The 72,089-nt window shown below is 46.2% G+C and overlaps 1 protein-coding gene and 1 long non-coding RNA gene across 2 annotated transcripts; one reads left to right on the top strand and one right to left on the bottom strand.

The window, feature by feature from the left end:
• Window positions 1–38,561: 38,561 nt before the first annotated feature.
• LOC122938179 lies at window positions 38,562–54,238 on the bottom strand. Its single transcript, XR_006389986.1, has 3 exons — window positions 54,210–54,238; window positions 44,092–44,477; window positions 38,562–39,868 (listed from the first exon to the last, which is right to left on the bottom strand). It is a non-coding gene; the product is annotated as an uncharacterized LOC122938179 (long non-coding RNA).
• Window positions 54,239–54,277: 39 nt separating this feature from the next.
• On the top strand, window positions 54,278–71,382 carry GCHFR (GTP cyclohydrolase I feedback regulator). The gene is made up of 3 exons (XM_044293538.1): window positions 54,278–54,428; window positions 69,736–69,830; window positions 70,298–71,382. The coding sequence occupies exons 1-3, from the start codon at window positions 54,393–54,395 to the stop codon at window positions 70,419–70,421; spliced, it is 255 nt and encodes an 84-aa protein (XP_044149473.1). The 5' UTR covers window positions 54,278–54,392; the 3' UTR covers window positions 70,422–71,382.
• The last annotated feature ends 707 nt before the right edge of the window (window positions 71,383–72,089 follow it).

The following is a 72,089-nucleotide window of genomic DNA, read 5'->3' as shown; positions in this document are numbered from 1 at the left end:
TCCCAGGTGTCGGACCCCCACCGATCAGATACTGATGACCTATCTGGAGGATAAGTCATCAGTATATATCAGAAACATATAGTTATGTCCCTAAGACGTTCAGGACAACAACGCAAAGCTGGCCATCTATGTTGTTCTCCGACGTCAGCAGTTTGGTTTGGAACGTCATATTATCCTTTGGTACCAAAGAGAGGTGTTGCATGAGTCTGGTAGACACTTATGCTTTGCTTTTGCAGTACCGCAGACGTGGAGGTATTTTAGTTATTTCTATTTTAATGTTGTGCCATGTACTCCAGGAAATGAGGTATGGTTGGCAGGAACTGGGCTAACCACCCTGTCCATCTCCTCTCTTGGTAAGGGTGGGCTGTTCCTGCTTCCTGCAAGGAGGGGGGAGTTCCTATGAGATAGTGAAGGAGCCAGAGCTCCTACTGCAAAAAACGTTAGGCCTGTTTCACATCTGCCTTTCACAGATCCGTCACTGTCGGAATTCCTTCCAGCCCCATTAACTATAATGGATACCTGTGGAGATCTGGCCACACTCCGGCAAATGTGCAGAGATGCGGCCGGATGAAAACCTCTGCCCCGATTCTCTGTATGTTTGCCGGGTTGCGACCAGATCTACTCTGGTCCCCATTATAGTAATGGGGCCAGCAGGTAACCGGTAGCGTCTGGCAGATCCAGATCCAGACATCTCTGGCAGGGATATAAATGCAGATGTAAAACAGGCCTTAACGAGTGGGACCCTTACTCCACAAAGATTGCTGGAGTCTAGAATCCTGCTTTCAAAAAGGTTCAGTGTGCTTAGGCAGCAGAGTGATCAGCAAAACCACAGCTTTACAGACCCTGCTGCATGTGAGGGACTATGGCTCAGACATCCATCACCTAGACCTCTGTCTGTCCAGTCTTAACTCCAGGCCTGTATTCCACCGTGGAAACCTGTATTGGCAAGTGCCATTTATTTGCCACCTAACCAGCCACCCTACCTCATTACCTGGTGACTGAACTGCACTTTGTATTTAATAATACTGTATGTTCCACACAAGACGACATTTGTCGTGCCACAATAAGTACTTGTGTCGCAGTAATTTCACAAAACATTTTATGTGATGACAGTCTATGGTGTCGCACTGCAACATACTGTGACACAACTTGAATGGATCTTTGTGTGATTGTCGCAACGCGGTGCCATATTACCATAGACTGTCATTATAAAAAATGTTGCGTGACATGACCGCGACTTATTGTCGTACGACAAATGCCATTGTGTAGACATACCCTTATACTTCTAGGTATAAAATGTAGAAAATACAGCATTTCTTTGCCTAATTACATTTATAGACACAGTGTATGTCTTGGCTTCCAGACGTTGTTATGCCAGAACTGTTTTATTATTCGTTAGCATGAAGCAGTCCGGTTTATGAAACCGCACCACAGGTCATATACGATGTGTGGGCCGTGTCATTAATAACCATGTCAAACAAGCATTCGGTTTTAGGACACGCATAAGGCCACACTAGATTATTCAAGGCTCTGACAACGTAGAGACTACGGTTATGGCACCGACACATTGTAACGTTACACGCACTCTGGGTTTAAAACAATTCATCTGCAGAAGGCGATCCACTGCCAAAGTACGATATTTCCCATGGGATCCTGGTCAGCTTCACGACGGCGGTCAGGCTAGAACAATCCTTTACCACTGCAACGGGTCATCTGTCTGCCAAATGGATAGCATCCAGTGTTACGTGAAACGTTCTAATGCCGAACAGATAAAATAAAACTAAAAGGTAATTAAAATATATAACAGTTATATGTATGCATCACCCTGCCTTCGGGGCATGACTATTGTTGTGCTTGGTTTTAGAAGATCACAAAAATAATGAGAAATATCTGTAAATTTCATATTTTCTGCCAGAAAAAGTCCATGTTTTTGGCAGCTCACTCCTTAAAGGGGTTATCCAATCCTATAAAATAACCCCACATATGCTGGACCCCCCCCCCCCCCCCCCACACACACTGAATATACTTACCTCGGTCCCCGCTCCATGTGCCGCTCCTGGTCCCCGCACCGCTGCTTCTCCCTGTGTGCGGATGAAAATATCCGGATGTTTTCATCAGCGCACGTGAGAAGCAGCAGCGGCGGCGCGGGGACCCAGGTAAGTATATCCAGTTTGGGGGGTGCTTTTTATAGGATTGGCTAACCCCTTTAACCACTCTAAGTGTCCAGTTTCATGAGTAGATGACCAGCACATAATTAAAGTAGCCGTCCCACAATTTTTTTTTATTCCCTAGCCCGTCAGAAAGGTGCATGATATAAACTGTAGAGAAGGTAATCTTTTTACCAGTGTCTGTATTTGTGAGATATAACCTCCCTTCTGACCCTCAGCTGTGTCATGTGACCAACAGTCTGACTCCAATTCGCACGGCATCTTATGTGTGGACAGGAAGTCATTTTCTGTATGTATTCCTATGGGAGCCTCAATGTCAGTCTAATAGGAATGAATAGAGAAGTAACTGACATCCTTTCCTGCATCAGTTGGAGAGCAGAGTGTTGGTCACATGACACAGCTGAGGATCAGAAGGGAGGTTATATCTCACAGATACAGTCACTGGTGAGAAGATTACATTTGCTACAGTTTACATCATTTACCTTTTAGGTTTGAAAATAAAGGGGGTTATTTATTATCCAGATATATGCCTATATTATTCCCCGCTCACGCCAGGTCTAAAATAGTGGGCGGGGCCTGCTGGCCCGTCTTATTTACCATTTTCTACACCTGTTTTAGGCGTAGAAAATGGTCTAAACGTAGCCAGCTAGGAATCTGTCTTACATTTAGACTGGCGCTTGATGTGCCAAAGTTATGTAGAGGCCAGCACCTGTTCATGACTGCGGCAGATCCACCGACAGATATAGGGATTACTAAGACCGGCGTCTAAAAGTCTTAATAGATGACCCCCAAAGCTTTTTGTGGAAGTGCTACTTTACCAATGCAGGAAATCGATCAGCACGTTTACTTCCTGGATCTATTGAAACGACCAATTGTTCATAGGATCGTTCTTCAACATACAGTTTGCTTTATTTTGGAGCAATACTTTTGGTTACTGCAGGGTTTTATGCCATCCCATCATTAGGGCCCGGAGAGTTAGTGGTGCTTTTGGTACAGGGGGAGCACAACAGACCAACCCCAAAGAGCGGGATCATTGATTTCTAAAGATTACAGGAACCAGAGTATACATGGGTTACCTTGACTTGAAATCATTTTATCCAGAAAAGTATCCATCCAAAAACTAACACATTATATGAGAATAATCTTCTATGTAATATATGATGCACTTTTTTTTGGAAGTGATTTTTTATTTCCTAGATCATGCTCTTTCAGTTCGCTATGTCCTTCTTATACATCGGTGTCTACAATTGTACACAGGCAGATGTACTAATACTGCCTCATTCACACAAACGTAAGCTGGCCGTGCTGCAAACCGCAAATTGCGGTCCACAACGCACAGGCACTAGCCGTCTGTATTCCCTATTGCTGTCACGGAAGGTGTATAGGAAACAAGACAACACAAAATGAATATACGACTCACTGGATCCAAAACTAAGGAACAAAAAGGGAGACCCCTGCATCAGACCTGGCTCTCTCCCTTTCTGCTCAGCCTATGCGAAAATCCCAATGGTAGATGATCGCATATCCTCGTACCTCGACTGTATAACACCTGAACACCCTATAATAGTGAGGGGACACGACCACCGGCTCCCTACACTAGACACGGAGGGAGTCAGGGTCACCTAGGATCCAGCAAACAGAAAATCACAAATGAATGTACAACACTTAACTTGTAGAAGACTGAGAAGTAGGATCAGCATGCACACACACTCCAGGAAGTAATATAAACCGCAAAGTGATGCAGTATGGGGAGGGATTTAAAGGGATGCAATCAGTCCAACTACATGACAGCTGAGAGAGGCCAACGAGATGAGGAACTGAAAGCAAAACAAAGGAAGCTCAAGGAGGAAGTTCTGAAAGGCATCTGTCAGAGCTTCTCAGATGTCTGGTGGTGACAATTGTGACACAAACCCCTTGACTTGAATAAGCCCACGATCCGCAATATACGCAAAAGATAGGAAATGTCCTATCTTTTGCAGTGCAGAGGCACTTCCTATACGTGCCTCCGCTCCGTATCTTACGGATTGTGGATCTGTTCAAGTCAATGGGTCCGTATTCATGATATGGAATTCACATAGTGGCTGATGTTGGATGATGAATCTGTGGGATCTTTAGGACGGCACTGTCTTCGTTTATGTCACCTATAAGTTGGCTTAGTTTTACTCCAAAAAATGCACCAGAATTTTGGCGCACTTTTAGTGCACGTTGATGCATTTAGGCCACACCTCTTTTTTGCTAAGGCACGCCATTGACAGATGAGGTGTGAATAGGTGTCTAATACACTAGATAAATGCAGTACAAGCAGGTATACGGGTTTTAAGGTGCCAATTTTGCAAAAAATAGGCACATTCTAATTTTTCCATGTTTGCTGTGATATTGTCAGGGGCAGCTATAGTTTTTCTATACTTTATATATATTTTTTTCATCCCTTGATTTAGTTTTTCTTGGCAGTAGCTACCGGGCAGTATTATATTCATTCTTATGGCACATCCACAGGACCCACACCGATCTCGAGAACAGGGGTCCCACATCCATGTCTTTCTTTACTCACTTCTAAAACAGCTAGAAAAAATACGTAGGGCTCATGCACACGACCATTGTTGTTTTGCGGTCCGTTTTTCATGGATCTCTTATTCCGTTTTCTCTGATTTAATTCCTCTTCCGTTCCGTTATTCCACAAAACGTATCCGTACGGTTTCCCTATGCGATCCGTTTTTTGCGGATCGGAAACGGAAACAGTAACTTATTAATCACCAAACATATGAGCAATATGGGCTGGACATAGCATTTCTACAGTATGGATCCGCAAAATATGGATGACATATGGATGTGTTCCGTTTTTTTGCGGACCCATTGACTTGGACCGTGATTTGCAGACAATAATAGGACATGCACTTCTCTTTTGCGGAACGTAAATATGGAAACGAAATGCACATGGAGTACCTTCCGTTGTTTTGTGGACCCATTGAAGTGAATGGTTCCACATACGGACTGCAAAAAACCCCAGAACGGAAGCGGAAAGAAAATACGTTTGTGTGCATGAGCCCTTAGGCGGATCAGTTTTTGTTTTGCGGATCCATTGTAATAATGCCTATCCTTGTCCGCAAACTAGAAAAAAAATAGGACATGCACTATTTTTTTGGCGGAGCAACGGAACGGACATACTGATGCGGACAGCACACCGTGTTGTATGGGTCCGCATCCTATCCGCAAACAAAACAGATCGGACATGGAAACAAAATACGGTCGTGTGCATGAGGCCTTAGTAGCATGTTCTTGTTTTTGTAGCGTTTAACACTTTCTTTTTCTCCATTATTACGCTTCTTACGGTTTCATTTAACCACATTTTTCCCAGTGTTCCCTTAAGGTACCTATCGTTCACAGGACCTATTTATTATTCAATCTTTTTATTAATTTTCTGTTTGAATAACATGAAGATAATGCACATTGTCAGTGGACGCAGCCACCATATTGTATCTCAGAGATCGCTCCTATGTGTTTTCCAGTCAGAACAAACAATGGCACATCATTAGGCCTCATGCACACAACTGTTTCATTCCGTGTCCGTTGTTCCGTCTTTAGTGTTTTTCTGCGGACCCATTGACTTTCAATGAGTCTGTTGAAAACTCGGCTAATGCACCGTTTGTCGTCCGTGATCCGTGGTTCCAGTCCGTCAAAAAAATATAACCTGTCCTATTTTTTTCACGGAAAACGGTTCGCGGACCCATTCAAGTCAAAGGGACCGTGAAAAAACACGGAGGCACACAAGATTGTCGTCTGCGTCCGTTTTTTTCCTATCATTTGCATGGCAAACTTGACTTAGGGCTCTTTCACACTTGCATTGTCCGGATCCGGCGTGTACTCCACTTGCCGGAATTACACGCCGGATCCGGAAAAACGCAAGTGTACTGAAAGCATTTGAAGACTGATTCGTCTTCAAAATGCGTTCAGTGTTACTATGGCAGCCAGGACGCTATTAAAATCCTGGTTGCCATAGTAGTAGTGGGGAGCGGCATACTTACCGTCCGTGCGGCTCCCGGGGCGCTCCAGAATGACGTCAGAGCGCCCCATGCGCATGGATGACGTGCCATGCGATCACGTGATCCATGCGCTTGGGGCGCCCTGACGTCACTCTGGAGCGCCCCGGGAGCCGCACGGACGGTAAGTATACTGCTCCCCCACTCCCCACTACACTTTAAAGTCCTGGCAGCCATGGTAACCATTCAGAAAAAGCTAAACGTCGGATCCGGCAATGCGCCAAAACGACGTTTAGCTTAAGGCCGGATCCGGATTAATGCCTTTCAATGGGCATAAATTCCGGATCCGGCCTTGCGGCAAGTGTTCAGGATTTTTGGCCGGAGCAAAAAGCGCAGCATGCTGCGGTATTTTCTCCGGCCAAAAAACGTTCCGTTCCGGAACTGAAGACATCCTGATGCATCCTGAACGGATTCCTCTCCATTCAGAATGCATTAGGATAAAACTGATCAGGATTCTTCCGGCATAGAGCCCCGACGACGGAACGCTATGCCGGAAGAAAAGAACGCAGGTGTGAAAGAGCCCTTAGACTTTTTTTTTTACTTTGCTTCATGTCTGGTGATCCTCCAAAAATAAAGGAAGACACACGGAAACAAAAACGGATCACGGAACAACGGAACCCCATTTTGCGGAACGGAACACAACAACGGTCGTGTGCATGAGGCCTTAGTCATATTGCCGAAAATCATGGACCATGGCATCCGCATGGATGCTGCCAGACATGGCACACATCCCGGCAAGAATATAGTTCCAAGGTGTATACCGGTAACAAAAATAGACAAAGAAAATACCAATAAAGGAATAACATTAAACCCGCTCTCAGTGAATGTGTGCGCGTTTCATTTTTGGAGACTTTATGTGTATTAGTGAGTATCAGTTTTGGTATTTGGGGTGTTTCAACCAAGGTTCCCATATCCTCTCCACTCTCCTATTAATCAGTGTATCTGGTAACGTTCTCATAACGACAGGTCTTCTATTTTTGGAGGAGTCCGCTCTTTCCAATGACGGGTTATCGACAACCTGGCGCGTAATACTATGTGACCTATAAGTGCTCTCACTGAAGGTTCAGATTGAAGAATATTCATAAAACTGAGGGCCAAAGCTGGTGATGGTCGCGTTTCCTCATTGCTGATGTCGGATATTACTGTGAATACCTCCTGCCAATATGAACGCAACTTAGGGCAGCTCCATAAAGTGTGGAGCAGGGTACCAGTTTGGCCACGTTGTCTCCAACAACACACCGATGTACCTGGATATATTTTGCTTAGGCCTCATGCACACGGCCGTTGTTTGGGTCTGCATCCGAACCGCCGTTTTGGCGGCTCGGATGCGGACCCATTCACTTCAATGGGGCCGCAAAAGATGTGGACAGCACTCCATGTGCTGTCCGCATCCGTTGCTCCGTTCCGCGGCCCCGCTAAAAAAAATATAACATGTCCTATTCTTGTCCGTGCTTTGCGGACAAGAATAGGCATTTATATTGACGGCCGCCTGTTCCGTTCCGCAAATTGTGGAAGGCACACGGACAGCTTCCGTTTTTTGTGGATCCACTGGTTGCGAACCACAAAAAAATGGAACGGTCGTGTGCATGAGGCCTTAACCTGATAGAAGTAAAATGCCAACGAAGAATTGTCTGCGCTCCTGCCTCAAAGTGCGTTGTGCATTTAACCCCTTCAACCCAGGGACAGTTTTCACCTTCCTGCCCAGGCCATTTTTTGCAAATCTGACCAGTGTCACTTTATGTGGCAATAACTTTAAAACGAATTAGAAGAACCAGTGTAAACCAGTGACTCGACCTATAGACCAAATGGATAAGGGTGCTCACCTCTCGGTCCACCCAGACCGCACGAATAGACCAGAGAAAATAGTAGATAAATGAGGGGCACTCCGTATAAGGGAATACAAGCAGCAAATGAATAATGGCTAGATTTTATTAATCCTATTATAAAAAGCCAATGCATCAAACAATCACAATGTTAAAAACATCCATAAAATGCATAAAATGAAATGAATACCCAATAGAAAAGGGCCCTGAAAAAATTCGCCAGACAATCGTGAAAGTCCAAAAATTTGTAATAATCACACCGGGTCTTTATACACTTGGAGAGTTCGTTCTTAACTCAGGCCTGGATCAGGCTCCAAAGGAATCGCATACACGATCTGACTGTGTCAGAAAAATCGTATTCTGTACTGTCCGATTTGAATCCTCCAGTAAATTCGAATAGTCAGATATATCAACAATCGTGAAGGGAATCTCTTACCCTGTTCCGTCACTGGCTCGATATAATGGATCGCTAACACAGCCGATCTTACCCAAACGCGGCGTCCCACGTGGTATGGAGTCTCGAACGTCACGTCTGACGTGACTCCTCGGCTGAAGTAGTAGTGAGATAATCGATCCTTCTTAGAAATGCAGCCTCTAGTTCGAGACAGGGTAGTGCTCCAGATGCGAAAGTCACCACGATTGTAGTTGTTCCCCAAGAAATCAGGATTTACGAAGAGGAAACGGCTCACTGTCCCAACTGGCCCAGACGCGTTTCAGGGTATACACCCCTTCCTCAGTGGTAAAGACAGTGAGCACTTTGCAACATTTTATACCTTACCAGGAGACCAGCCATGGGTGGGACTGATCTAATTGGAACATCATGAAAACCTGATATGGAATCCAATTGTCCTTTATATCTCTATAGGAGCCATATAGCATACCAGGGAGTTTACCTTCATTTTATCAAGATTTTTGACATAAATTTTTGCCAGATTTCTTCTACAGCCTAGCCTCTCCTCCCCTTTTTCAACTTATGCTAGGCTGTAGAAGAAATCTGGCAAAAATTTATGTTTTTATGATTTTCCAATTCTGGACGAGTTGCTTCCCTTCTTCAAAGGACTTCACCACATGGGTTTCTCCTTCTGCAGATATCAGTAGTTTCAGCGGATAACCCCATCTGTATGCGATATTATGATTGCGTAGCGCTGCTGTTATGGGAACTACGCTGGGTTCACACCTGAGCGTTCGCGATGGAGCGCTCTGTATGCGCGATTGTACGGGCGTTTGCAATCGCGCATACAGAAACAAGCGAACGCCCATTGTCGCGCGTTCCCGCTGAAGTCATGTACTTCTTGGGGGGGCGTCGGGCGTTTTACAGCGCGATCGTACGCGCTGTAAAACGCTCAGGTGAGAACCATTCCCATAGGGAATCATTGGTTCTTGCCTGCTGAGCGTTTTACAGCGCGTAGGAACGCGCTGTAAAACGCTCAGGTGTGAACCCAGCCTAAGGGATCTTCTTTGGCGGAGTGTAGCTGCAGATAGGTCTGTAAATAACTTTTTTTTATCATATCTTTATTTTATTTTCACCAGCAAAGTGAAATATAACAGTAACAGAGGGGCAACATGCCCCAAACAATCGAGGAGGCATACATATTACGGCGTATACGTGAAATGTGAGCGAGGTATGTTAAACATCACACAAAGGAGCAAGGATTTAACCAGGTACAAAAATCTCATTTTATTCAATATAAATCACATGATCATTACAGGTGAGACTCAAAAGGGACAGAACATGGAGACGGGGCCACAAAGGGGCTCTACAATGTGGAGAATCACAATGGGGGGTAGCACAGCGGGTGCAGTATTAGGAGTAGCAGCAGAGTGATAGTGGCCTGTATAAATTTTGGGGCTGATTTTCCAAACAGAAAAGTTCCCCATGTGCCATATAGTAATACTGGCATCTTCTTATGTGGCAGAGGGGGCTGCACACAACTGACCACAGACATCTGCGTGTGATGGTCTGGATCGAATGGAGAAGAAAAGGAAATTGAACGGAAATCCGTGGAGACGTCACCTGTAAGTCACTGTATCTGTCCCTGACTGCTTCTTCTAAATGTGTTTTAATCTATTGATTAGTAAGTAGGCTCACTTCAAATTGATTCGGGCGGAGGGGGCCTTTTGCTTGCTCTGCCTAGGGCACCAAACTACCTCGTCCCGGCCCGGTCTATAATGAATTATCTTTAATTCATACCTTTTAGAAAAGCCTTCGTACGTCCCTGTACAGAATATTATTTATAGTTACCGGTAGGCTATACGTACTTGTGGTGGAGCACATTATTTGGGTGTTCGGCCTTAACCGGGAGACTTATTTATTGGGAAATTCGGCAGGCAGGTTTTCTTAATGAGTGCAAGGCAGTAGAGCAGTGATGGCCAACCATCCGGCACTCCATGCTGACTCCCACCATGCTCCATTCATTTCTATGGAGCGAAGCAAGTGTGCATCTTGGGAGTTGTAGTTTTACCAGAGTGCCAGAGGTTTCCCATCACAGCTAGAGGAACATTCTCCAGGCCTTACAATTGGTGGCATTATGTAGTGGCTTGCTTTCTAAACTCATGAATAAAACTTAGACGCATCTCATAGAATATTAGGTGCAAAAATACAGATAAGTATTGAATACACTCCAATAATATGCTGAACCTGGTGAAGATGGGGACAGTTCATATGGATGAATAAAAGCTGCTGTCCTCCTTGATATCACCATGCACACAATGCTGGATCTGAGGTGAGAAACATCGAAAAATACAAAGCGTCTTACTGTTTTTGGCAAGTCAGATTCATCATGGAATGTAAATTGGAATCTGATATTAAAATGGTTCCAATGATGTAGAAATCCAGAGAAGTAAAGGCTTTATGGTGCAGGGCTCCTCAACCCTGAGGAAGAAGGGGAACAAGACCTTAGTTTGAGATTGAAACACATTGTACAATAAAACTTATCAAGATATGGCAGGAAAATTTATTTTGAGCAGTAATAAGCAATTTTATTTGCTAAAATATCTAAATTTCTGTGTTCTGGTCATTGAGTATGAGCAAAATAAGAGCCAAATAACCTTTGTTCTGTTGTTAGGAATGCTGTGAAAAAAAACAGCGAAAAAGCTAAGCAAACAGACCCCCTTCCAAAAGTCCTGTTTCTGTTGGCTGCAAACCTTCTGTATCACAGATCAGCTGCGTCTGAGACTAGCGGGAGCCCCGGCCAAGTGGAATGAGTTGATCCATGTGAAAAACTGCACCTCTGAGATATATTACCCCAAATTTTATAGCTTGCTCGCACGCTACTACAGCACAGACATCACCCCATGGGAATAATGCCTATGAACATACCAGCAGAAATATGTTTTTTTTTTTTCCTTGTCTATAACTCAAACTTTGCTTTCAGAAAATTTTAGAATATTTTTTACTATAACAACCGACCATGATTTTAACCCCTTCGCAACCAGCTCCGTTCATATACAGCAATTCGGGATGTGACTTGCCGCCTGGTGCCATGCGGCGCTCTGATAGGGCAGATGCAGGAGATGCACCCACTCGATCAGCAGCAGGGGTCCGGCTGTTACTGACAGCTGAGCCCTAGATGTATACGCCGGCATCGGTGAATACTCCGATGCCGGCACATTAACCCCTTTTATGCCACAATCAGCACTGAACGCGGAATGTATAGGGTTTACGGAGGGTATAGGCACCCTTTCCGTCCCCATGATACAGTGACAGGGATCACATATTGGGTGTTGCCGTATTCAGGAGAAAACTTTTAACAAATTATGGGGTACTTTTTCTCTTCGCTTGTAAACGTGAAGAATGTGGGGCTAAAGCAACACTTTATTGGAAGAAATGACATTTTTCATTTTCACATTTAGTGTTTCTAAATTCCATAAAACGCCTGTGGAGTCAAAGTGCTCAGTACAGCCTTTACTCAATTCCTTGAGGGGTGTTCTTTTTGTGGGTTTCCACTGTAGGGGTACATCAGGGTCTCTTCCAATACAACATGGCGCCCAAAAACCATTTCAACAAAATCTGCCCTCCAAAAAACATGTGGCGCTCCTTCCCTTCTGACCGCTGCCATGTGCCCATAGAGTAGTTTTCAACCACATATAAGGTGTTTCTGTAAACTGCAGAATCAAAGTAATAAATATTGAAATTTATTTTGCTGTTAGCCCTTGCTGTGTTGCAGGAAAAAATGGATTAACTTAAAAAATCTGCAAAAGAAAAATGCAAATTTGAAATTGCACCTCTATTTTCCTTCAACTCTTGTGGAACACCTCAAGACAGAATCACATAGCCGGCACCCGACCTCTATGACAGGGAGCTGTGATCAGCGGCATCTGAGGGGTTAACAGCCGCTGATCGCAGCTCTCTGTCATAGAGGTTGGGTGCCGGCTATGTGTTTCTGCGGCCGGCACCCACCTCCTGTATTTGTATTACCTGTCACTCCCACCGATCAGCTGTTTGAAATGGCACAGCTTAGGTGTAATTGTATGAGCGCTGCTTTCTCTTCAAACAGCTGATCAGGGGTGGTGATGCCAGGCGTCGCCCCCCCCTCCCCGCCAATCTGATATTGATGACCTATCCTGAGGATAGGTCACGAATATAACTAAAGAGGACAACCCTTTTAACCTCTTGGGGACACATGACGTACCGGTACGTCATGTGTAGTTCCGATCGCTACCGCGCAGCGGGCGGTGATCGGAACTGGGTGCTTGCTGAAATCAATCAGCAGGCACCCTGGGACAATGTGTGTGTGTGTGTGGGGGGGGGGGTCCTGTGTGTCAATTCAGACCTGCGGTTTTCAGAGTTTCCAGGTGATCGGGCGGCGACAGCAGTGGCTATCGGGTCCCCGTGCTGCTGTGACGGGGACCCGATAGCAGGGAAGGCAGCTCAATGCCTTCCTTAGGCATCGGGGCTGCCTTCCGGTGACGAGCCTGTGAGATCCAGCTCCCTGGATCTCACAGGCCGGAAGCTGTATGAGTAATACACACTGTATTACTCATACAGTCAATGCATTCCAATACAGAAGTATTGGAATAAAACAATGATAAAATGGCTGCAACTCTCACCTCTGACTTTAATCCACGAAGCACGGAAAAAAGGCCAGAACTGGTCTAATAGAATATCCAATAGAAAGAGAGAATCCAGCTTCTTGTGGAGTACAAAATAGTTCATTATTGGCTCATCGTATAAAATTCACCAAAATCACAGGAAAAAGGTGTACAGTAACATGTGCAGCACGCAGCCCTGCAGGATATTGCGATGGTGAGGTCACAGTTAATAGGTAAACGAGGGTTGCTCTTGGTTACTCCCAGTTTATGGGAGACCCTGGGCAGGCGTACAGCAGTGATGGAGAGGCTGGCACTTGGATCCTCTGGGGCACTCTCTGTATATAGGGACCAGGCCGGTGGTAGGTGAGGTGCCCTGGATGTTGCAGGTTTAAAGTGTCGGTGGCAAGATCCCTTTAAGTTTGTGACGCCAGTGCCGGTAACGGTGGCACACCGATTAATGATAGGAATAATTGAAGAACACGATGTTGTGGTGAACCAAAACTTCCTTTTACTGGAAACATCAACTATTTACAGTCTTTTGTAAAGTTCCATATGTCAGCAGCAGTCACAAGCAGGCTTATACAAATGGCAGGCAGCAATGTTCTTGCAAGATACTCAGAGGGTTAACACACTTACAGATCAGGCTGCAATTTTCCTCAGAAATCCTGTCTGTCTTTATCCCAAGGCCTGTATGCCCTATTGATGGCTTTATCCTTGGTTAGGGAAACTTCCTCAGGTATATGTCCTTGCTTTCAAATGAATCCTTCTGCCCTTCAGATCTCTTGTCTGGCTGGAATACTGGCTCTGCTCTGTTATGGGAACTTGTTCCTCAGGAGGCAAACCCTTTCTTCTGGTGGGGCAACTTCTGAGCTTGCTTTACTCAGGAACCTCAGGCAGGCTAGACTGCACTCACTAGCCTCCTGGACTACACTGCCCTCCTTTTTCCTGTCTGGACCTCACTATATATATTAGGGGTTCCCTAGCTCCCTCTAGTGTCTAGGAGGAGGAACTACACCCTAACAGGCCTGATACAGGAAATGCACAGGCTGATCGCATAAAACATCATATAGAATACAATGGCCATATTAACCCTTGTGTAGTGCCCACATTTACCTAGTGGGACACTACATAACCCGTTGCTTTAACGTTGACCGTCCTCGGCGCAACACAAGGGGCCCGCCCAGCTGGAGACTGCAACCTGAAAGACAAAAACGGAAAGCAGGCATATACAACAACCACTACTTTCGCAATATAAAATATATCAGGCAGCTCCGCTGGCAAGTGCAGTGAAAAGGGGGCGTCGTTCTCTTCATACAGGATATAACAGGGAACAGGGGGCGCTGACCTGGTACAGCGTATCAAGGATAACCAGGATAGTCCATAGTAATGAAAATTTAGGCAATAACATAAGTTCCTGGAGGCTCAAAAGAACAAAATGAGTCTGTACCCGGGTCTTGTAGATAGTTAAACAGGGGTTTCTCGGGAGGGGCTTCTCTGGCCCACAATGTAGTCTCCAAATCTCACAGGTGGGTGCCCCTTAGTAGACCGCTTGGACCTTCTCAGTGGCAGAGGCTCTTGCCTTGGTTCATGAGGGCCAGGAGAATCCACAAGCTCTAGAACTCTTTCAGGTGTACTCTGGGACAGGTCATCCTGGGGTTGAGGACTTTGAGGACTAGCAGGAACTGGAGCTGGTACCACCAAGTTCAACCAGGGTGTGAGGAACCAATGAAGTGGCTCTTTGTCATGTATCAGGTTCTCAACAGCCTGCATAGGGTCAGCAGGTTGGGCTGGCAACTCGGGCTCAGGAGACTCTGTTTCGACATCCTCTGCTGCAATTTCTCCTTCTATGCAGGGTTTTAAACAGTTCCTGTGTACAATTTGGGAGCCTTTATATTCCCTAGAGATTTGATAAATGTGGGCCTCAGCATTAGGAATAGCAGAAATGACGTAGGGAGTCCTTTCCCACTTACTGTCCAGTTTACTGGTTCAGTGATTATTTTTCAACCACACCATGTCTCCTACAGCTAGAGGCCCTGCATGAGCAGCCATGTCATAGTCTCTCTGCTGTTGCTCTCGGGCACTTTCCATGCGCTCCTGAACAATCTCCTTAGCATTAAGGAGACGTCTTTGATGCTCCACCACCCAATCAGTCCTTGGTAGTGGATTGATGACATCAGGCACCTGTACATCCAGGGAGTGGTCAGCAGGTAACATCCCTTGACGGCCAAACATCAGATAGAAGGGCGTGTACCCGGTGGAGCAGTGAATTGTATTGTTATATGTATACATGAGTTGTGGCAGCAGAGTAGGCCAATTTCCCCTTGTCTCACGGGGTACTGCTCTCAACATTTCAATGAGAGTTGGATTCATCTTTTCACAGAGTCCGTTACCTTGCGGATGATAGGCGGTGGTCCGGACTTTCTGGCAATTATGTAGCAGGCACATCTCTTGGAACAACTGTGATTCAAACGCAGACCCCTGGTCGGTGAGGATCCTCTCTGGGCAGATGTAGGGCAGGAGGAAATGCTTCCAGAACGCCTCCGCCGCAGTCTTGGCTGTCAGGTCTTTCACAGGCACTGTTACAACAAACTTAGTGAAGTGATCAATAATGGTCATGGCATAAGCGACTTGGCTCCAACTTCACATGATCAATGGCAACAAGTTCTAAGGGTGTTTTACTCACGATAGGATGGAGAGGTGCTCTCTGGTCATGGCGTTCACTTCTTCCAGCGGCACAGGCAGTACATTCCCGGCACCATCTTTCAATGTCTTCTCTCATCCCGATTCAATAGAACCTCCTGCGAATGGTGGCCTCAGTTTTCTGCACGCCGAAATGTCCGGACTGGTCGTGATACATCTCTAACACCAGACTGGCATCTCGACGTGGTATGAGGATCTGGTACACTCTTTCGCAGGACACTGGATCCAGGCTCCTCCTAAGCAACGGGCCTTTTTGGAGGAAGAGTTGGTGGCGATGTCTCCATAGTCTCATTAGTTCTGGGTCTGCACTCTTCCTGCGGACTCTCTCAGGAGTTCTCCCACTAGTAAGGAAGTCGAGCAGTTCACCGAGGACTCTACTTTCTGACTGGAGCTTAATCCACCTTTCTTGCTCGCCCCTGGACTTAGGAGTATTTGAAGAAGAAGGATCAGCAGCTGAGTGATTTTCAGTGCGAACATTATCTTGTTGAGCAAATTTGCTGTAAAACGCCAGCATCTCCACTTCTTCCCAGGCATCCTTAGGTTCATCTGGTGCTTCGACAGCGGGAAGCCGTGACAGGGCATCAGCATTATCATTGGAGCGGCCTGCCCGGTATTTCATAGTGAAGTCAAAGTTGGCAAGGCGGGAGGCCCATCTTTGCTCCAGCGCCCCTAACTTGGCTGTATTCAGGAGCGCCAGGGGATTGTTGTCCGTGAAGGCGACAAACGGAGTGGCAGCAAGATAGTCTTTGAATTTTTCAGTCACAGCCCACACTAAAGCAAGGAACTCCAGCTTGAAGGAACTATAATTCTGATAGTTTTTCTCAGCTCCCCTCAGGGATCTGCTGGCATAGGCAATCACCTGCTCTTTGTTGTCTTGCACCTGAGCCAACACAGCTCCCAGGCCTCTTTTACTGGCATCCGTGTAGAGGTGAAACGGCTTCTAATAATCCGGGTAACCCAGGACAGGGGGTTCAGTCAGCTTCTTCTTTAGGAGCTGGAAGGCAATCTCCCATTCTTCATTCCATTCAACAGAGATAGGAGTCTTTGGACTCTTCTTGGGATGCCCCCTTAGGAGTTCCTGGATCCGCAATTTGTGCAAAATGTGGGATGAAGCGTCTATAATATCCTGCAAAGCTGAGGAAACTTCTCACCTCTTTCACGGTGGTGGGAGTAGGCCAATTACGGACAGCAGCAAGTTTATCAGGATCAGGCTGGACTCCTTCGGCACTAACAACGTGCCCTAGATACTTTACTGCTGGTTTCAGCAGATGGCACTTGGACGGCATGATTTTAAGAACCATATTTAACAAGGACTTGAAACACTTCAGCCAGGTGTTTTAAATGATCCTCATACGTCTTGGAGTAGATAATGACATCATCCAAGTATAGTAGTACAGTCTCAAAGTTCTTATGGCCTAAACAACGCTCCATCAACTGATGGAACGTCCCTGGAGCGTTACACAGTCCGAAAGGCATATAATTAAATTCAAACAGACCCATAGGCGTAGTGAAAGCGGTCTTGTCCCGATCTTCTGGGGCTATGGGTACCTGCCAGTACCCACTGGTTAAGTCCAGAGTGGAGAAGTAGGCTGATGACCCCAGGGCAGTCAAGGACTCTTCAATGCGTGGCAACGGATAAGCGTCTTTATGGGTGATTTGATTGATTTTTCTATAGTCCACGCAGAACCTAATGCTGCCATCTTTTTTTTTTTAACAAGAACTAGGGGCGCAGCCCAGGGACTATGACTGTCCCGGATTATATTAGAGTCTTTCATTTCCTGTATCATCTCTTTCACGGACTGATAGGTAGTAGGCGGTATGGGTCTGTATCTCTCCTTAATAGGAGGATGAGAGCCAGTGGGTATGGTGTGTTTGATTACACTGACCTCTCCGTAGTCCGTGGAGTGCTTGCTGAAGGCCTTGTGGTGCTCTTTCACCAGATTCAGGACTCCCTCTATTTGCTCCTTCGGGGTGGATTTGTTCCCCACATGAAGTTCCTCCCACCAGGTTACTGAAGAGGCGCTGGCAGGTGCGCTGCTGCTCTGTGCGGTCTGGAACGTCTCCGTGGCAGGCAGACGGATAACATCCAGGAAGGATACCTGGAAGAGCTGAGCAACGGGGCAGTGCTTAAAAAGAGTAACGGGGTGATCACCAAAATTAATCAAACGGACAGGCACTTTACCTTGGGATACGGTCACCAGGCTCTTGGCTGCTTGCACGAAGGGATGATTCTCAATTTGGATAGGCTCCACTAGGGCTTGATAGTCCAGGCCCTGGATCCCTAGCACAGCGCGGCACCATAAGATGATCTGGGAATTTGGTGGCAGGATTACCGGTCGGTTATCCCGGATCCGGGCAGTACAGATCTCTTCTTTTCCATTTGCGAATCTTTGCTGAGCACACAGCACACTGATAGTCTTTTGAATGACTCTTTTGGAAGCAGGTGAAGCTGAAGGTATGGATTGGTTCAATGTCTCCAGCACCTCGGAGTAACAATTTTTAAAGACATTAGTCCCTAGGATCACGGGGTTTCCCCCTTTACCTCTGGCTTGCACCACAATCACACCTTGTCGTGGTAAGGTGGCTTCTCCCACCTGAAGGGTAGGTTCCCAGTACCCATGAACTTTCACCGGCTTGCCTGTTGCTGGCAATGATATCCAGCCAGGATTCTGGTGGCTGGGTGAGGAGACTTGAATCCCAGAATTTGTCAAAGGCGGGTCGTTGGATGGTGGTGACCTGAGACCCAGTATCCAGCAGGGCTCCATCCCGTTGATGCTTATGTTAATCTTTGGACGAGATCCTACGTATCTAGGCATCCAACTTGGATCCTTTGGACCTACTGTTCTACCTCCCGAGGGGTGGTCCTCGGCCTCGGGGGGTGGCCCGTTTAACTGCCAACACGTTGATTCAGTGTCCATATTTTTTACAATAGTGGCAGACAGGCTGCTTGCGGTTCTTAGACCAGGTAATTCGGCCGTCCATCCGGTTCTTTGGAGTATACCTCTTTATATGCAGGTGGGAGGAGTCTTTGAGGTAAGGGGCTCTCGTCTTCCAATAACAATGGTTTTTCCCATTCCTCTATTTTCCTGCACACCTTTTCCAGGCTCTTAGTGAGATGGTTAACTTGCTCCATTAATGCCGCCACATCTGTAACTGGAGCCTGGGTGGCTTGACTGGCTCCGGACGGCCTCACATTAATAGTCTTTGACTGACAGGACTGAGGTTCGAGGGAGGCCGCTGGCCCCGTGGGCGCGTTTTGGCCAGCTCTTTAAAGTCCAAAAACGCACAATTGGGGTGTTGGGCCGACACCATCCTCAGCTGGCCCTTTAAGTGCTCAGTGTTTACACCTGCTATGAACTGCTCTCTCAGAGTCCGGTCCTGGTCCTCAGCCTCCCGGGGGTCCACCTGGACCACAGCCCTCAGGGTCTCTTGCAGGGACAAAGCAAAATCACGGAGTGACTCACCAGGCTGTTGCTTCCTGCTGAAAAATCGCATCTTAACTTCGGACACCGTTCTGGCCTCAAACGTGGTGCCGAGGCGATCAAAGATCTGTTCCAGGCTATTCTTTTCGGAATGGGGCCATGATATGACCTCCCTGCGGGCGGCCCCTTCTAACTGTGCTAAAAGGATCTCCATTTGTTGCTCAGCGGAGATAGGTTATAGCCGAAATAAGGCCAGGATCTGGTCTCTAAAGTCCTTCAATTTATGGGCTTCCCCGGAATATCGCGGGAACCAGGGGGCCCCAAAATAATATGGCATGGTCAGGGGCATCAGGCTAGATGTTGCCGCAGAGGCAGGTGCCCTGTTATCAGCTGTGTGCACGTCAGAAGGTATATCGGGGGCCACCTGCCCTGCTTCTTCAGGTGCGTACATGGCGTGCTCTCTGGAGGTAGCTTCTTTAGGCAGACACACGCTGGGTTTTGCTGGCTCAAACGTTGCTAAGGAGGCTATGGAGTGAGTATGGCCCTTTAAGGAGCAGCGGAGCAGGCCAAGATCCAAACCGGATGTGTTCTCCCCTGGATTAAGTCTCTTATGGCTAAAGAGGGACCTCCCCGCAGCTTTCCAGCAAGATCGGAATTCACCCGGTGCTTAAATATCAAGGAATCGGTACGTACCGAAAGTTTACTTACTCCGGTGATGCGCAGTCCAGGTCTCGCGAGGCACGGGATTACGTTGTGCGGAGGTCTCACGCGCAGCGTCGGTAGGTAGGCGCGGCCTTTCTGAGCTCCGGGATTTAAGGTAGGCAGTATCTTTTTTACAGACTGGGTGGTACCTTTCTTTCAAAGGCTGGGCAGTACCTTCTCTTCTCCTTTTCACGCCAAACAGACACAACGAGGCGCACTGATAGTCTAGTCAGCTTAAGCAGCCATCTTTGAGTATAACGCTGTCTATTCACTAACAGCAAGCGGTGACTTAGAAGCGGCAAAACAGTCCACAGCAATACAATTTTCGCCCTGCGATTTTTACAGTTCTTGGCCCAGCAATGTTGCGAATAAACGTATAGGGCTTTATCACTTTATGGCAATAACGGCACACATTTTATATTCCACAATGGCGCAGGAATAATCCGTAAATCCTGTTTGTGACGCCAAAATATGCAGCACGCAGCCCTGCAGGGTATTGCGATGGTGAGGTCACGGTTAATAGGCAAACGAGGGTTGCTCTTGGTTACTCCCAGTTTATTGGAGACCCTGGGCAGGCGTACAGCAGTGATGGAGAGGCTGGCACTTGGATCCTCTGGGGCACTCTCTGTATATAGGGACCAGGCCGGTGGTAGGTTAGGTGCCCTGGATGTTGCAGGTTTAAAGTGTCGGTGGCAAGATCCCTTTAAGTTCGTGACGCCAGTGCCGGTAACGGTGGCACACCGATTATTGATAGGAATAATTGAAGAACACAATGTTGTGGTGAACCAAAACTTTCTTTTACTGGAAACATCAACTATTTACAGTCTTTTGTAAAGTTCCATATGTCAGCAGCAGTCACAAGCAGGCTTATACAAATGGCAGGCAGCAATGTTCTTGCAAGATACTCAGAGGGTTAACACACTTACAGATCAGGCTGCAATTTTCCTCAGAAATCCTGTCTGTCTTTATCCAAAGGCCCGTATGCCCTATTGATGGCTTTATCCTTGGTTAGGGAAACTTCCTCAGGTATATGTCCTTGCTTTCAAATTAAACCTTCTGCCCTTCAGCTCTCTTGTCTGGCTGGAATACTGGCTCTGCTCTGCTTGGTTATGGGAACTTGTTCCTCAGGAGGCAAACCCTTCTCCTGGTGGGGCAACTTCTGAGCTTGCTTTACTCAGGAACCTCAGGCAGGCTAGACTGCACTCACTAGCCCCCTGGACTACACTGCCCTCCTTTTTCCTGTCTGGACCTCACTATATATATTAGGGGTTCCCTAGCTCCCTCTAGTGTCTAGGAGGAGGAACTACACCCTAACAGGCCTGATACAGGAAATGCACAGGCTAATCGCATAAAACATCATATAGAATACAATGGCCATATTAACCCTTGTGTAGTGCCCACATTTACCTAGTGGGACACTACACATGTTTCGGGCTACAGAATCCAGCCCTTCATGAAGACATAACACACATATTAAAACCATTCCTTTTTATGTAGCACAAGGTCCAACCCCCTCTAATCAGCAAAGTGTCCGCACCTGGAGCCTGGAATGGGAACCATTCAGCGGTCCAGGGGAGGAGATCCAGCATCACAGGTGATGCATACATACACATAATGAACATATCTTAGTTGTATTGCAGAGTGAGGTCATGTTTTCTATTTAACCCCTTTGGCATGCAGGTACCAAGTGAAAACATCCAAAAGGTCTCCCTGCTAAGGAGTTTTTGTCTGCGGTCCCCTCCTCTTATGGGCTGAAATCCCCTGTGCACAAAACGCAGATGCGTCACCTCTGTGAACAGTGGCGAAGTAGAAAGTCGCTGCCGATACATTGCGAGTCTGAAAATGAGGAATATCACTAAGATGTTTTCTGATACGTATTTTCAGCTCATTTATAGTGCATCCAACATATTGAACTTTACAAATTCTGCATGTAATAACATAGACAACAAACTCCGTATTACAATTGATATATTGTTTTAGAGTGCGTCTGTTGTTATTCACTGTAGATGTAACCTCCTTAGTGACACATGTGTAGTTTTTGGCCAGGAACATGCCCGGGTAATGGTATTGGTAAACTGGCTGGGGATGAGTTTTTTCCCCACCGTAGGTGCTTTCATGGATATACACCTGATACCCGCAGACACCACATCTCTCCACTCCTCATCGTAATTAAGGACAGGGAGATGTTTACGGATAATTCTGCATATGTGTGGATATTCTCTACTGTAGTTAGTAATAAAAACTGTAGGTTTTTTGTCCTCCTCAGCAAGGTCTTCACTTTTTTGACATCTATAGAATTTTTTCAAGGTCTGAGGAAGGATCAGAGATTCCCTATCTTTCAATCTGGCAAACTCAACGCCTTTATTAATGTTCTGGAGTGTATAGCCTCTGCTCAGGAGTCTCTGTGTAATAATCTCTGTTTCTTTTAAGAACAACCCCTCTGTAGAGCAATTACGTCTAGCTCTAATCATTTCCACCTTTGGACACTTTGCTGATTAGAGGGGTTTGGACCTTGTGCTACATAAAAAGGATTGGTTTTAATATGTGTGTTATGTCTTGATGGACGGCTGTATTCTGTAGCCCGAAACATGTTACTGTACACCTTTTTCCTGTGACTTTGGTGGATTTTATACGATGAGCCAATAAAGAACTATTTTTTACTCCACAAGAAGCTGGATTTTCTCTTTCTATCTTTCTGCATTGTAAAGGGTAAAAGTTGAAGTCCCAAAGTGGGACAAAATATTTTGTGAAAATAAAAGTAAAAAAAAATAAGTTTTCCCCCCCAAAAATTAAAAGTTTAAAGTAAAAAAAAAACAAAAAAACATCATTTTCCCCAAATAAAGTAAAAAGAAAAATTGGTTAAAAATAGGGGGAAAAAAGTACATATTAGGTATCGCCGCGTCCGTATCGACCGGCTCTATAAACATATCACATGACATAACCCCTCAGATGAACACCTTAAAAAATAGAAAATAAAAACTGTGCTAAATAAACCATTTTTTTGTCACCTTACATCACTAAAAGTACAACAGCGAACGATCAAAAAGGCGTATGCCCACCAAAATATTGGTATTGTCGCGTCCGTGACAACCTGCTATATAAGGCCTCTTTCACACGGGCGTTGCGGGAAAAGGTGCGGGTGCGTTGCGAGAACATGCACGATGCAAAACATTGTAATGCATTTTGCACGTGCTTGAGAAAAATCGGCATGTTTGGTACCCAAACCGGAACTTCTTCACAGAAGTTCGGGTTTGGGATCGGTGTTCTGTAGATTGTATGGTTATAAGGGAAAATAATAGCATTCTGAATACAGAATGCATAGTACAATAGCGCTGGAGGAGTTAAAAAATAAATAAAAAAATGTTAGCTCACCTGAATCCACTTGCTCGCGCAGCCCGGCTTCTCTTCTTTGCTGTGTACAGGAAAAGGACCTGTGGTGACGTCACTCCGGTCATCACATGGTCCATCACATGATCTTTTACCATGGTGATGGATCGTGTGATGGACCATGTGATGACCGGAGTGACGTCACCACAGGTCATTTTCCTGTACACAGCAAAGAAGAAGACAGAAGAGAAGCCCGTTGCGCGAGCAAGTGGGTTAAGATGAGTTAAATTATTTTATAATTTTTTTTAACCCCTCCAGCGCTATTGTACTATGCATTCTGTATTCAGAATGCTATTATTTTCCCTTATAACCATGTTATAAGGCAAAATAATAAAAATCGGGTCCCCATCCCGATCGTCATCTAGCAACCGTGCGTGAAAATCGCACCGCATCCGCACTTGCTTGCGGATGCTTGCTATTTTCACGCAGCCCCATTCACTTCTATGGGGCCTGCGTTACGTAAAAAACGCACAAAATAGAGCTTGCTGCGATATTCATGCAACGCACAAGTGATGTGTGAAAATAACCGCTCATGTGAACAGCCCCATAGAAATGAATGGGTCCTGATTCAGTGCGGGTGCAATGCGTTCAACTCACGCATTGCACCTGCGCGGAAAACTCGCCGGTGTGAAAGGGGCCTAAAAATACCACATGATCTAACCTGTCAGATGAATGTTGTAAATAACAAAAAATGGCAGTTATTTCTTGTTACCTTGCCTCACAAAAAGTGTAATATAGAGCAACCAAAAATCATATGTACCCTAAAATAGTACCAACAAAACTGCCACCCTATCCCGTAGTTTCTAAAATGGGGTCCTTTTTTTGGAGTTTCTACTCTAGGGGTGCATCAGGGGGGCTTCGAATGAGACATGGTGTAAAAAAAACAGTCCAGCAAAATCTGGCTTCCAAAAACCGTATATGGCATTCCTTTCCTTCTGCGCCCTGCCGTGTGCCCGTACAGCAGTTTACGACCACATATGGGGTGTTTCTGTAAACTACAGAATTAGAGCCATAAATATTGAGTTTGGCTGTTAACCCTTGCTTTGTAACTGGAAAACAATTATTAAAATGGAAAATCTGCCCAAAAAGTAAAATTTTGAAATGTTATCTCTATTTTCCATTAATTCTTGTGGAACACCTAAAGTTTGTAAAATCAGTTTTGAATACCTTGAGGGGTGTAGTTTCTAGAATGGTGTCATTTTTGGGCGGTTTATATTATGTAAGCCTCACAAAGTAACTTCAGACCTGAACTGGTCCTTTAACCCCTTAAGGACACATGACGTATCGGTACGGCATGTTTCCCGAGTCCTTAAGGACACATGACGTACCGGTACGTCATGTGTTGTTCCGATCACTGCCGTGCGGCCGGCTGTGATCGGAACAAGGTGCCTGCTCAAATCATTGAGCAGGCACCTCGGCTAAATGCACGGGGGGGGTCCCGTGACCCCCCCATGTCCACGATCGCAACAAACCGCAGGTCAATTCAGACCTGCGGTTTGTTGCGCTTTCTGCAGTTTCTGATCGCTGCGGTCCCTGACCGCGGCGATCAGAAACTTTAGTGTGGCGAAAATATATATTTATCACCCCCCCCCCCTGCACCTCTGAATGATTTTAGCCCGGTGGGAGGTGCAGGGGGGGTGTTGCGGGCGGTGGTGGCGGTGCGGGAGGCGGGCGGTGCGGCAGGCGGGATCGCGATCCCCCGCCCGCCTCCCATTGAATAATCGTTGGTGTAGAGTGGGTATACCAGGGTGCCAGCACATTGCTGGCACCCTGGTATAAACGGCTGACATCGGTGATGCGATGTCAGCCGTTTAACCCTTTCCATACAGCGGTCCGTACGGACCGCTGTATGGAAAAAGTTAACAGTAAGAGGGAGCTCCCTCCCTCTCCGATCGGGGGGCTGCAGTGCCTTTGCAGCCCCCCGATGGAGAGGGAGAGAGCCCCCAGACAGCCCCCCGCAGCCCCGTGCTCACCCTTCCCCGTCTGCGAAGTTCTGAGCAGACGGGGAAGGTTCCCATGGCAACAGGACGCCTGCTCAGGCGTCCTGCTGTCCATGGTGCTGAACAGATCTGTGCTGAAAGCATAGATCTGTTCAGTGTAAGTAAAATACAGTACAGAGCCCTATATAGAGTACAGTACTGTATTATACAGACATCAGACCCACTGGATCTTCAAGAACCAAGTGGGTCTGGATCAAAAAAAAAGTGAAAAAAAAGTAAAAATCAAAAAACACATTTATCACTGATTAAAAATTAAAAAAATAAAATTCCCTACACATGTTTGGTATCGCCGCGTCCGTAACGACCTGATCTATAAAACATGTTACTTTACCCGAACGGTGAACGCCATAAAAATAAAAAATAAAAAACTATGATGAAATTGAAATTTTGTCCACCTAACTTCCCAAAAAAAGGTAATAAAAGTGATCAAAAAGTCGCATGTACGCCAAAATTGTAACAATCAAACCGTCATCTCATTCCGCAAAAAATGAGACCCTACTTTAGATAATCGCCCAAAAACTGAAAAAACTATGGCTCTTAGACTATGGAAACACTAAAACATCATTTTTTTGTTTCAAAAATGAAATCATTGTGTAAAACTTACATAAATAAATAAAAAGTATACATATTAGGTATCGCCGCGTCCGTATCGACCGGCTCTATAAAAATATCACATGACCTAACCCCTCAGGTGACCACCGTAAAAAAATATAAATAAAAACGGTGTAAAAAAAGCCATTTTTTGTCATCTTACGTCACAAAAAGTGTAATAGCAAGCGATCAAAAAGTCATATGCACCCCAAAATAGTGCAAATCAAACCGTCATCTCATCCCGCAAAAAATGAGACCCTACTTAAGATAATCGCTCAAAAACTGAAAAAACGATGGCTCTTAGACTATGGAGACACTAAAACATTTTTTTTGTTTTAAAAATGAAATCATTGTGTAAAACTTACATAAATAAAAAAATTGTATACATATTAGGTATCGCCGCGTCCGTGACAACCTGCTCTATAAAATTACCACATGATCTAACCTGTCAGATGAATGTTGTAAATAACAAAAAAAAAACGCTGCCAAAAAAGCTATTTCTTGTTACCTTGCCGCACAAAAAGTGTAATATAGAGCAACCAAAAATCATATGTACCCTAAACTAGTACCAACAAAACTGCCACCCTATCCCGTAGTTTCTAAAATGGGGTCACTTTTTTGGAGTTTCTACTCTAGGGGTGCATCAGGGGGGCTTCAAATGGGACATGGTGTAAAAAAAACAGTCCAGCAAAACCTGCCTTCCAAAAACCGTATGGCATTCCTTTCCTTCTGCGCCCTGCCGTGTGCCCGTACAGCAGTTTACGACCACATATGGGGTGTTTCTGTAAACTACAGAATCAGGGCCATAAATAATGAGTTTTGTTTGGCTGTTAACCCTTGCTTTGTAACTGGAAAAAAAAAAATTAAAATGGAAAATCTGCCAAAAAAGTGAAATTTTGAAATTGTATCTCTATTTTCCATTAAATCTTGTGCAACACCTAAAGGGTTAACAAAGTTTGTAAAATCAGTTTTGAATACCTTGAGGGGTGTAGTTTCTTAGATGGGGTCACTTTTAGGGAGTTTCTCCTCTAGGGGTGCATCAGGGGGCTTCAAATGGGACATGGTGTAAATAAACCAGTCCATAAAAATCAGCCTTCCAAAAAACAAACGGCGCACCTTTCCCTCTACGCCCCGCTGTGTGGCCGTACAGTAGTTTACGACCACATATGGGGTGTTTCTGTAAACAGCAGAGTCAGGGCAATAAAGATACAGTTTTGTTTGGCTGTTAACCCTTGCTTTGTTAGTGGAAAAAATGGGTTAAAATGAAAAATTAGACAAAAAAATAAAATTCGCTAATTTCCTCCCCATTTGCCAATAACTCTTGTGCAACACCTAAAGGGTTAACAACGTATTCAAAATCAGTTTTGAATACCTTGAGGGGTGTAGTTTCTTAGATGGGGTCATTGGGTGGTTTCTATTATGTAAGCCGCAAAGTGACTTGAGACCTGAACTGGTCCCTAAAAATTGAGTTTTTGTAAATTTCTGAAAAATTTCAAGATTTGCTTCTAAACTTCTAAGCCTTATAACATCCCCAAAAAATAAAATATCATTCCCAAAATAATTCAAACATGAAGTAGACATATGGGGAATGTAAAGTCATCACAATTTTTGGGGGTATTACTATGTATTACAGAAGTAGAGAAACTGGAACTTTGAAATTTGCAAATTTTTCCAAATTTTTGTTAAATTAGGTATTTTTTGGTGCAAAAAAAATATTTTTTTTGACTTCATTTTACCAGAGTCACGAAGTACAATATGTGACGAAAAAACAATCTCAGAACGGCCTGGATAAGTCAAAGCGTTTTAAAGTTATCAGCACTTAAAGTGAGTCTGGTCAGATTTGCAAAAAAATTGCCTGGTCCTAAGGTGTAAAAAGGCTGTGTCCTTAAGGGGTTAGAAAGTGGGTTTTTGAAAATTTCAGAAAAATTTCAAGATTTGCTTCTAAACTTCTAAGCCTTGTAACGTCCCCAAAAAATAAAATGGCATTCTCAAAATGATCCAAACATGAAGTAGACATATGGGGAATGTAAAGTAATAACTATTTTTGTAGGTATTACTATGTATTATAGAAGTAGAGAAATTGAAACTTGGAAATTTGCAAATTTTGGTAAATTTAGTATTTTTTTTATAAATAAAAATGATATTTTTTACCCAATAAAATGATAACTTTTACCCAAACCATTTTTTTTTACCCAAACATTTTTTTTTTATCAAAGACATGTTGAACAATAAATTTAGCGAAAAATGTATATATGGATGTCTTTTTTTTGCAAAAATTTCCAACTGAAAGTGAAAAATGTCATTTTTTTGCAAAAAAATCGTAAAATTTCGATTAATAACAAAAAAAGTAAAAATGTCAGCAGCAATGAAATACCACCAAATGAAAGCTCTATTAGTGAGAAGAAAAGGAGGTAAAATTCATTTGGGTGGTAAGTTGCATGACCGAGCAATAAACCGCTAAAGTTGTGGAGTGCCGATTTGTAAAAAAGGGCCTGGTCACTAGGGGGGTATAAACCTGTGGTCCTTAACCCCATAGGGACACAGCCTTATTTCACCTTAAGGACCAGGCCATTTTTTGCAAATCTGACCACTGTCACTTTAAGTGCTGATAACTTTAAAACGCTTTGACTTATCCAGGCCGTTCTGAGATTGTTTTTTCGTCACATATTGTACTTCATGACAGTGGTAAAATGAAGTCAAAAAAATATTTTTTTTGCACAAAATAATACCTAATTTACCCAAAAATTGCAAAAATTTGCAAATTTCAAAGTTTCAGTTTCTCTACTTCTGTAATACATAGTAATACCCCCAAAAATTGTGATGACTTTACATTCCCCATATGTCTACTTCATGTTTGTAGCATTTTGGGAATGATATTTTATTTTTTGGGGATGTTACAAGGCTTAGAAGTTTAGAAGCAAATTTTGAAATTTTTCAGAAATCTTCAAAATCCCACTTTTTATGGACCAGTTCAGGTTTGAAGTCATATTGTGAGGCTTAGATAATAGAAACCTCCCAAAAATGACCCCATCTAAGAAACTACACCCCTCAAGGTATTCAAAACTGATTTTACATACGTCGTTAACCCTTTAGGTGTTGCACAAGAGTTATTGGCAAATGGGGAAGAAATTTGAGAATTTCATTTTTTTGTCTAATTTTCCATTTTAACCCATTTTTTCTACTAACAAAGCAACGGTTAACTGACAAACAAGACTGTATCTTTATTGCCCTGACTCTGCCGTTTACAGAAACACCCAATATGTGGCCGTAAACTACTGTACGGCCACACAGCGGGGCGTAGAGTGAAAGGTGCGCAGTTTGGTTTTTGGAGGGCTGATTTTTATGGACCGGTTTATTTACACTGTGTCCTGTTTCAACCCCCCTGATGCACCCCTGGAGTAGAAACTCCCTAAAAGTGACCCCATCTAAGAAAGTACACCCCTCAAGGTATTCAAAACTGATTTTACATACGTCGTTAACCCTTTAGGTGTTGCGCAAGAGTTATTGACAAATGGGGATGAAATTTGAGAATTAGATTTTTTTGTCTAATTTTCCATTTTAACCAATTTTTTCCACTAACAAAGCAAGGGTTAACAGCCAAACAAGACTGTATCTTTATTGCCCTGACTCTGCCGTTTACAGAAACACCCAATATGTGGCCGTAAACTACTGTACGGCCACACAGCGGGGCGTAGAGTGAAAGGTGCGCCGTTTGGTTTTTGGAGGGCTGATTTTTATGGACCGGTTTATTTACACCGTGTCCTGTTTCAACCCCCCTGATGCACCCCTGGAGTAGAAACTCCCTAAAAGTGACCCCATTTTGGAAACTATGGGATAAGGTGGCATTATTTGGGGGACTATTTTTAGGGTACATATGATTTTTGGTTGCTCTATATTACATTTTTGTGAGGCAAGGTTACCAAAAATTGAGATTCTGAAATTTCATCTCCATTTGCCATTAACTGTTGAGGAACACCTAAAGGGTTAATAAAGTTTGTATAATCAGTTTTGAATACCTTGAGGGGTGTAGTTTCTTAGATGGGGTCACTTTTAGGGAGTTTTTACTCTAGGGGGGCATCAGGGGGGCTTCAAAAGGGACATGGTGTCAATAAAAAAGGCCATCAAAATCGGCCTTCCAGAAACCATGTCGGTCCTTTCCTTTTGCGGCCTCCCTTTTACTGATACAGCAGTTTACGACCACAAATATGGCATTTCTGTAAACTGCAGTATCAGGGTAATAAATATTAACTTTTGTTTGGTTGTTAACCCTTGTTTTGTTACCGGAAAAAACGGATTGAAATGAAAAAGTGCCAAAAATTGAGTTTTTGGCACCGTTTTCATTATTTTTTTTTAACCGTGTTAATCTGGGGGGTTAGGTCATGGGATATTTTTATAGAGGAGATTCTTACGGACGCGGCGATACCTAATAAGTCTACTTTTTTTACATTTATTTGGGTTTTAGACTATATTATCCTTTTTGATACAAAAAAAATAATTTTGTATCTCTAAAGTCTAAGTGTCATTTTTTTTTCTTTTTTATTATCCGATTATCTTATGTGGGGGCTTATTTTTTGCGGGACGAGCGGACGGTTTTATTGGCACTATTTTGGGGGCTATATGACTTTTTGATCGCTTGCTATTAAACTTTTTGTTATGTAAGGTGACAAAAAAAAAACTTTTTTTGCACCTTTTTTTTTTTTTTTCCTTGACCGTGTTAATCTGGGGGGTTAGGTCATGGGGTATTTTTATAGAGGAGATTATTACCGACACGGCAATACCTAATATGTATACTTTTAATAAATTATTTTAGTTTTTTTGGGTGTCTCAAGTCTGAGAACCAGTTTTTTTTTATCCGATGTCAGTCCTAAATTGGGATATAAATTTAGTACTCCATGGAAGTGTGATACTCCCTGAAGCAACCAATAATGCAGAGGCCCGGATGATCGGGGCACGTGTCACATTGAGTTGTGGTGTCCTTCCGTATCCCCCTCCTGTGACACACTCTGCACCTTTTTTGGGTTCGTCCCTTCTTTCCAGTATGGGGGACCACACCTGGAAAGTGTTGGCCAGGGACGATCCGGGCGCCTACAGTTCCCGAGGTACTCCGGCCTGCTCTTTCCCGGTCCGAAAAGATCAGGGCCTTGAGGACTGCCTCATAGAACTGGAGGAATGTCCCTGTGCTGCCAGCGCTTCGGGATAGTACAAAAGAGTTGTACATGGCAACCTGCACCAAGTAGACCGCAACTTTTTTGTACCATGCCCGGGTTTTGCGCATGGCGTTATATGGCTTGAGGACTTGATCAGAGAGATCAACTCCTCCCATATACCGATTGTAGGCGACGATACAATCGGGCTTGAGGACCGTTGCCGCGGTACCTCGCACAGGGACAGGGGTGATGCCGTTACCATGAATTGTGGACAGCATAAGGACATCCCTCTTGTCCTTATACCTGACCAGCAACAGGTTTCCAGTGGTAAGGGCACGGGTCTCACCCCTGGGGATAGGTACCTGGAGGGGGAGGGCAGGGAGGCCGCGTTGATTTTTCCGCACGGTCCCACAAGCGAACGTGGATCTGGCGGCAAGGGACTGGAACAAGGGGATACTGGTATAAAAGTTATCCACGTACAGGTGGTAACCCTTATCCAGCAGTGGGTACATAAGGTCCCACACAAGTTTCCCGGTAACACCCAGAGTGGGGGGACATTCTGGGGGTTGAATCCGGGAATCTCGCCCCTCGTATATACGAAATTTGTAAGTGTACCCTGAGGTACTCTCACAAATTTTGTATAGCTTCACGCCATACCTCGCCCGCTTGGAGGGCACATACTGGCGGAAAATGAGTCTCCCCTTGAACGCAATGAGAGACTCATCAACCGCGACCTCTCTTCCAGGTACATAGGCCTCCATGAATTTGGCCCCAAAGTGATCGATGACCGGCCGTATCTTATACAGACGGTCATGGGCAGGATCACCTCGGGGGGGACATGCTGCATTATCGGAATAATGCAGACATTTCCGGATGGCCTCAAACCGGGAGCGTGTCATGGCCGTACTGTAAAGTGGGGTCTGGTATAGGACGTCCCCACTCCAGTACAGCCTGACACTGGGTTTCTTGACCAGGCCCATATGCAGCACGAGGCCCCAAAATGTCCTCATTTCGGCTGCACTGACCGGCGTCCAGCCACCGGGCCTGGCCAAAAAGGAGCCCGGGTGTTGAGCGACGAACTGTTGGGCGTACAGATTCGTCTGCTCCACCATCAGATTTACCAGTGGGTCACTGAAAAAATGACGAAAAAAGTCATATTCAGTGTAGCCCACTGTGGAAATCTGGATTCCTGATTGGCCTACAAAATCAGGAATCACGGGCTCGTATCGCTCTGGGCTACACCAGACAAATTCACCGGCAGGGTGCTCCGGTGGATTTAACTGGTGGGCCGGGAAACCAGTACGAGCCCCAGAGCTGCTCGTACTAGGCTGGGCCACAGGGTCCCTAACATGGCGGTCCCCTTGCTCCGCCTGGCGGCGTCTCCGCCGCCTTGGGGGCTCATCATCATCGCTAGATGATGAGGAGGATGCGGATGACAACAGGAATGTGGGGTCATCCTCATCCTCACTGGGACTCTCGGAGTCGGAGGCAAGCTGGGCGTATGCCTCCTCGGCCGAGAACGTCCGGCGGGCCATAGGGGAGTGTGTGTCTGCGTGTGTATGTGCGTGTGTGGAAATCTTTATTTTGTGTGCGTGTGTGTGGGGGCACGGGTGTTCACGAACTCACCCTAAAACTAAAAAAAAAAAAAAAAACTGACTAAAAAAAAGGCCAAAAAATGTGAAAAAAAATATTCAAAACCGCTGATCAACCGTCCGAAGTTGATCAGCGGTGGGGTGTGCGATGCGCTAACAGTGGCCGGACGCTAAGAGTGCCGGCCACAGTCAGCGTACACAAAAAAAAAAAAATCCTGCACCCCAAAAAAGTGGGGGGGCAGGGGGGGGGCAAGTGGCAGCACCCCTGGGGGGTCTAGGGTCACACAGCTGTGCTGTGGACCCCAGACACCCTAACTAGGGTGATGCAATGAAAAGTAAAAAAAATAACTTTCCCTTTTTTTCCCTGCCTAACCCAAACTTTCCCTAGCTGTCCCTATGTACCTGATGGGGGGGTGCTGGTGGCAGAGATCGGGTCCTGGGGGCACAGATCGGGTGCAGGTAGCGGTGCAGCGGTGGCAGCAGACACGTGCAGGCAGCTCCTCTCTCCTCCGGCTCCGGAACACAAAAGGAAGAGGAGAGGAGCGCCTGCCTCTTTTGAATCTGCCGCCGGACCGCCCACTGACCAATCAGAAAGCGATCCTGAGTGGTGATGTCACCATCACCACTCAGGATCGCTGGATGGTGATTGGTGGAGTGAAATCACACCACCATCACCATCCTGTTCCGGGTTATCGGGTACTTCAGAGACCCGAATAACCCGGAAACGCAGAAAACCGCAGGTCTGAATTGACCTGCGGTTTTCTGCGATCGCCAACATGGGGGGGTCACAGGACCCCCCGGCGCATTTGCCCCAGGTGCCTGCTCAATGATTTGAGCAGGCACCGGGTTCCGATCACCGCCCGCCGAGCGGCGGTGATCGGAACCATTCATGACGTACCGGTAGGTCATGTGTCCTTAAGTACCAGGACATCATGACGTACCGGTACGTCATGTGTCCTTAAGAGGTTAAGTGGTTAAGGAGTTAAAAATGAGTCATCAAATTTCTAGGGGAAAACTGGACTTTCAGATGGTAAATATCCCAAAAAAATTAATATCTGCTAATTCACTCATTTCTCCTGTGTAGACCCAATGGTGTCACCCATAGTAAACATAGTAACATAGGCTGAAAAAAACATCTGTTCAGACTGTTACCCTGCATTTTTCCAAATTGTTGGGGAAAAAATTCCTTCCCGACTCCAATCAGAATAACTCCCTGGATCAACGACCCCTCTCTAATAGCTATAGCCTGTAATATTATTACACTCCAGAAATACATCCAGGCCCCTCTCTAGTAGCTATAGCCTGTAATATTATTACGCTCCAGAAATACATCCAGGCCCCTCTCTAGTAGCTATAGCCTGTAATATTATTACACTCCAGAAATACATCCAGGCCCCTCCTGAATTCATTTATTGTACTCACCATCACCACCTCCTCAGGCAGAGAGTTCCATAGTCTCACTGCTCTTACCGTAAAGAATCCTCTTCTATGTTTGTGTACAAACCTTCTTTCCTCCAGACGCAGAGGATGTCCCCTCGTCACAGTCACCGTCCTGGGGATAAATAGATGATGGGAGAGATCTCTGTACTGACCCCTGATATATTTATACATAGTAATTAGATCTCCCCTCAGTCGTCTTTTTTCTAAAGTGAATAACTCTAATTTTGATAATCTTTCAGGGTACTGTAGTTGCCCCATTCCAGTTATTACTTTAGTTGCCCTCCTCTGGACCCTCTCCAGCTCTGCTATGTCTGCCTTGTTCACAGGAGCCCAGAACTGTACACAGTCCTCCATGTGTGGTCTGACTAGCGATTTGTAAAGTGGTAGGACTATGTTCTTATCACCGGCATCTATGCCCCTTTTGATGCAGCCCATTATCTTATTGGCCTTGGCAGCAGCTGCCTGACACTGGTTTCTACAGCTTAGTTTGCGGTTCACTAAAATTCCTAGGTCTTTTCCATGTCAGTGTTACCGAGTGTTTTACCATTTAGTATGGACAACACAGGCCACTAGTTCTTCAATCCCTCCATTTAATGAGAAAAAGAGGTCACAGGTTTTATTATTTTAGACAATAGTTTTATCTTTTTATAATCCTGAGGTTTAGAGAAAAGCAAGGGCGGACTGGTAGAAAATACAACGACTCTCTGGCGGAATATATATTTCAGCGATGCTAGACTATGAGGTTTATACATTTTATGACTGCTTTATACATATTCAATCCAAACCCAGCATTGTATGATTTAGCGTTTTTATACATTAATAACAAATTAATTTGATGGAAAGCTAAGAATGCGTTGCAGCTGACGTTTGTGGGTGGCCAAAGTCCTGCTGAGTGACGGATGGTTTGCATGGTGAGCTTTTACCCTGAGAAACGTTCTACAGAAAATTATAAACACTCTTTAAAATATTTCAAAAATGTGCCCATTGCTTTCACCGAGTGATCATCATCGTTTAGGATGAGAATGAAAATATGTCGCATTTACTCTATACATCGGCCTAGAATGTTGTATCACGTTTTAGATATATTTATGAAGCAAATGTGCCAAAAAGAATAATCCGCTGCACCTCACTCGAGCAGGTGGCTTGGTGGGTAAGGAGGCATTATTATTCAATTGAAACCGCCGTCTTTACACAGGGTTAATATATTTTCCCCATAGTCTGTTGTCAATTCTGCATTGATTTAACCCCTTAAGGACACAGCCTAGTTTGGTATTTAAAGGGGTTGTTTCACTTTAGCAAATGGCACTTATAATGTAGAGAAATGTAATACAAGGCACTTACTAATGTATTGGGATTGTCCATATTGCCTCCTTTGCTGGCTGGATTCATTTTTCCATCACATTATACACTGCTTGTTTCCATGGTTATGACCACCCTGCAATCCATCAGTGATGGCCATGCTTGCACACTATAGGAAAAAGTGCTGGCTACTCTTGGTGTGATCTTTATTGGGCAGTCACGCCGGGGGAGGGTAATAATAACTGTCTTAACTTTTCTCCACTTGTACACAATCTGTTTGACTGTGAATTGGTGGAGTCCGAGTTTAGAGACGTTTTTGTAACCTTTGGAAGCCTAATGAGCATCAGCAACTCTTCTCCTGAGTTCCTTACATATTTTCTTTGTTTGTGCTATAATACACTTCAACAAACGTGTTGTGCAGATCAGACGTTGATAGATCCCTGTTGTTTAAATAAAATAGGCAGGGGCGGACTGAGAACTTAAAGTTGCCTAGAAAAAATACTAAAAGTGGCCCCGTTTTGTACTCGGGTCCAAATTGATGGAAGGCAAGGCCAGCAATACCACATAGTGGCACATTATACCACACCAACAGAGCCAAATATCACAGTCTATCACAAAATACTGCCAGCAGCACAAAGTACATCCCCAAAAACTTCCACTGGCCGGCCGTGAGGAGGGCTCAGACGGCCCTCTGGGCATCAGCCCACTGGGAACTTTCCTTGTAAGGTCTATGTCCAATCCGCCCCTGAAAATAGGTCATACAGTCACCCCTGATTGTTATCCCATTGATTGAAAACACCTGACTCTAATTTCACCTTGAAACTATCTGCTAATCCTAAAGGTTTACATACTTTTGCTACTCACAAACATGATTTTTTAGGATTTGTATGAAAATCTGATGGTTTTAGGCAAAATTTATGCTGAAAGATAGAAAATTCTGAAGGGTTCAAACAGGGGCATAGCTAAAGGCTCATGGGCCCTGGTTCAAGAGTTCAGCTCTTGAATCAGGGCCCATGCTTTGTGGCAAGGGGCAGGAGTGCACCTAGCCTTTCTGCTGCCTTAGGCCTTTTTCCCACAAGCGTGTCCGCCCCGTGGTCGTGCTGCGGCCTGCAAAATGCGGGCCGCAATGCATGAGCAAAGTCTGTGGGGCAGCCGCAGTGGATCGCGGACCCATTCACTTGATCAGGCCGTTCCGCAAAAAGATAGGACATGTTCTATCTTTTTGCAGAACGGAAGTACGGGACGAAACCCCACGGAAGCACTTCATAGTGCTTCCCTAGTGCTTCCGTAGGGTTCCGTTCCGCACTATTCCGCATCTCCGGATTTGCGGACCCACGAATACGGCAACGGGGCGCACACAAATGTGTGCCCATGCTGAGGACCTCAAATAGCAGTCCACAATGCACAGGTACTGGCCTTGTGTCTGCTGTTTGCGGATGTGGACCCATTCACTTAAATGAGTCCATAGCATTCAGTCCGCACCTCAAAAAACATAGAACATATTCTAAAAAATTTTTTGCAGTGTGGAGGCACAGACAGAAATCCCACGGAAGCACTCCGTAGTGCTTCCATGGGCTTTCGCTCCGTGCATCCGCACTGCTCCGTATCTTGCAGTTTTCTGACCCATTCAATACAGGCACAGGCCGCACACATACGTGTGAATGAGCCCTTAGGCAAAAATTGAAACAGCATCGCCCCATGCCAAATTCTCAACCTAACTCCTTCCCTCCAGCCCTACCGTTAAAGACATATTACATACAGCTAGTATTAGTACCACACAGATAGCGCCCCCTTCAATAATTATTGGCGCACACTGCCCTAAAAATAACTGCACCCAGCAAATAGTGTCCCTGACACTAAGGCCTCTTTCACACGGGCGTTCCGGATTTGCTTCAGATGCGTTGGGTGTACATTGCGAGTAGGCACTCAATTGCAGTCAGTTTTGAGTGCGATTGCGTTGCGATGTTCAGTTTTTTTCCGCGCGAGTGCAATGTGTTTTGCACCCGCGTGAGAAAAAACTGAATGTGGTACCCAGACCTGAACCCGGACTTCTTCACTGAAGTTCGGGTTTGGGTTAGGTGTTCCATTCAAAAATAACTGAAATAAAGTGGCCTACATGGGAGGGAATGCTCAAAAACCCCGAACTGTCGTGTCAATCACAGCAAAGGGGCAGGGAAGGGGACGTGGTTACCGTGACTTGAAGCAAGTTGGCCGCTCCCTCCGTGACTTCAAGCATGTGTGGAGAAGCGCGTCGGGCAGGGGATTAAAGAACGTTTTTACAGCTTTTGCTTAAACTACCTGCAGGAAGAAAATGATCGTTACAAACACGTTGCTGGCTACTCTCAGGTACTGCTGCCTGCTTGGGATGTTTTTAGGAGGTGACAGGTTCCCTTTTAACAGTGCCCCCAAAGGTAATAATGCCCCCATTGTGCCCATACCAGTAATCATGTTCCCCATAGTCTCCCAGTAGTAATAAATTTCCTTATAATGTGTGCCAGTACAAAAATACCCCCTTATGTGTGCCAACACAAAAAAATACCCCCTTACCTTTCAGTTCAGACCCCAATATCCGACCTCAGATCAGACCCCCATATCAGATCCTCAAATCAGACCCCAATATTATTCGATCTCAGATCAGACCCCCATATCAGATCCTCAAATCAGACCCCCATATCAGATCCTCAAATCAGACCCCCATATCCGACCTCAGATCAGATCCTCAAATCAGACCCCCATATCAGATCCTCAAATCAGACCCCCATATCCGACCTCAGATCAGATCCTCAAATCAGACCCCCATATCCGAACTCAGATCAGACCCCCATATCAAACTTCAGATGAGACCGTCATCGGACCTCCATGTTAGACCCCCCATATCAGAACTCTGATCAGACCCCCAAATCAGACCTGTGGGCCCCCTTGGCTTAAGGGCCCAGTTGCAATTGTGATCACTATGTACCCTATACAGTAACTATGCCACTAGGTTATTATAATTTATTTAAGCGCCATTCATTCCATGTACATATGATAAGGGGTACACATACATAATACAGACAATTGCACTAAGCATGAACCAGACGAGTTACAAACTGGTACAGAAGGAGAGAGGGCCCTGCCCGTGAGGCTTACAATCTACATGGTATGGGAGAAGGACATAGTAGGTGCGGGTGAAGTTGGTCATGGCGGTATAGAGGCAGCAGGGTCACTGGTTGTAGCCTTGTCTGAAGAGATGGGTTTTCAGGTTTCTTTTGAAGGATTCCACTGTAGGTGAGAGTCACAAGCTTTCAAGAACCACTGTATTTTTTATGCATAATAAATTGATTTTTTCACTCAATGACCAAAAAAATTACAAACCCAGAAATGTCGGATTGCTGAAAAACTCCACATACAGTTATATCTCAGGCAGATATGTAATGATTACAGGTGTGGTCTGATTAAACACTGAATCTTGCCACACGAGGGCGTAAAATGACTTCCCTTGTGGCCATATAAAAAAGCTCTCAGAGGGCACTTTTGGGTAGTGTACTCTTGGTGAGAAATCGGTGACTGCTAGTCATGCCTTTATGGTTCACTTCAAGCGATCACAGCACTTTGGGTGCACGCCTAGTTTCGTTCCTAGCTCCACCTCAGGAACATTCCCTTTAATATGTGTATATCGTTAGACAGCACTCCATAGACAGATATTGCGATAATCAGTGACTTTTATTCAGCCGCACATGACATTTATAACAGTAGTTTCAGGCAACGTTTCAGGCTATAAGCAGCCCTTCATCAGGCCTGTACTGGGGTGAAAGACATGTGGACACCGGCGCTAGACATGCCTTTATGACACACTTAAATACATTTTGCCCACTTGACAGACTTCGAGAGGAGGAGGATCATTGGACCGAGAGAAACGGGATGGTCGTTTCACAATTCCCACCATGCCCGGCTGTAGGCTGATAGTTGTAGGCTGTCTGGGCATGCTGGGAGTTGTAGTTTTGCAACAGCTGGAGAGCCGCAGGTTGGCCAGCCCTGGCCTAGGGCCTCCATCCCCAAAGCAGCCTCTGACTGCAAAATTTTAATTTTGACCACATTGATGGAGCTCTAATCCCTCAATGGATGAAGACAACTTATTTTTGAGTCATTTGCATACTTAGATTAAATATTGGGTCCACAGGGAAAATCTAGAATGCATAGAGAACGCCAACTTTTGTTTCCGCTGGACTGTAAGGCAGTTTCATAAGACCAAATGATTTAATTTTCTTGCTCATAATAAGAAAATGCTATTCCAGCCAATGATAGGAAAATAGAAACAGACCTAAATCAAGTATATAAGAATACTAAAGTTATCGTAATAATCAAATAAAGAACACTGGGTATAAAATAAAGAAAAAAAAACAATACTGACCTAAACAGCTTGTGATTAGAGGCCGCAGACGGGTTGCAGTGGTCACATGAATGGTACAGGCCTGCTCCAGGCACGGTGAGGATCGGAGTGGTGGTGAATAAAGTTATTTTATACCACCCACTGCCTATTTTTCTAAAATCTTGGAAAACATTCATGAGAGTGGATTCAATAAATAGTACTGGTATTAATTAAACATGAACAAAATAAACTAATCTACTCTCTGGATATGGCATCAGGGGCGTAGCGAGGGGGGGGGGGAAGCCGGGCACTTACCCCGGGCAGTTAATTTCCATGGTGATGCGGGGAGCCGTCTGCTCCCTGCTTCACCCTTCTGCTGATCTCCGGCGCTCCCCCCTTAGGTCGCACATTGTGCTGCTGGCTGTGTGGAAGGAGTGGTGAAAGTCTGGGAATCAGCCTCCTGCACAGCCAGCAGTGCGATGTATGTGTGGGAGCGCGTCCTGTTGCAGGGGACGCAGGATGTGCCGGCCATCAGGGAAACAGGTATTTGTGTTTTTTTTTTTTTTATGGAGCTGGAGAGAGCAGTAGGGGGCACAAGGAGGACATAATTACAGTGAGGGACCCCGGGGCACAAGGAGGATATAACCACAGTGAGGAGCACAAGGAGGACATAACTACGGTGAGGGGACACAAGGAGGACATAACTACTGTGAAGGGTGTAAGAAGGTACAAGGAATCATCTTTGATGATAGCTACGTGTCACCGAGGTTCCTGGTCTCGGTGGAGTAAGAGCCGGTTTTTATGTGTCAGCAGCAGTTGCTGTATGACACCTTAATACTTATTATGGCTGTATTGCTGATCCGGGACAACTCTTACTGGGAGTAGTCAAAGTGCTGGGTGGGTGACTACTCCCCATGTTACAGGCCGGGTTTTGCCAGGCCTAATAACCAGCCAGCACTGCCAGGTGAGGAGGATTGCCTCAGTCTGACAGTGGTGCTCAGGAGGTGTATGTGTTGGGATCTGAGGTTGTGCCGTGCTGGAGGGCTGAGACCTGTCTGTAAGGGAAACAGGCCCCCTAAAAGCCTGCTATGGACTGCTGGAGGCAGAACTGCCAACAAGGTGATTTTTGATATGTGGACTTACCATTGTGTGTGAACTAACACCAAGACTGCAAAGTGACGTTTTGTTTTTGCTTTATGTGTGAAAACACACGGAAGTTTGATTTAAGAACTGGTAATTTGCCTCTGTACTGCGTCCGCACACCCCGTCTACCAGAACGAATCCCTACAGGGAGAACAAGGAGGATATAACCACAATGAGGGGCACAAGGAGGATGTAACTACTGTGAGGGGGCACAAGGAGGACATAACTACTGTGAGGGGCACAAGGAGGACATAACCACAGTGAGGGGCACAAGGAGGATGTAACTACTGTGAAGGGGCACAAGGAGGACATAACCAGAGTGAGGAGCACAAGGAGGACATAACTACTGTGAGGGGCACAAGGAGGACATAACTACTGTGAGGAGCACAAGGAGGATATAACCACAGTGAGGTGCAGAAGGAGGCCATAGCTACTGTGAGGGGGTACAAGGAGGACATAACTACTGTGAGGGGGCACAAGGAGGACATAACCAGAGTGAGGGGCACAAGGAGGATATAATCACAGTGAAGAGGCACAAGGAGGACATAACTACTGTGAAGGGACCACTTGGAGGACATAAGTAACAAAGGTAGGCATAAATACTGAGAGGGGACATAATGTGATCATATCTGCTGTAAAGGAGTCAGGGGGGAACTAACTCTCCTTAGGGAGAGAACACCTTAATCAGTGTGAGGAGACTTATAGGCCGTACATGCTCCTCTGGAATTCTGTAAAGGAGGCACAATGTGGACATTAGTACTGTGTGGTAGCATTAAGGGGAAATGTCCTAGATTACCCTGTTATACATTGGGATGGCTCAGTCTTACAGGACCAGCACAGCGCCCCCTTGTAGGCATTTACCAGGTACAGTCACCATCCCTTCCTTATGTGATTATACTTTTTGCTTTATTACCACAGGGACCTTGTTCCGGATCTAGAGGACATCAAGCCAGGACCAGTTATTCCGGATCTAAAGGACAGGACCAGTTCTTTCTTTCATTTATTGCAAGGAGTATTGGTACCGCCATGTACCTCATGATAGATTTTATTAGGTGGGACTGGGTGAGTATAGTTATGCATTGGGCGGAGTTAGAGGAGTGGCTTAGTGTTTAAAAAATTTGCCGTGGCAGAATAGCCACCTTAATGTAAATTTAAAGGGACACTGACAGGCCCAATTAGCATATTTAGGTATATATATGTCAGTACAGGTCTTCTAAAGTCTATTAAAATCATCTAAGTAGCCCCCGTGTCCACCTTATAAATACCGAAATATAAAGTTTTATAACCTGCTTGTCCGGTCACCAATCTGCCAAAGGGGCGGCGTTTCATGTCAAAATGCGCCCAGCCAGCCGCTCCCAACTGCCGTTCTGAAGCCCCGCCCAGCTCATCAATATTCACTTAGCTGGGCGGCGGCTACAACTCTCCCACCTCAGGTGCCCGGCGCATGCGCATAAAGCAGAGGCTGCAGCGCTCTGTACGCAGGCGCGATGTGACCCCGGCCGGGCACATTCGCTGAAGATTGGACGGAGGACGTGCCCAGAGGATTGAATGGGCCATGCGCAGGATCGTGAGTCGGGAGAGTTGTAGCCGCCGCCCAGCGAAGTGAATATTGATGAGCTGGGCGGGGCTTCAGAACGGCAGTTGGGAGCGGCTGGCTGGGCGCATTTTGACATGAAACGCCGCCCCTTTGGCAGATTGGTGACCGGACAAGCAGGTTATAAAACTTTATATTTCGGTATTTATAAGGTGGACACGGGGGCTACTTAGATGATTTTAATAGACTTTAGAAGACCTGTACTGACATATATATACCTAAATATGCTAATTGGGCCTGTCAGTGTCCCTTTAAGTGGCAAGTGTAATTGGGGGGTGCACAATGCTGAATCCTTGCCCCGGGTGCAGGAAAGCCTAGCTACACCTCTGGATATGGATTCCGCCAGTGAATTCAGTGTGAATCAGCAGATTAGGGAGAAGGAAAGAGGTCTGATAATTTGAGAAATGATTGTCGCTTGTATAATCCACAGGATTGCAGATGTAAAAATAAGTATGTACAGTATTGCAGAATGTGAAATGTGACCTTAGCTGCCGAACAGATAATCATAATGCACATTTTGATCAGAGAAGTTCCCCGGTTTCCTCCGGGTTCCCCGGTTTCCTCCCACACTCCAAACACATACAGATAGGCTTAGATTGTGATCCCCATAGGGGACAGCGTGATACTAATGTCTGTAAAGCGCTGCGGAATATAGTAGCGCTATATAAGTGCATAAAATAAAGAAATTAAATAATAAATATGGTTTCTCTATGTTTACTGTGTCATTTGAAGATGTTCCATAGTAACATCAATAGGAGAGCGGGTGATCAAGGTGTTTGACATATAGTTACTTGACCAAAAATGAAAGCAATCTATTAGGGAAAACACATTGGGGGTCATTTACTAACCAGAAATACGCCTATATTAGGCGTATTTCTGACGCAGATTGCGGCGAATTTGCGACTATTCCCCGCTCACACTAGGTCTAAAAAAGTGGGTGGGGAAGGGGACAGGCTGATTTAGGCGTAAAAAATGGTCTAAATGTAAGACAGCTCGGAAGCTGGATATGCTGAAGTCATATAGAGGCCGGCGCCTCTTCATAACTTTGGTGGATCCACCGCCAGCGCACGGCCTCATTAAGATTGACGTCTAAAGCGCCGATCTTAATAAATGACCCCCCCCCCCTTTATCTTTGTGACTTTAAATATTGCCATTGATCACACGCTATAATATGAAAATGGTTTACGGTGGGCAATAAATAAAACATTACCAAATACACCATGTAAAATAAGGGAAATGTTTGGGGTCATTTATCAAACTGGTGTAAAGTAGAACTGGCTCAGTTGTCCATAGCAACCAATCAGATTCCACCTTTCATTTCTCACAGCTCCTTTGGAAAATGAAAGGTGGAATCTGATTGGTTGCTATGGGCAACTGAGCCAGTTCTACTTTACACCAGTTTGATAAATCTCCCCAAAAGTCTATAAAAAAAAAAAAAAAGGGGGGAAAGGAACGAAAATTATTAAAGGGGTTATCCAGGAACTGATAATGATGACCTATCCTCAGGACTATCACATCGGCAGGGGTCCGAGTCCCAGCACCTCTGCTGATCAGCTTCAGGAAGCTGCTGCGCTCACCAGAGCTCTGCTCCTGGCAGCTTTCCAAGGCGCCATCGGGCACAGAGCCGGAGCTGCAGGCACAAACTAACCCCTCCCCCCGCAACTTACCCGATGTTCTTCCAGCCGTTTTTTTAAAATCTTTGTCAGCAGTAGGGGTGTGGCCTAGCAGAGTTGGGTGCGTGGCCAACGTGTTTTGGGGGTGAACCAAGTGGCACAGGTAATGATGTACTATGCCAGGATTTAGCCAAACTGCACGGACACAGGCAGGAGCAGTGATTGTGAGCCCCAGTAGGGACAGGGACTGACTTGCATGATGACAATCTCTATACAGTTTGGACATTTTTTTTAACTTTATATAAAATAAAATAAAAATATGGATTTTCTATTCTTCACCCCAAACCTCTTCATGGTCACTTTCCTGGAATATTCTCTGTTGGCCACAGCTTATATGAAGATGGAATTGACATTTAAAGGGCAGCACCAGATGCTCAGTCCTGTGAAAGCATTAAAGACAGAATTCAGGTAACCAGGAATAAGGCGGTCTGTGTACATATAGAGTCAAGCCAAATGAACCGATAAAAACCATTGCAGGACAAAAAAAGGATATACAGCTGAAGAAGGAGAGGTGACCCAAACAGCCCTAAAAACTAATAAAATGTCCTGGACAAAGGACATCATTACAGCAGACATGTGTCATCTGTGCAATGTAGTGAACAGCTACAGACACGGAATATATCATGAGCGGAATCAGCTGAGTCTGTGTTGTCACACTTTATGCCATATTTGTCCAATGTCACATGTTGCTTGATACATTTACCTTAAAGGAAGTCAGTCACCATAATTTCACCTCATACACTGCTTACATGGCGCTGTAGCGTAACTATACATGTGTCAAATGTCACCTTTGTTCTTTTGTTATGACATTGACCAGCAGCAAAAACGCAGTTTTATTGATATGCAAATGAGAGCTCGCAAGTGCCCAGGGGCGGCGTGCGGGCTGTAAGTGCCCGGGGGCGGCGTGCGGGCTGTAAGTGCCCGGGGGCGGCGTGCGGGCTGTAAGTGCCCGGGGGCGGCGTGCGGGCTGTAAGTGCCCGGGGGCCGGCGTGCGGGCTGTAAGTGCCCGGGGGCCGGCGTGCGGGCTGTAAGTGCCCGGGGGCGGCGTCCGGGCTCTAAGTGCCCGGGGGCGGCGTGCGGGCTCTAAGTGCCCGGGGGCGGCGTGCGGGCTCTAAGTGCCCGGGGGCGGAGTGCGGGCTCTAAGTGCCCGGGGGCGGAGTGCGGGCTCTAAGTGCCCGGGGGCGGAGTGCGGGCTCTAAGTGCCCAGGGGCGGCGTGCGGGCTCTAAGTGCCCAGGCCGCTCTGCCTTCTTCTCAGGTAAACTCCTCCCTCGCATCATCCAGTGGCCGAGATCCCGTAACGGTGCAGTTCACCACAGGGTCCAAGCATGTGTACTGTGATTACCATTGTGGGCAGCGGCATCGCTCCATGCAGTGCGCATGCGCCGGCGGGTTTTCGGCCAGCACACTAGATGACGCAAGGGGCTTACAGGGCGGGCTGGGGTGGGGTGTGAGAAGGATGAGCGACCTGGGCACTTACAGCCCGAACGCTGCTCCTGTGCACTTGTGAGCCCTCATTTGCATATAAAACTGTGTTTTTGCTGCTGGTGAACTTCAGAGCAAAACAACACAGATACCATTTGAATCATGTACATTTATGCTACAGCGCTATGTAAGCGGTGTATAAAGTCAAATTGTGGTGACTGACTCCCTTTAAACTTGGCACTTTTGTCTAGAAAAGGTATCCAGTTTTCTACTGCACTGGAGTGGGATTGCAACTTTTTTTGTGACTTAAAAAAAAAAAAAAAGTCTAAGTGATAAATCTGGTAGCTCATTAACATAGCTAACCACGCCCAGTCCCCAACTCATATTTCAAAACTGGAGCGAGTGGTGTAAAAACGCAAAAAGTCACGAAATCTAATCACAAGTAAGCTCGAGAAATCACAAAAGCCTCAGTAACTTTTGAAGCCAGAATACTGGAGTAAAGGCAAGTGGACAGTCGGTATACACGCATCCCACATTAGAGTTAGGACATCCCAGAGTTATGTTACTACACTCTTTTACCCCGCTACATCCTGTTAAGTGTATGTGTATTGTCATTCTGTATAATCTAACATTGCATTCTTCATTATATGCATTTTCTAGGCCTGTTTCATGTATTTGCTGTAGTTTTCCATGTACACCAGCAGGTGGCAGCAATGTGTGACCAGGAACCTAGTGTCAGTTTAGTGTTTCTAAACTGGAATAGTACATTCCAGTTTAGCTCCCCCTCTATGAGCAGAAGTGGGCTGGCCCATGTCCTGTCTCATGGGGAGGAGAGGAAGTTCTAGTTAGGCCTCATGCACACGACCGTTGTGTGCATCCGTGGCCGTTGTGCCGTTTTCCGTTTTTTTTCACGGACCCATTGACTTTCAATGGGTCCGTGGAAAAATCGGAAAATGCACAGTTTGGCAGCCGCATCCGTGATCCGTGTTTCCTGGCCGTGAAAAAAATATGACCTGTCCTATTTTTTGCACGGCCAACGGTTCACGGACCCATTCAAGTCAATGGGTCCGTGAAAATCACGGATGCACACAAGATTGTCATCCGTGTCCGTGATCCGTGTCCGTGATCCGTGTCCGTTTTTTCCTATCATTTCAATGGCAAACTTGACTTAGATTTTTTTTTCATTTTTCATGTCCGTGGATCCTCCAAAAAACAAGGAAGACCCACGGACGAAAAAACGGTCACGGATTACGGACCAACGGAACCCCCGTTTTGCGGACAGTGAAAAAATACTGTCGTGTGCATGAGGCCTTAGTGTGCCAGCTACCCCGGCCTGGGGAAGGCTGTGCTGGTAGGAGCTCCCAGTTCTAGGGATCCCAAACCAAGATCTTGTCTCGGTTGAGGCCAAAAGATCTCCATTCCCAGTCTGAGCCCTTCAGCCTCAGCTGGTTGACAAGCAGGCAGCACCTCCAATCCTCCAGGAAGAGCATTCCCTGTGAGCCACGCTGTGAGTACTTATCCAGAGACCAGGAGAAGCCAAATTCCTCCTCAGCTAGTCAGGCCCACACCAAGCAGAAGATAGATACCTGCCATATTCTCCAGGCAAATTATAGAAGCCAAATGCCTGCTGGGACCTAAAAGACTATTGCTGTATCTCATATGGATTAACCACTACAGGACCACCGTAAGCAGGATTGCGTCCTGGCAGCGGCCCTGAAATCTCGCGAGACGCGAGATTTCCTGTGAACGCGCGTTCACAGGAACTGCAGGTAAACAAGCTGATCTACAGCCTGCCAGCGGCGATCATTCGCTGGCAGGCTGTAGATGCGATTTTTTTAACCCCTAAAAGGTATATTAGACGCTGATTTGATAACAGCGTCTAATATACCTGCTTCCTGGTCCTCTGGTGGTCCCTTTTGCTTGGATCGACCACCAGAGGACACAGGCAGCTCTGTAAAGTAGCACCAAACACCACTACACTACACCCCCCCCCCCTTGTCACTTATTAACCCCTTATTAACCCCTGATCACACCATATAGACTCCCTGATCACCCCCCTGTCATTGATCACCCCCCTGTCATTGATCACCCCCTGTCAGGCTCCATTCAGACGCCCGTATGTGTTCTGCGAAAACCTGTTTAAACTCTGCTAACCAAAGTGGTCTGCACAAAGTCTGACTATAGAAGCCTTTTTCATGGACGTTACACAAAGGACATTTACCACCTATCCCCAGGTCCTCTGCGGTGAGGACCTCACAATCATACTGTTAGAATTGAGTCCTTGTCTTGGCTCTTCTGTGCCTGGTGTCCTGCTCTTACCTGCCATGCTCGTAGCCACTTTCTCCAGGCTCCTTCTCCCCACTGGTGGTCTCCTGCTCTTGCTGCTGTTTGTGTTGACTCCTTCTCAAACAGCGTAAATGCCTCAATACATCCCCTCTCTGGTCATGTCCAGCTGTCAAAGACCCTTCCCCCATCCTCCTGGGTCTAAGCTATAAGCTTTAGTTGTCAAGTAGATACTAAGATGTTCTTCTGCCGAGATCTCCCATCTTGATGTGTCCTTGTTCTTGACATTGGCTGTTCTGACATACTGCTTGCCCACCATGCTTCTGCTTGCCCCAACCCCAGCCTATTATTTCCAATACTTTTGGCCAGTCCTGACCTCTCCCTGCCTGACTGCATCTCCTGCCTTCTTTCTTGGTACACTAAGGGGGCTACACTAATGTGATGGGGGCACTAAGGGGGCTACATTATTGTGAGGGGGCACTAAGGGGGCTACACTAATGTGATGGGGGCACTAAGGGGGCTTTATTGTGAGGGGGCACTAAGGGGGCTACACTAATGTGAGGGGGCACTAAGGGGGCTACACTATTGTAAGGGGGCTACACTATTGTAAGGGGGCTACACTATTGTGAGGGGGCACTAAGGGGCCTACACTATTGTGAGGGGGCACTAAGGGGGCTACACTATTGTGAGGGGGCACTAAGGGGGCTACATTATTGTGAGGGGGCACTAAGGGGGCTACACTAATCTGATGGGGGCACTAAGGGGGCTTTATTGTGAGGGGGCACTAAGGGGGCTACACTAATGTGAGGGGGCACTAAGGGGGCTACACTATTGTAAGGGGGCTACACTATTGTAAGGGGGCTACACTATTGTGAGGGGGCACTAAGGGGGCTACACTATTGTGAGGGGGCACTAAGGGGGCTACACTATTGTGAGGGGGCACTAAGGGGGCTACACTATTGTGAGGGGGGCACTAAGGGGGCTACACTATTGTGAGGGGGCACTGAGGGGGCTACACTATTGTGAGGGGGCACTAAGGGGGCTACACTATTGTGAGGGGGCACTAAGGGGGCTACACTGTTGTGAGGGGGCACTAAGGGGGCTACACTATTGTGAGGGGGCACTAAGGGGGCTACACTATTGTGAGGGGGCACTAAGGGGGCTACACTATTGTGAGGGGGCACTAAGGAGGCTACACTATTGTGAGGGGGCACTAAGGGGGCTACACTATTGTGAGGGGGCACTAAGGGGGCTACACTATTGTGATGGGGGCACTAAGGGGGCTACACTATTGTGAGGGGGCACTAAGGGGGCTACACTATTGTGAGGGGACACTAAGGGGGCTACACTATTGTGAGGGGACACTAAAGGGGCTACACTATTGTGAGGGGACACTAAGGGGGCTACACTATTGTGAGGGGGCACTAAGGGGGCTACACTATTGTGAGGGGGCACTAAGGGGGCTACACTATTGTGAGGGGGCACTAAGGGGGCTACACTAATGTGAGGGGGCACTAAGGGGGCTACACTAATGTGAGGGGGCACTAAGGGGCTATACTATTGTGAGGGGGGCACTAAGGGGCTACACTATTGTGAGGGGACACTAAGGGGGCTACACTATTGTGAGGGGGCTACACTATTGTGAGGGGACACTAAGAGGGCTACACTATTGTGAGGGGGCACTAAGGGGGCTACACTGTTGTGAGGGGGCACTAAGGGGGCTACACTAATGTGATGGGGGCACTAAGGGGGCTACATTATTGTGAGGGGGCACTAAGGGGGCTACACTGATGTGAGGGGGCCCTAAGGGGGCTACACTATTGTGAGGGGACACTAAGGGGGCTACACTATTGTGAGGGGGCACTAAGAGGGCTACACTGTTGTGAGGGGGCACTAAGGGGGCTACACTATTGTGAGGGGACACTAAGGGGGCTACACTATTGTGAGGGGACACTAAGGGGGCTACACTATTGTGAGGGGGCACTAAGGGGGCTACACTATTGTGAGGGGACACTAAGGGGGCTACACTATGTTGAGGGGGCACTAAGGGGGCTACACTATTGTGAGGGGGCACTAAGGGCCTACACTATTGTGAGGGGACACTAAGGGGGCTACACTATTGTGAGGGGACACTAAGGGGGCTACAGTATTGTGAGGGGACACTAAGGGGCCTACACTATGTTGAGGGGGCACTAAGGGGGCTACACTATTGTGAGGGGCACTAAGGGGGCTACACTATTGTGAGGGGGCACTAAGGGGGCTACACTAATGTGAGGGGACACTAAGGGGGCTACACTATTGTAAGGGCACTAAGGGGGCTACACTATTGTGAGGGGACACTAAGGGGCCTACACTATGTTGAGGGGGCACTAAGGGGGCTACACTATTGGGAGGGGACACTAAGGGGGCTACACTATTGTGAGGGGGCACTAAGGGGGCTACACTATTGTGAGGGGGCACTAAGGGGGCTACACTATTGTGAGGGGGCACTAAGGGGGCTACACTAATGTGAGGGGGCACTAAGGGGGCTATACTATTGTGAGGGGGCACTAAGGGGCTACACTATTGTGAGGGGACACTAAGGGGGCTACACTATTGTGAGGGGGCACTAAGGGGGCTACACTATTGTGAGGGGACACTAAGAGGGCTACACTATTGTGAGGGGGCACTAAGGGGGCTACACTGTTGTGAGGGGGCACTAAGGGGGCTACACTAATGTGATGGGGGCACTAAGGGGGCTACACTATTGTGAGGGGGCACTAAGGGGGCTACACTAATGTGAGGGGGCACTAAGGGGGCTACACTATTGTGAGGGGACACTAAGGGGGCTACACTATTGTGAGGGGGCACTAAGAGGGCTACACTGTTGTGAGGGGGCACTAAGGGGGCTACACTATTGTGAGGGGACACTAAGGGGGCTACACTATTGTGAGGGGGCACTAAGGGGGCTACACTATTGTGAGGGGGCACTAAGGGGGCTACACTATTGTGAGGGGGCACTAAGGGGGCTACACTATTGTGAGGGGGCACTAAGGGGGCTACACTATTGTGAGGGGGCACTAAGGGGGCTACACTAATGTGATGGGGGCACTAAGGGGGCTACACTATAGTGATGGGGCACTAAGGGGGCTACAGTATTGTGAGGGGGCACTAAGGGGGCTACACTATTGTGAGGGGGCACTAAGGGGGCTACACTATTGTGAGGGGGCACTAAGGGGGCTACACTATTGTAAAGTGGGCACTAAGGGGCTACACTATTGTGAGGGGGCACTAAGGGGGCTACACTATTGTGAGGGGGCACTAAGGGGCTATACTATTGTGAGGGGGCACTAAGGGGCTACACTATTGTGAGGGGACACTAAGGGGGCTACACTATTGTGAGGGGGCTACACTATTGTGAGGGGACACTAAGAGGGCTACACTATTGTGAGGGGGCACTAAGGGGGCTACACTGTTGTGAGGGGGCACTAAGGGGGCTACACTAATGTGATGGGGGCACTAAGGGGGCTACATTATTGTGAGGGGGCACTAAGGGGGCTACACTGATGTGAGGGGGCACTAAGGGGGCTACACTATTGTGAGGGGACACTAAGGGGGCTACACTATTGTGAGGGGGCACTAAGAGGGCTACACTGTTGTGAGGGGGCACTAAGGGGGCTACACTATTGTGAGGGGACACTAAGGGGGCTACACTATTGTGAGGGGACACTAAGGGGGCTACACTATTGTGAGGGGGCACTAAGGGCGCTACACTATTGTGAGGGGACACTAAGGGGGCTACACTATGTTGAGGGGGCACTAAGGGGGCTACACTATTGTGAGGGGGCACTAAGGGCCTACACTATTGTGAGGGGACACTAAGGGGGCTACACTATTGTGAGGGGACACTAAGGGGGCTACAGTATTGTGAGGGGACACTAAGGGGCCTACACTATGTTGAGGGGGCACTAAGGGGGCTACACTATTGTGAGGGGCACTAAGGGGGCTACACTATTGTGAGGGGGCACTAAGGGGGCTACACTAATGTGAGGGGACACTAAGGGGGCTACACTATTGTAAGGGCACTAAGGGGGCTACACTATTGTGAGGGGACACTAAGGGGCCTACACTATGTTGAGGGGGCACTAAGGGGGCTACACTATTGGGAGGGGACACTAAGGGGGCTACACTATTGTGAGGGGGCACTAAGGGGGCTACACTATTGTGAGGGGGCACTAAGGGGGCTACACTATTGTGAGGGGGCACTAAGGGGGCTACACTAATGTGAGGGGGCACTAAGGGGGCTATACTATTGTGAGGGGACACTAAGGGGGCTACACTATTGTGAGGGGGCACTAAGGGGGCTACACTATTGTGAGGGGACACTAAGAGGGCTACACTATTGTGAGGGGGCACTAAGGGGGCTCCACTGTTGTGAGGGGGCACTAAGGGGGCTACACTAATGTGATGGGGGCACTAAGGGGGCTACACTATTGTGAGGGGGCACTAAGGGGGCTACACTAATGTGAGGGGGCACTAAGGGGGCTACACTATTGTGAGGGGACACTAAGGGGGCTACACTATTGTGAGGGGGCACTAAGAGGGCTACACTGTTGTGAGGGGGCACTAAGAGGGCTACACTGTTGTGAGGGGGCACTAAGGGGGCTACACTATTGTGAGGGGACACTAAGGGGGCTACACTATTGTGAGGGGGCACTAAGGGGGCTACACTATTGTGAGGGGGCACTAAGGGGGCTACACTATTGTGAGGGGGCACTAAGGGGGCTACACTATTGTGAGGGGGCACTAAGGGGGCTACACTATTGTGAGGGGGCACTAAGGGGGCTACACTAATGTGATGGGGGCACTAAGGGGGCTACACTATAGTGATGGGGCACTAAGGGGGCTACAGTATTGTGAGGGGGCACTAATGGGGCTACACTATTGTGAGGGGGCACTAAGGGGGCTACACTATTGTGAGGGGGCACTAAGGGGGCTACACTATTGTAAAGTGGGCACTAAGGGGGCTACACTATTGTGAGGGGGCACTAAGGGGGCTACACTATTGTGAGGGGGCACTAAGGGGGCTACACTATTGTGAGGGGGCACTAAGGGGGCTACACTATTGTAAAGGGGGCACTAAGGGGGCTACACTATTGTGAGGGGGCACTAAGGGGGCTACACTATTGTGAGGGGGCACTAAGGGGGCTACACTAATGTGATGGGGGCACTAAGGGGGCTACACTATAGTGATGGGGCACTAAGGGGGCTACAGTATTGTGAGGGGGCACTAAGGGGGCTACACTATTGTGAGGGGGCACTAAGGGGGCTACACTATTGTGAGGGGGCACTAAGGGGGCTACACTATTGTGAGGGGGCACTAAGGGGGCTACACTATTGTGAGGGGGCACTAAGGGGGCTACACTATTGTGAGGGGGCACTAAGGGGGCTACACTATTGTAAAGGGGGCACTAAGGGGGCTACACTATTGTGAGGGGGCACTAAGGGGGCTACACTATTGTGAGGGGGCACTAAGGGGGCTACACTAATGTGATGGGGGCACTAAGGGGGCTACACTATAGTGATGGGGCACTAAGGGGGCTACAGTATTGTGAGGGGGCACTAAGGGGGCTACACTATTGTGAGGGGGCACTAAGGGGGCTACACTATTGTGAGGGGGCACTAAGGGGGCTACACTATTGTAAAGGGGGCACTAAGGGGGCTACACTATTGTGAGGGGGCACTAAGGGGGCTACACTGTTGTGAGGGGGCACTAAGGGGCTACACTATTGTGAGGGGGCACTAAGGGGCTACACTATTGTGAGGGGGCACTAAGGGGGCTACACTGTTGTGAGGGGGCACTAAGGGGGCTACACTATTGTGAGGGGGCACTAAGGGGGCTACACTATTGTGAGGGGGCACTAAGGGGGCTACACTATTGTGAGGGGGCACTAAGGGGGCTACACTATTGTGAGGGGGCACTAAGGGGGCTACACTATTGTGAGGGGGCACTAAGGGGGCTACACTAATGTGAGGGGGGCACTAAGGGGGCTGTTGTGTCGTATGATGGCGCCCGCAGAATGTTGTGGCATCTGTTATAAATGGCAGAGCCTAACCATGCAGGTTTAACCCTTCAATGCTAGGTGAGCCTCTCACAGCACAGGGGTAACATCCATTTACAGGGACCAGTCACAATTTCTACAACCTGTGTATTGGGGTAAAGCCGCAGATTCTCCTCTACATTCCCCATTAACGTTTATTAATGACAGGGTAAGGTGTGTGCCGCACATACTCTATGCCGCATACCACACAGGTAAGAAGAGACTGTGCGACATTATATACACGTCAAGCGACAGTTTTAACCAGGACTCCAGTGACAGTTAACCCCTTGCATTCCCTCCTCAGTTCTCCTCTCTCATACACATACCTGAGCCAATCACTGGTCCTTACACTTCCGGAGACGCCCCGTGACGTCACGGCAGTCTGAGCCCTTCTATTGGTTGAGCGGTGGAGGCGAGTCGCAATGACGAGTCGGGATGAGGAAGGTCAGCTTAGTAGATGAGGCTGGAGTGACAGTTGAGAGGGCACAGCGGCGGCAGCAGCAGGCATCATGCCCTACCTACTGATCAGCACCCAGATCCGCATGGTGAGCGCTCAGGAGCCGGTGGGGGGATTACTGATCATTGCATTGTTATTATCTGCTACAGTCAGCATGTCTGTAGTCTAGAGCTAGCTTTACCTGCTATACAGGCTGTGCACTATACATACAGGGGTAGGAGCTGTGCACTATACATACAGGTGTGGGAGCTGTGCACTATACATACAGGGGTAGGAGCTGTGCACTATACATACCGGTGTCAGTACAGGTGTAGGAGCTGTGCACTATACATACAGGTGTGGGAGCTGTGCACTATACATACAGGGGTAGGAGCTGTGCACTATACATACAGGGGTAGGAGCTGTGCACTATACATACAGGGGTAGGAGCTGTGCACTATACATACAGGGGTAGGAGCTGTGCACTATACATACAGGGGTAGGAGCTGTGCACTATACATACAGGTGTGGGAGCTGTGCACTATACATACAGGGGTAGGAGCTGTGCACTATACATACAGGGGTAGGAGCTGTGCACTATACATACAGGGGTAGGAGCTGTGCACTATACATACAGGGGTAGGAGCTGTGCACTATACATACAGGTGTAGGAGCTGTGCACTATACATACAGGTGTAGGAGCTGTGCACTATACATACAGGTGTGGGAGCTGTGCACTATACATACAGGTGTGGGAGCTGTGCACTATACATACAGGGGTAGGAGCTGTGCACTATACATACAGGGGTAGGAGCTGTGCACTATACATACAGGGGTAGGAGCTGTGCACTATACATACAGGTGTGGGAGCTGTGCACTATACATACAGGGGTAGGAGCTGTGCACTATACATACATGTGTCAGTACAGGTGTAGGAGCTGTGCACTATACATACAGGTGTAGGAGCTGTGCACTATACATACAGGTGTGGGAGCTGTGCACTATACATACAGGTGTGGGAGCGGTGCACTATACATACAGGTGTGGGAGCTGTGCACTATACATACAGGGGTGGGAGCTGTGCACTATACATACAGGGGTGGGAGCTGTGCACTATACATACAGGGGTGGGAGCTGTGCACTATACATACAGGGGTGGGAGCTGTGCACTATACATACAGGGGTGGGAGCTGTGCACTATACATACAGGGGTAGGGGCTGTGCACTATACATACAGGGGTGGGAGCTGTGCACTATACATACAGGTGTGGGAGCTGTGCACTATATATACAGGTGTGGGAGCTGTGCACTATACATACAGGGGTGGGAGCTGTGCACTATACATACAGGGGTGGGAGCTGTGCACTATACATACAGGGGTGGGAGCTGTGCACTATACATACAGGGTGGGAGCTGTGCACTATACATACAGGGGTAGGAGCTGTGCACTATACATACAGGGGTAGGAGCTGTGCACTATACATACAGGTGTGGGAGCTGTGCACTATACATACAGGGGTAGGAGCTGTGCACTATACATACATGTGTCAGTACAGGTGTAGGAGCTGTGCACTATACATACAGGTGTTGGAGCTGTGCACTATACATACAGGTGTGGGAGCTGTGCACTATACATACAGGTGTGGGAGCGGTGCACTATACATACAGGTGTGGGAGCTGTGCACTATACATACAGGGGTGGGAGCTGTGCACTATACATACAGGGGTGGGAGCTGTGCACTATACATACAGGGGTGGGAGCTGTGCACTATACATACAGGGGTGGGAGCTGTGCACTATACATACAGGGGTAGGGGCTGTGCACTATACATACAGGGGTGGGAGCTGTGCACTATACATACAGGTGTGGGAGCTGTGCACTATATATACAGGTGTGGGAGCTGTGCACTATACATACAGGTGTGGGAGCTGTGCACTATACATACAGGTGTGGGAGCTGTGCACTATACATACAGGTGTGGGAGCTGTGCACTATACATACAGGTGTAGGAGCTGTGCACTATACATCAGGAGTGGAGCTGTGCACTATACATACAGGGGTGGGAGCTGTGCACTATACATACAGGGGTGGGAGGCTGTGCACTATACATACAGGTGTAGGAGCTGTGCACTATACATACAGGTGTAGGAGCTGTGCACTATACATACAGGTGTAGGAGCTGTGCACTATACATACAGGTGTAGGAGCTGTGCACTATACATACAGGTGTAGGAGCTGTGCACTATACATACAGGTGTAGGAGCTGTGCACTATACATACAGGTGTAGGAGCTGTGCACTATACATACAGGTGTCAGTACAGGTGTAGGAGCTGCGCGCTATACATACAGGTGTAGGAGCTGCGCGCTATACATACAGGTGTAGGAGCTGTGCGCTATACATACAGGTGTAGGAGCTGTGCACTATACATACAGGTGTAGGAGCTGTGCACTATACATACAGGTGTAGGAGCTGTGCACTATACATACAGGTGTCAGTACAGGTGTAGGAGCTGTGCACTATACATACAGGTGTAGGGGCTGTGCACTATACATACAGGTGTCAGTACAGGTGTAGGAGCTGTGCACTATACATACAGGTGTAGGAGCTGTGCACTATACATACAGGTGTAGGAGCTGTGCACTATACATACAGGTGTAGGAGCTGTGCACTATACATACAGGGGTAGGAGCTGTGCACTATACATACAGGTGTAGGAGCTGTGCACTATACATACAGGTGTAGGAGCTGTGCACTATACATACAGGTGTAGGAGCTGTGCACTATACATACAGGGGTAGGAGCTGTGCACTATACATACAGGTGTAGGAGCTGTGCACTATACATACAGGTGTCAGTACAGGTGTAGGAGCTGTGCACTATACATACAGGTGTCAGTACAGGTGTAGGAGCTGTATATGATGTGATATTCTGTGGATATATATCAGTGCTGCTCAGTGACAATACAATACCACATTGACAAAACCATCTCTGTGTAAAGGCCAGGGCCGTCTTTAATATTGGTTGGACCCTGGGCAAGCATTTACTTGGGCCCCTGGATCCCGCCTTGCCACACCCTAGCATGCAATCACGCCCTCCACCACCTCGTAGAGTAGTAAACTTTAATAATGATTGGTGGCCACTCGAGGTGTCCCTTGGCAGTGATGTAAATACTGCCTTTTTTTTTTTTTCCTGAAAAGGCAGTGTTATAGTAAGAAGCTTGCAGAGACGCGCTATAGACGCCACAACTACTACGTTTAGCTGTTGTGGTTCTGGTGACTATAGTGTCCCTTAATATAGAGAAAAAAAAAGAATCAGCACAAAAGTATCAAATAAAATGGCTGTATCATTATTTTAAAAATTAAAAAAGCACGATTATTTTGCAGATTTCTTTTAGTTTTTTACAATGTGCAGATAGTACTGTACTACTAACCCCTCCATCCACCCCTAGATACAGGGTAATACAGCGCCCCATTCCTCTTACATCCAGTGTCGTCTCTTTGATGTAGATGTTCTTTCCTCACCTTCTCCCTTCAGACCAGACACCATTTTTCAGTCATTTCTCGTCTCTTCAGTTTGACAAACAAAATCTTAGTTTACTACTTTTCCATCATCCTCCCATCATCTGGACAAATCATCCTACCACCCCCAATACTGTGCCGCTGTGCTCCCTAATACTATACTGCAGAAACAGATAAACCCCCTGATAATACTAGTACCATGCAGATAATGCCCCCTTCAACAATTATTGGCACACAGTGCCCTAAAATAACTGCGCCCAGTAAATAGTGCCCCTGACACTGATAGTGTAAACATAATGTCCCCCAAAAATAATTGTGGTAAGCTGATACTGTGCCAAGGTGCCCCCACAGTAATAGTGCCCCCAAAAGTCCCACCAATAGGAATAATTCTCTGCTAGAGCACACATGGTAGTAATAGTGCTCCTACAGTGCCCCCATGTCCCCACTGTGCCCCAGAAGTAATGCTCCCATAGTGCCCATACTAGTAATCGTGTTCCCCATAGGCCCCCAGTAGAAATAAATCCCATCATAATAATTCTCCTTATAATGTGCCAGTGCAAAAAATACCCCCTTTTAATGCCCCCAGTTGAGCTAATGTCCCCATAGTGCCCCATAATGTGCCAGTATAAAATACCCCTATATAGTGCCCCCATAGTGCTCCTCTTCCCACTTCTTCCTAGTGCCCCCCATAATGTACCAGTATAAAAAGCCCCATATATAGTGCCCCAGTAGATGCCATCAGTGTCCCCCCATAATTTGCAAGTATAACATACCCCTTCTTAGTGCCTCCCATAGATGACTCCATAGTACTCCTCTCTCCCCTTCCCCATAGTACCCACCATAATGTGCCCCAGTATAAAATGACCCTATACAGAGCCCCCATATAAAATACCCCTTCTTTGTGGCTTTAGTAGATGCCCCCAATAATGTGCCAGCAAGTGCCCCCTTAGATGCCCCCATAGTGCCACCAATGATGTGCCAGTAAGAAGTGCCCCCACAGGGGCGACATCTTGTCGCCGGGTGTGCTGCCGCAGGTCGTAGTTCCTTTGGTAAGGGATGTCCAGTCCCTCCAAATGGTGCTTTAAGAGAAAGACAAAGTTCCTGACCCGGGATAGACCGTCTTGACTATAGAAAAGTCTTCTTTACTTCATTCAAATGCGCACAGAATAAAAACAACGCGTTTCGGGGAGGCTTTGGTCCCCTTCATCAAGTTAGCATAAGTGATAATATGTGTGGTACAAATGGGGGTTTATAAACCGTAAAAAAAAACGCCAAACAAAACGCCTCAGTGGGTGGTTTCTGCCTCATGGGACCACCCACCGGTGCTGTCTCATTAGCATACAGAATCAACATCTGAAAGGCATATTCATATAAATGTGTTGCAACAATGAACGTTTTTAGAGCTCAAAGATGTATCCATTTTTTTGTTATTAATGATGGTTAAAACATTATTTAGATAATAAATGAGTCCTTATCAGACTGGAACGGATTACATGGAGTCCAGGAGAAATGGGACTACTTAAAAGGTGCATTATTGAAGGCAACAGATAATTGCATTAGGCTTGTCAGTAAAAGCAAAAAAAGGAAGAGACCACTGTGGTACTCAGCAGAAGTGGCCCAAATCATTAAAAATAAAAAAGCTAGCATTTTGTAATTATAAAAAAACCCAGAGCAATGAAGACAAGGAAATCTACAAGATTAGGCAGAAAGAAGCCAAGCAAGTTATAAGAACTTCTAAAGCACAGGCAGAAGAAAAACTAGCTCAGTCTATGAAAAAAGGGCATAAGACATTCTTCAGATATATAAATGAAAAAAGGAAATTAAAACAAGGAATAACTAAATTAAAAATAAAGGACGGAAGGTATGTAGAAGAGAATAAAGGGCTAGCCGACTGCCTTAATGAATACTTCTGTTCAGTTTTTACAAAAGAAGGAGAAGGAGAAGGACCTCCACTAGAAAGGATGACTAATAAATCGTTTGATGCATGTGTCTTTACAGAGGAAGATGTTCTAAGTTTGCTGTCTAAAGTGAAGACAAATAAGTCACAGGGGCCTGATGAGATACACCCAAAATTATTAAAAGAGCTTAGTGGTGAGCTGGCAAAACCGTTAACAGATTTATTTAACCAATCATTAGTAACAGGAGTCGTCCCGGAAGATTGGAAATTGGCAAATGTCGTGCCCATTCACAAGAAAGGTAGTAGGGAGGAATCGAGCAACTATAGACCAGTGAGTCTGACATCAATAGTGGGGAAATTAATGGAAACCGTACTTAAGGAGAGGATTGTGGAACATCTAAAATCCCATGGATTGCAAGATGAAAAACAACATGGGTTTACTTCAGGGAGATCATGTCAAACAAATCTTATAGATTTTTTTGACTGGGTGACCAAAATAATAGACGGTGGAGGTGCAGTAGACATCGCTTATCTAGACTTTAGTAAGGCTTTTGACACTGTCCCACACAGAAGGCTTATCAATAAACTGCAGTCATTGAGCATGGACTCCCATATTGTTGAGTGGATTAGGCAGTGGCTTAGTGACAGACAACAGAGGGTTGTAGTCAATGGAGAACATTCAAAACAAGGTCATGTTACCAGTGGGATTCCACAGGGATCTGTACTGGGACCAATTTTGTTTAATATCTTCATAAGTGATATTGCAAAAGGCCTCGATGGTAAGGTTTGTCTTTTTGCTGATGACACAAAGATATGTAACAGGGTTGATGTTCCTGGAGGGAAACGCCAAATGGAAAAGGATTTAGGAAAACTAGAAGAATGGTCAGAACTCTGGCAACTGAAATTTAATGTGGATAAGTGCAAGATAATGCACCTGGGGCGTAAAAACCCAAGGGCAGAATATAGAATATTTGACACAGTCCTGACCTCAGTATCTGAGGAAAGGGATTTAGGAGTAATTATTTCAGAAGACTTAAAAGGTGGGAAGACAATGTAATAAAGCAGCACGAAATGCTAGCAGAATGCTTGGGTGTATAGGGAGAGGTATAAGCAGTAGAAAGAGTGAAGTGCTCATGCCGCTCTACAGAACACTGGTGAGACCTCACTTGGAGTATTGTGCGCAGTACTGGAGGCCATATCTCCAGAAGGATATAGATACTCTAGAGAGAGTTCAGAGAAGAGCTACTAAACTGGTACATGGATTGCAGGATAAAACTTACCAGGAAAGGTTAAAGGACCTTAATATGTATAGCTTGGAAGAAAGAAGAGACAGAGGGGATATGATAGAAACTGCTAAATACATAAAGGGAATCAACAAGGTAAAAGAGGAGAGAATATTTAAAAGAAGAAAAACTGCTACAAGAGGACATAGTTTTAAATTAGAGGGGCAAAGGTTTAAAAGTAATATCAGGAAGTATTACTTTACTGAGAGAGTAGTGGATGCATGGAATAGCCTTCCTGCAGAAGTGGTAGCTGCAAATACAGTGGAGGAGTTTAAGCATGCATGGGATAGGCATAAGGCTATCCTTCATATAAGATAGGGCCAGGGGCTATCCATAGTATTTAGTATATTGGGCAGACTAGATGGGCCAAATGGTTCTTATCAGCCGACACATTCTATGTTTCTATGTTTAATGAACTCGAGCGATAATGAGTCACATGATCGGTAGTAGCGCGATCATGTGACTCATTATTGCTCAAGTTTATTCATTATATAATACGATAATACATTATATACTAGCTCTATAGTAACTAAGAATACAAGACAATGATCCGGCCATCCGACAATGATTCTGGTCATGTGACCCGTAGCCTGGAGGCGGTCATGTGACCTATTGCCTGGCGATAAGGATGCTGGAGCCAGGGGAGTTTACGATGGCAGTTGGGTCACGTGATGCCCCACATGAGTGCTATGTTTGCGGTCACGTGGCCCGTTGCCAAGGCTCCCAAACACTACACAAAGCATACTCATCTTGAACATCGTTCATGCCGGGACGGTCCGTACCATATGGTATTGACTCTGTATATTTGATATAACACAGTTAAGAGGTATAATATAGAAACTAGCGCTAACTGAGCATTTTAATAAAATAAAGAAGACTTTTCTATATTCAGGACTGTCTATATCGGGTATTTGATCGCCGGATCAGGAACGTCGTCTTTCTCTTTTTCTCAGTAATGCGGGCACATATAAACATGGGACCAACACAGATGTCTTCAGCTGCCAAGCGCACATGTAACAGGTCAGCCAGTGTCATAGGTACAAAACTGCTGACAGATGCCCTAACTGAAGGTCTACCACCACAAAAAACGGAGGCAAAAAAAGGCAATTCTTTATCCTGGCATTTGTACAGGTAAAAAAGTGTCAGATCCAAATGAGTGTGTGAGCCTGGCGGTGGCAAGCTGTGCAGTAGTGTTCTGGAGATGGTCGGTATCTTCTGACTGTGTCAGCTGAGGTCTGTGGACGCTCACAAGCTGATCTGATATTAGTCCAGGGCCTGTATGGATCTGCTCTCCATGAAAATAATAGGAAAGGAGTCGGGGAGTGTCAGTGTACACGTGCCTGTAGTTCGGTGGTCAGCAACCTCCGGAACTCCAGCAGATGTGAAACTACACCTCCCAGCATGCTTCATCCACATATATGGGAGTCCTGAGAACAGGCGAGCAAATGAGCATGCTGGGAATTGTAGTTTCACAACGGCTGGACTGCCGGAGGTCGCAGTTCCACAACAATCTGCAGTTCCTGAGGTGTTTTTTGCCATATTGATAAAGTAGAACTGGCTTAGTTGCCCATAGCAACCAATCAGATTCCACCTTTCATTTTTCAGAGCTCCTTTGGAAAATGAAAGATGGAATCTGATTGGTTGCCATGGACAACTAAGCCAGTTTTCCTTCATACCAGTTTGATAAATCTCCCCCATTGTGTTCTAGCATTTGCCATTTTTTAATGGTGTTTTTGAAAGTCTGGCGTTCTTTTTTTTTTTCCGTAACCATTCTGTGGACAGTAAACTGCGGATCTGCAAAACATGGGTAACGGCCGTATACACCCCACCTCGCAGTTCAAACCAGTAGATTTTAGGGGTCCACGATCCGCAAGATGCGTTGAGAGATAAGCACACAAAAGGGCTTCTGTGTGTTTCTGTGTACTTTCGGGTCCATACCTCCGTGCGACAAGAGATAGGACATGGTGAAATCAATGGGTCCGCACACGGCCGGTGCCTATGTGTTGCGGATCCGCGGTCTGCAAAATGGACATGGCTGTCACTTGGTCGTGTGAATGTGGCCTCATGCTAGGACTACACAGCGACGTGTTGCACGACATACAAAGTATTTCAATGGTGTTGCAATTCGACACGGTGCAAGAGCGACAGACCGTTTAAAAAAATCCACCCAAGTCGGATTTATTTGCCACCGTTGCTCCACAGCATGTTGCGTGGCGACACCATTGAAATACATTACATGAAATGTCGCCATGTAGACATACCCTTTTGTGTCGCCCGACTTTTCTGCGACTGTCGAGTAACACATGTCGCCGTATAGCCCTAGCCAAAAAAACGTTTACCCAGAGACGGGCAGTTTAAATGCCAAGAGTTTTGCTTCCGGTCAGGGCAGTGTCGTAACCAGGGGTGCACCTAGTCTTTCTGCTGCCTGAGACGAAAACTGAAACAGAGAGCCCCCCCCCTCCCAAATGCCAATTTCTTAACCTAACCCCTTCCCTTTAGCCCGTGGCCCTTCGGCTGCCCCCCTCTTGCTCATCTTTCCTCTTGGAAAGATGTTATCATGAAACAATCCCTTTAACCCCTTCCCGATTATCGCCGTACGTGTACTGTGCAGCGGGAAGTGTCTTCCTGACCCCCACCGCACACATACAGCAAACTGACCAGCTGGGCACAGGAGATGTGCTTGCCCAATCAGAGGCAGTTACTAACAGCCGGGCCCTGCTCTATCCACTGGCATCACTGAAAACTCTGTCGGTGGATTAACCCCTTAGATGAGCCGGTCAATGCTGACTTCGGCATCTAAGGTGCTTACAGGAGGAGAGGGCTCATACCTGGGTTGAGCGAAGTGCCGGCGCATGCGCACTTCGCTTTAAGAAGCCAAATCGAGAAGTCCGCACGGGCGCATCAGGCAGAGCCCTGTGCGCACGCGCGAGATCTTACAGCAGCAGGAGGAGGGGGGGAGGGAGGGAGGGAGGGAGGGAGAGCGAGAGGCGGCACAGAGGATTAGGAGGCGGTGCAGATGTCTGGAAAGGCGGCGCTGGGCATGAACAGCGGTGGATGCGGCCGGCACCTTGCATCCCTTGACATCCCCTTGGGCACCTTATTTCTTTGAGTGACAGGTTAGTAAAACCTGTTTTTTAGCAAAATAAGGCTACGGATCACATTTAGAAGCCCACATTAGGAATCCTGATGAGGCCCTGAACATCAGCATATGTTTAGCTGACAGGGGTGAAACCTGGTGACAGAATCCCTTTAACAAGTTCTGCCTCTAATGCCACCAGATGTAAGGCAGCTATCCTATAAATCAATGTTAAACTCTTTAGATAGGCCTTGAGACATGACTCAGATATTAAATAAGCCAGCATCTCATCTGCAGACAGCTGTTTCAGGGTGATTGTCTCTTATTAGTGCAGAGCAGAGAGTACTGGCTTAACTGGGTGAGAGGCCTAAGTCAGGATTTGGGGGGGTACTATCTCTCCTTGGGGAGAGAGCACCTTAATTGGTGTAAGGAGACTTATAGGCCATACGTGCTCTTCTGGATTAGAGGCAGAGCTTGTTAAGAGCTCATTTGCATCTGTTTCTGCCCAGACCTGCCCAACCCAGTGTGGGGATGGTGCTCACTTGCTCCCCGTCGCTGGATTCAGTCTTTTGGGATCCCGGGCCGGCGTTCCACTCCCACATGCACCGAAGACACATCCGACAGGGGCACATGTGACCTCTGCAACCAACACATGACGCAAGGGGGGCTGCAACGATCATGTGTTCTCCCGTCAAAGGATGTTGTCCTCGGCGCACACGGGAGTGGAACTTTACTCTGGGCAGCGGGGATGCGCATTACTCTGGGCAGCGGGGATGCGCATTACTCTGGGCAGCGGGGATGCGCATTACTCTGGGCAGCGGGGATGCGCATTACTCTGGGCAGCGGGGATGCGCATTACTCTGGGCAGCGGGGATGCGCATTATTCTGGGCAGCGGGGATGCGCATTATTCTGGGCAGCGGGGATGCGCATTACTCTGGGCAGCGGGGATGCGCATTACTCTGGGCAGCGGGGATGCGCATTACTCTGGGCAGCGGGGATGCGCATTACTCTGGGCAGCGGGGATGCGCATTACTCTGTTCAGCGGGGATGCGCATTATTGGTATTGGCACTGTGGGGGCATTATTGTATCAGAAAAACCAAATACCTCAGTGCAGCATATTATACTACTCCAATGAAATAACCTAATTACACAGTGCAGTGCTATGCTGGGGCGGTGTATTGTGCTACACTTTGGTATTTGATTTTGCTGCAGAACCAAATGCTAAAGTGTAGCACCCTATACTGCCCTCCTGTGGTATTGTTGGTCCTGCCCACTTGTGTTGGCCCCATATTCTGTAAATGTGTGCCTGTCTGAGTACAATATGGGGTCTGTTTTAGTTTTTTCAAGGGCCACTTTGGACTCCCAGTCTGCCCATGAAGCTCTATGTAAATTGCAGATACTATAAATACAAGTACTCTATAATAATAGCTCATACAGACCAGATTGCAGCATATCAAATGTAGTATGGACCCCAAACCCTCAATGCGCATTATAGTTTGGGAAATTTTCTTGAAAAATTACTTCAAAAATTCTAAGCCTTCTAACATTCTAAAAAATATAAAATTACATTTGCAAAATAAAGCCAACATAAAGTAAATATATGGTGAATGTTAAAGGGGTTATCCATTTCTAAAAATGCCCCCACAATGCCCGGACCCCTCCTATAGATTATCTTTACCCGGCACTTGCATCACTCTGGATCCCTGCACGGCCGCCGCTGCATCTCACCGTTGCATGGATCAAAACATACGGTGACGTGGTGTGCAGCCAAAAGCAGGCCGCAACGGTCACCAGCCTCATCATGGGTGATGGGGTAAGTATGATCTATAGGAGGGGCCTGGGCATTGTGGGGGGCATTTTCAGAATTGAATAATCCCTTTAATAATTAGTTTGAGGTATCCTCATCTGTCTTAAAAGCATAGAAATTAAAATTCAGAAAATTGCAAATTTTTTCACATTGTCTGTAAGTTTATTATTTTTTTTATAAATAAAGGTGAAATATATCAATTCCTATTTACCACTATCATGACGTACCGCACGATGTGTCACGAGAAAGTCTCAGAATCAGTTAGATAAAGAAAACTATTTACTATAAGCCCCAGGCTGTATGGGAAGCGTACACCCCTTGAGCCTAATATTTTGAAATGTTTGCCACACCATTGGGGGGGATATCATTTCACTATGTCAATTTTCTAGAGTTGAAAAAATAAAAATTTTTGCACTTAAAAAACTTCTGCATAGCAATTGCCTCTTCGCAAAAATATGTTTCCTCTCACATTTCCAAGGGTGATAGGCTAAAGTGGTTCTTTAGGCCTCTTCCTAAATTGGCTCCATCAGTTAGGCTACATTCACACGTCAGTATTTTTCTATATCCCGAATTTCGGTCCGTTTTTTGCGGATCCGTTGTTCCTGAAAATGTTTCCGTATGTCATCCGTTTTTTGCGGATCCGCAACAAACGGAAACATGTATAAATTTCACAAAGCAAATAAAGTTGTTTGGATTTCTTTGAAACATTTTTAAAAAAAAAGTGAATAAGTGATTTCTGTGGGCAGGATTTAATTTCCAGGAACGGATACCGCATAAAACGGATGACATACGAATGTCATCCGTTTTTTGCGGAACCATTGACTTTGTATTGTACCAGGATCCGATTTTTGCGGAAAAGAATAGGACAAGTTTTATATTTAATCGGACATGCGGAACGGAACAACGGAAACGGACAGCACACATTGTGTTGTCCGATTTTTTTTTTTTTTTTTTTTTTTTTTTTTTTTTTCAGGACCCATTGAAAATTAATGGGTCCAGAACTGGTCCTGATCTGTTCCGCAAAAAACGGAACAGATCAGGAAAGAAACAACGGACGTGTGAATGGACCCTTAACCTGTACAAAGAATCCACTTCCTACAGTACTTCTATCGTTCCACTGATTCTGTGGCCACCCGACAGACCGTGGTCGCTGACGCCATGACCAAATGTGCTCCTCTTTCTTTCTGTTCAGGAGCATAATGTAGATGTAGCTAAACATGAAGAAAGAGTATCACATCGGGTCGGGATGTCAAAGTATGACTCCTGTCGGGATTGCGGAATCGGCAGAGCAACGGAAGAATAAGTACTGCTGAAATTGTATTCTTTCCACAGGTTAGGTGAAGGGATTGCCTATGAAATGAAGCTATGCGCATAGCAAATAGATGACTGCCTTAAATATATAGATATTAGATTAGAATAAGGGTTTACTGTTCTAGCATTCTGCATCCCTCTGTGAATTTTACATTATCCCGTTTTTGAGCTTAGCCATGATTGTAGGTTTATTAATTATGACATTTTATCCCTTGTCACTTAAGTTCATTTACAAATTCTCCAGTGTGCTCGAAACATCTGTATATGAGAATATTCCCAGTATGTGTCTGTGCTCACAGCTGGGTCTATGGAAAACAATACGCAGATTATTTTCCCGGCTTTTCTACAAACCATCTCCATTCACTGCAAAAATCTCCACGAATATTGAACAATATTAGGGAATTGTATCAGTATCTGTGTTAGGGCTCATGCACACCACCGTTGGATGTTTTGCGGTCCGCATACCACAGATACCGGCCGTGTGCATTGCGCATTTTGTGGAATGAAATAGCTGTCCCCTAATAGAACAGTCCTATCCTTGTCCGTAATGCGGATAATAATAGGAGATGACAATAGTCATTTCCGTTTAGTGTTTTTTTTCCAGTCCCATTGAAGTGAATGGGGCATATGAATACCACAAAATAAACGGAACAGACACGGAAAAAAAAACACGTTCATGTGCATGAGCCCTTGGGGACTGATGCTAATAATATCAGTTTTAGGGCATTACCAGTTGTGTAATTTACTTATTACATTTCTAGATGATGCCCATGGAAAAAAAGCAAAGTCTTGGATACGAGGGTTGGATAATGCCCTATCCAACCTCTATAATGCCTGAGCCCCTCATACAGGTTGTACTTACCCCGGCACCTGCGCCGCTCTTGATGCCTGCATGGCCGCCGAGGCATCTCAGGTGACGCTAGGGAGGGTCGTTCCTGTCGCAGCCTGCTACTCGCTTCCCCCCCTGTCGCTGGATGTTTTGATCCGCGGGATTGGGAGATGCATCGGCGGCCATACAGGCATCAGGAGCGACGTGAGGGCATCAAGAGTGACGCGGGTGCCAGGAAGCAGGGTATGTACAACCTGTATGAGGGGCCCGGGCATTTTGGGGGGGGCATTATAGGGGTTGGATAACCCCTTTAAAGGGGTTGTCCGGGTTCAGAGCTGAACCCAGACATACCCATAATTTCACCCAGGCAGCCCCCCTGATGTTAGCATCGGAGCATTCATGCTCCGATGCTCTCCTTTGCCCTGCGCTGAATCGTGCAGGGCAAAGGCATTTTCTGGAGTTCCGGTGACGTACCGGGCTCTCCTTAGAGCTGCCAGGCGGGCTCTTTTATTAACCATAACACATTACCGGGCGGAGGCTTCCGCCCAGCAGTGTGTTCGGTGACGTCACCGGCTCTGATGGGCGGGCTTTAGCGTGACATCACCGGGCTCACTGCTGGGAGGAAGCCTCCGCCTGGCAGCTCACAGAACTCCAGAAAATGCCTTTGCCCTGCACGATTCAGTGCAGGGCAAAGGAGAGCATCGGAGCATGAACTGCTCCGATGTTCAAGTCGGGGGCTGTCGGGGAGAAAATGGGGATATGTCCGGGTTCAGCTCTGTACCCCGACAACCCCTTTAAGGTCATACATAGACCGATAATCAGGCAAATTATTGGGGATAAACACTCGTTCTCAGTAATTGAACTGTCTAAAAGGTGCCAGCGATCACCTGATGAACAAGCAAATGCTCGTTCATCAGGTAATTTTGACTTTCAGCCAGAATAAAAAATTATCATTTTTGTGGAGCAGATCCCGCTGCCCAATCTGCTGCCCTGTACAATGATTTTCTATGGGGCCAAGCGATCACTTAGCCATTGCTTGTCCCCATAAATCAAAGGTGACGGGTGCATGGACAATGGGACAATTATCAGGATTTTTGGTTCGTTCCCGATAATTGGCTGAAACATTGGTCCCTGTAAAAGGACTTTAAGATCCGAAGGGATAAATGTGAGAGATTATGTTTTTAGTCCGGAGATTAATAGCGGCCTGAATTAGGAGTGCATGGTTGCAGAATTTTTTATAATCTCACATTATTTTGTCAAATACATAAGGAAGCTCTAGAGGTGTCCAAAATGAAATTGGTGGTCACTTGAAGAAGAGAAATACGGTAATTAATTTGATGAATATAAAGACATTTAGAAACATTTGATTACTGCTCCACTGGTTTTCACATGGTCATGTTCATATTCATGTTTCCATGGTTACAGACTACAAACAAACCCTGACTGTAGTCAGATCCTGCAATCATATTTTCATCTACTCCTTCTGACCTTCTTGATACCTTACAAACAGTAGAGAATCCATTGTGGGTTTTCTTGTTTCTGATTCTCTAAGTAATCTTAGTGAATGCAGATTATGTTGAGATTACTCCCCTGTAGGGACAGATTATTGCAGATTATACATATGAATGTAATATGCATCTAGCCTTACATAAACTATTATTCATACAGGGATTGATTTTCTTTTTGGCAGGAAACTGGCCCTACAATCGTTGGGGATGAAAGCTCTGATCCACACCTAATGGCGCAACTTGGAGCAGTTAAAAGGACGATGCTGGGAAATAATTTGTAAGCTTTTTCCTTATATTTTGTCACTGTATATGCTAATTAATAATTTATATACTCATAGATGTACATGGTCTGTGGGGCTGGCATTACCTAATGCCTTGTGTGGTACCTTTGTTTAATATGGGATAATCTGTAGAACTCTTTATACTTGAAGGGGTTGTTTCATCATAGCAGAGAGTCCCAAGTGGAGGACTCTATGATGTCCAAACCTCATATGTCACGAGACAACCCTTTAAGCACTACCCATTTTGTGAAAAATAGATCTCTGCAAAACAAAAAGGTACAACATTAATAACCAGCAGCTGGGTCCTAAGAATACAGTTGAGGGGCCGGGGGCTAGAGATACCACTTGTATAAAAAAATTCATAACAAGACTAACTTTGCAAATAGGCTAAATCCAAATGGCCCCTTGTGAGGAAGAAGATATGAATTCTTATGTATGGACTATTGTCTTTTCTTTTTGTTAGTGCGGAATATGTTGTTAATGATCCCCCACGAGTGACCCTGGACAACCTTGAAAATCTTGGTTACCGTGTCGTTAGCATGACGGGGGTTGGACAAACTCTTGTATGGTGTCTGCACAAAGAGTAGAAACCTCAATCTTCAAGGACGGCTTCCTATACATCAGATCAGCATACAGGCCGGTCCAGGAAGCCAACTGTTGGACACCAATGGAGGACATCTGTGAAGAAATCTCACCATTCAAAATCCTGGACACCTGCGACCCAGTGGAAGTGATCTATAAAATGAAGGCATCATGCAAATGTTATATATATACATTTTATTAGGGTATATACACAGGGATATAGGCGGATTTATAGCAGAAACTTCTGCAACAAGTCTGCCACGTGTGAATATGCCCTATGGTTGTTTTAGCATACTGAAAATTTGGGCCCAGAATCCACATAAAAATTCCATATGTTTTTCACACCAAGAATGATCACGTTTGGGACGAGCAAACTTGTGTTGTACAAGGTTCGGGTTATCTAAGAATTTTGTTATGGATTCAGCTACCACGGACCATAGCTTATGGTCCGTGGTAGTGAAAATCCATAACGGGATTCTTAGATAACAAGAACCCGAACCTTGTACGCCAAACTTGAAACACAAGTTCGCTCGTCCCTAATCACGTTCCTTTTTGGGGTGGGTTTGTGACAGGGATTTGCAAGCCATGCGCGAAAAAAATGCACTGTATGACGTATCCCATGGATTTCCCATTGAAACCGTTATGTTGTGAAAATGTGTCAAAATCCACACAGAAATGTCATTGTGTGAACATGGCTTTAGTTTCCTGCTGCCATAAATTGGGAGATAAAGGTGGACATTACGGCACATTTCATCAGTGATATCATTTTAGGAGTGTAATGATTAACGCTCTACAAAATTCAGTAAAGAATTGGTACAGAATGACAAACTGTCTTGCACTCTCAATTTTTACATTATTTTTTCCTATTATAATGGTTATACCATTTTATTTAGTTGTCTATTTTCTTTTCTATTGGGATATAGTCTAAAATAATTTACATGTGGAAAATAAATGATCTCAAATTTCTTTCAAGATTATGCTTTTTTATTTCCATTATCAAAAGAGGTAGTGCCCATCTTTCTCCATACCAAGTGTAGTCTCCCTTGAATGTCTTGCACTGGTACATCAGTACCTGGTATGGATAATGTCATAGCAGCACATTAAATATATTTATGTAATATTTTTTTGTCCCCTTAACCCAAAAAATTATGTATATACAGTGCCTTGAAAAGGTATTCATACCCTCTGAACTTGTCTACATTTTTTCACATTACACTCACAAACTTAAATGTATTTTATTTGGATTTTATGTGATAGACCAACACAAAGTAGCAAGTATGTGTGAAGTGAAAAGAAAATGATACATGGTTTTTAAAAATTTTTATGAATAAAAATCTGAAAAGTGTGGCGTGCATTTGTAGTCAGCCCCCTGATACCCCTAAATAAAATCCAGTGTGACCAATTGCCTTCAGAAGTCACCTAATTAGTACAGGGAGTCCACCGTGTATAATTTATTGTCAGTATAACTACAGCTGTCCTGTGAAATCCTCTAGAGGTTTGTTAGAGAACATTAGTGATCCAACAGCATCATGAAAACCAAGAACACACCAGACAGGTCAGGGATTAAGTTGTGGAGAAGAGTAAAGCAGGGTTAGGTTATAAATAAAATATCCCAAGCTCTGAACATCTCACGGACACTGTTCAATCAATCATTTGAAAATGAAAGGAGTGTG

Source organism: Bufo gargarizans, chromosome 5, assembly GCF_014858855.1.
Source record: "Bufo gargarizans isolate SCDJY-AF-19 chromosome 5, ASM1485885v1, whole genome shotgun sequence".
Classification (NCBI taxonomy): Eukaryota; Metazoa; Chordata; class Amphibia; order Anura; family Bufonidae; genus Bufo; species Bufo gargarizans.
Note: the sequence above shows the minus strand (reverse complement) of the source record. Positions and strands in the feature narration are given on the sequence as shown.

Coding starts and splice junctions, on each gene's coding strand:
- GCHFR (XM_044293538.1), top strand. CDS start 54,393: ATGCCCTACCTACTGATCAGCACCCAGATCCGCATG. Junction 54,429..69,735: donor TCAGCACCCAGATCCGCATG/GTGAGCGCTCAG, acceptor TCTTTTTGGCAG/GAAACTGGCCCTACAATCGT. Junction 69,831..70,297: donor ACGATGCTGGGAAATAATTT/GTAAGCTTTTTC, acceptor TCTTTTTGTTAG/TGCGGAATATGTTGTTAATG.